This window comes from Cannabis sativa, chromosome 4 (genome assembly GCF_029168945.1).
Source record: "Cannabis sativa cultivar Pink pepper isolate KNU-18-1 chromosome 4, ASM2916894v1, whole genome shotgun sequence".
Classification (NCBI taxonomy): domain Eukaryota; kingdom Viridiplantae; phylum Streptophyta; class Magnoliopsida; order Rosales; family Cannabaceae; genus Cannabis; species Cannabis sativa.
In genome coordinates, this window is record NC_083604.1 from 73,326,483 (window position 1) to 73,398,571 (window position 72,089).

Sequence of the window (72,089 nt, forward strand, 5' to 3'; positions counted from 1 at the left end):
ATTAAAAAATAAAAAAATTAATTGAAAAAGTGTATACCAAATGCACCTTTATTTTTTCTAAATTTTTTTCATAAAATTAAATTTTTTGTGAAAAAAAACTATATTTTTACAAACTCATATCTTAAAAACCATATAAATGAAAATTTCCCATATTATATTTACAGTAATTTTATATAGTAATAACGATTGTTTATTGTTATTGTTGTTATATTGATATTTTTTTGTATTTTGATTTTTATTTAAGGTAATTTTATTTAGTTATAATCTCTCAATTAGAATATAATTTATTTAAACTCAAATATATTCTTAAATAAAAATTTTATATTTGAAAAAAAAAAGAGAGATTAAAATAAGATTGTGGCACTAAAGCTCTTTCAAAAGTGCCAATATTCAAACTTTTTTTTTTCTTTTCTTTTCTCTTCTTTTATGAAATATTAGAGTCCTTAATATTTTCTTTTGATGAAAAGTGCTACACATTTCTACACTTTTCTTATCTAGAAAATTGTAGTATTAACTACATATAAAACTAAAAAAATTAGAGAAAACTAGAATTACTTAGAAACTATATTTGTAAGCTGAGAAACTTAGAAAATTCTAGAATATCTTAGAAAGTTAAATTGTAATTCTAGAATATCTTGGAAAATTCTAGTATCAACCTTAGCTCCCTATAAATACCAAGCTTGGGTTGAGGAGTTAGTGTAACAAAACAACACCAAACAACCAACATCCAAACTATCAATAAAGTTTACTACCTTCTCATACAACCCTCTCTTCTAAGCCAAAACCATTTTCAACAACTATTCATTAACATCACTACTTTAATTACCATAACAACCATTAAACATTTATTCCTCATATCCATCTATTCAAATATAAATCAATACAAATTTATTCATAAACCATCACCTTTTATGAAATTAGTATAATGAGTGTCCATCAAGTTTGATTTGGTACCAAATTTGGTAAATAACTTTAAAATGAAAGTACAATAAGTTCTCATAATTCCAATCATATGTATTAGTTCTTTAATTAGAATCGTTTGTTTGTGTATTGGCACAGGGATTATTTTCTTTAAATATCCAATAAATATAAAAAGTGACAAGTGACCAATAATGATGTTTCTTTCTTTCATTCTTTTTTACAAGGCTACACTAAAAGGATAATTTGTCCTAGTTCATTATTGGTAAAACATGTAATTTTTTAAACATGCAAAGCTTGAAAGTGTGTATTAAAGTTGAAAAAGATGCGTTAAACGTGGATTACTAAAGTTAAAACACAAGTTAATAAATTCAGATTATCTACATAATAAATAATAAATAAATAAATAAATGGTTTTTGAGTTTTTAATTATATATACTACATATATTAGGGACATATACATCAAATATAATTTTTTATAATTTTTTTACAATTTTACGTTTAATTTTTTTTTATATTTTTACGGTGTTTTATAATAATAATACGAAAATAACAAGAAAACTATAGTAACATGAAAATAACATCAAAACAATAACAAAAAATTAACAACAAATTAACAAGAGTACAACACAAAAATATCATACTTTTTGTAAATAAAATTATAAAAATCGTAAAAATATTTAAAATTGAGTACAACTGTATTTTTGTTATTATTTTTATGTATTTGTGAAATAATTCGATAAATTGATAATTACCTCTTTTTATTATACATTCACCAAAAATAGATGTAAAATAAATTTAATTGAAATATTACATGTTTTATAATTGAACGGCTCACTATACCCTCACTATAAGACATGTTGTTTACCTAATAAAGCATGTCGTTTATCTAATAAAATATGTTATTTATTGTATTTTAGGCATGCTGTTTACCTAATAAGACGTGTCGTTTATCTTATTTTAGGGTAGTAATTTTTGTTGGCCTTATTTAAGACTGTCGTTTACATTATTTTAGGCACATTATTTACCTTATTTTAAGACATGTTTACCGAATATTGCATGTCGTTTACTTAAATTAATGCATGTTTTACCTAATAAAGCATGTTGGTTACTTTATTATAGGGTAGTATTTTTGTTTACCTTATTTAAGGCACGTCGTTTACCTTATTTAAGACATGTCGTTCACCTTATTTTAAGCATGTTATTTACCTTATTTTAAGACACGTTGTTTACCCAATATTGTATGTCATTTACCTAAATTAAGACATGTTATTTACCTAATAAAGCATGTTGTTTATCTAATTTAAAGCACATTATTTATGTAAAATAAATTTATGCCACATATAGAATGATCCATTAATTGTTAAGATGACTAGCATGAATGCTATAGCAAAGTTGTTAACTAATTAATTAATTTGGAGAATAGCAATGAAAAAAATATACTTAAATTATAAAATTATTTTTCATTAATTTTTTTTATGATTGATAAGACCAACATAGATGATATATAGTAAACATGATTTCTTCTTAATTCATTTAGTATATTATAAACATTGCAGTTAAAATTACAGCTTAACCATACATGCATGCAAATGCAATTGTAGTAGAAAATAATTAATAAGAAAAGAACAAAAATCTCTTAAATTATTTAGAGAAAATAAAAATAGAAAAAGTGAGAAGAGCATAAAAGAGATTGAGAGGGACAAAACTAGTATAGTGTTTGAAAAAAGAGGTAAAAATGATAAATTTTAAAAGGGTGAGTAAAATTAAAAGAAGGCAATATAAAAAAAATATAAAGTCCAATTTTTTCTATAATAAATGGAAATAATATTTGGTTAAGCCCAGAAGCTATTGGACCACACCCAGAAGCCCACTCAAAATGTGTACAAGATAACTTCAAAATCCCTCGCCTGGATGCTGATGCTGGCCATTAAGGGTGTTCGCGGTGCGGTACAGTTTTTGACTATTTTTTCAAACCAATCTGCACATGCACTTTTTTTAATTTATCAAACCGCACCCACACTGTAAACTTAAAAATTGTAGAAATCACACTGTAAAAAATGGTGCAATGCGGTACGATTTTTGGAGTTTCTGCGATTTGGACTATCACTAATAATTAAACTATCACAAATACAACAAATTTTGAACATCACTTATTAAAAAAATCATAAGGCTTGAAAATAAATATGAAAAAAATTAAGTTTTAATAATACAATAATTTGTGGATTTTGGATTGGATATTCACATATTAAACCTAAATAAATATAAAAATTAATATTTCTATAATGTGCGGTGCGGTACAGTATGAACCACACATTAACAATTCAAAATCGCAAACCGCACTGCACCGCGCGGTTAGGAAAAATTCAAACCGCGACCGCACCGCAAAGAATTTCAAACTATATTTTTTTACAGTGCGGTGCGGTACGGACAATTTGAACAATTTAAGTGGTTTGATAAACACACCTACTGGCCATATCCAGCTCAACAAGGCAGGAGCTTGTTTATGATGCAAAATTAGTGGAATGAAATACATACCAAAATAGATTCAAATCATTACAATATTTTCTAATCACTCTTGTGATGGATGGTTTAAGTTCTAGTAGTGGTTCCAGAGTTACAAAGATATTTTTTAAAGGTGTTGAAAGCAAAAGTTTTTCTAGGCTCACTGATCATTTATGTAGATAAGTCTGATATATAGTGGCCACAAATATTTTATCATTAATCCTTGTAAAGTACTAATTATGGCCTACTTTAAATAATGATGCATTTCGAAACATGTTATTACTCAAAAACAAGCCATTGTCTTTTTTATCGCAAATTGAGATTTCACCGACAAAAAAACTAGGCTACCACAAAGGAGTGAAGCTCCCTAACTAATGCAACTGAGTCTGCAAGTCTAATGCAAGACCTTTCAACAAACACAAAATTACAAGAACATATATATCCTTGATTACATTTGAAATAGAGAAAAGAAGAGTCAAAATTTTCTAGCGAGGGAGACGAGATCAACCACAAGCACTTGACAATCTGATAAAACTTTCACGTTCTTCCACCCTTGCCAATAATTAAAGCAAAATGATAAGCTAGCTAGGAGGATTGTCATAATTTCTGTTTCCAGAACATAAGAAGCATGAAAAGCATTGACACTTACTTTAAGACACATTCCATTCTTATAGGCAATCGTAGTAAGACCACCCTCTCTATTGTGGACAATGTTCCACGTGGAATAAATGGTAGAGAATTGAGCCATATATAAGAACATGGGCTACTCCACTCATTGCCAATTGGTTTTGAGATGGAACTCCATAATTCTCAACATGGTATCAGAGCCATATCCCTTGCGGGCAAGTGATCATATCCGATCCGCACCTATACAAATAGTGACCATGTCCACTCTGATACGGTTCAAGATTGATGAGCAAAAAAATAGCCATCATCTTGAGGGGGAATATTGTGGACAATGTCCCACATGGAATAAATGGTAGAAAATTGCGCTATATATAAGAACATGAGCTACTCCACTATGATTCTCAACACTCTCCATCTTTAAATGATCCACAAACAAGAAGGGAAATAAACTCATTGCCCGAAGAGCAAGAAAAAGAATCGTCATGAGGCTCTAGGGAGATTGCAACTGGTAGAACTGATTTTACTGGCTGATTATAATGAAATAAAGTGCATATCAGTACTTTTTGATTCAAGGATCTTTTGGTTTCTCACGTACCAGATAGAGTCGCACAAAGCCGATGTAAAGCTCACAAATTCATCTCTCTTTGGAGGGGTAACAACAGTAAAAATCCAGTCAATAAACTGGAAATTAAGGAGATTGAAAATTCAGCTTCTGATGCCCCATTTTGACTAGAACAAAATAGCACGAGCTATTGAACAATTCATGAATAGATGTAGGGCACTTTCTTCTTCAAGGAGACAAGAAACACACAAGTTTTCCTGAAGCAAAATAGAGGCCTAAAGCAATTTGTCCATAGTAGAAAGAATATCACTGGCTATCCGCCAGAGAATATCCCTAAAGCATTATTAGAACCATTAGCTGCCTCTTTTCACACACACAGGTCCTCACAGCCAGGGGGAAGGATTCTAATATGAAGAATTGATTGAATTCCCCAAATCAGAATCATTAGAAACTAACTTATGAAAATAACACTCTAGAGTGCCATCATAATCAGGGACCTAAGGTTGGGATAATAAGTTGGTGTTAGACCCTGAACCCACCAGGAAACAACACTATCTCTTCATCACATTTCTCACACCAAGAATACTTTTCCAAGGATTAGAATCTGAGGCTTTCCCTACCAGAAAGATCCTCTAATACAATACTTATGCACCACCAATATTTTAACCCATGGTTTCTCAGAGTTAGAGACAATCATCCATGCAAGTTTTGATAGAAATGCTCTATTCACATTCTATAAGCCACAAAAGCCTAGAGCACCACTACTTTTTAGTTGACATATTATGTAACGCCCTATTAGTGTAAGTGCGCTACAATGTTTTTCTTAATTAATATTGTGTTAACCTTTGCTAATCAAAGGGTTTAATGAAAAGTATGATTAAATATATATTTTTTTAAAATAATTATAAACTTTACTAAACATATATACATAAGTTTACAAAATACAAACAATCAAAAGTTGTCACCCAACAACTAACAAAATTGAGCTCATGATGTCCCGAAGAGCTAAACATTTTAGGTCTAACTGTCTAGATATGTACGATCTTCATTAAACTCTAGACTCACCATTATTTAATTTTTACCTTGTCTTTACCTATACAGGAAATACATATTTGTGAGTCAACAGATTCAGTTAGAAAAACATACAACATAAACATATAATTTGACTTGTAACTTACGTGCCCATACACCTAATCACGTGTCTAACCAATGTCCAACTTCTGTGAGTCTCGAACGTTCTTGACTATGCGAAACCAACAGCTATACCATATGCACTCAATACTCCAAAATACTAGTGTTGATAGGATTAATTTCTTGACTAATGGTTGTACCATATGCACTCAGTACCCCTGGGTTCCCGCACAACCATTATCTATTGGATTATAAGATTATCATTTACAATGTCCATTAGCCACTTCCCCAAAACAAATATAAATTAACATAAAAATGATACTTCACACCTTTCAAGACAAAAATAAAAAAGTGGCATTTCACTGCATGAGATGAGAATATACTATTCATTCTTGTACCCTTCTGATCAATCTATTTGAGCATTAAGAATCTTGCATGCAAAAGAACAAAAAAATTGATGACTTTCCAACATCGATACACAAAACTCTAGTCTCATACTTTGATTTTCCCCAATAAATAATTGAAAACAAAATTGATTTTTGGAAAAGGCCAAATTAAGGGTACCAAAAAAAGAAATTGTTGAAATAAAATACAGTACTAGTATACACCCTCTTCTTCATTTGTTTCACAGTTTTTTCTATCTTCTTCTTTTTTTTTTTTTTTTTTAAAGAGGGGTTCTCACCAATTATATGAGAATATGAATCAATCCCCTCTTTATTATTTTCAAGGTAAGGCAATAAATAAGAGTACAACTTTGGTTTCAATTTCATAGAGTACTGACTACACAATGGGATCCCATCCCATAACCACTGCATGAGGATTTGACCTTTGCTTGGTAATAGCTGTCTGTGGTTTATGATGCAACAACATTTAAAAATAAATAAGAAAAACATCTTGAAATTTAAATTATATATGTACAACTCTTTAAGATTTTAGTGTATATATCGAATCTTTACCATTCATTGGTGTGGATCCCATTCCCATACATGGGTTAAGATTATTATTAGTTTAGCCCCTGACCTGACCTGACCCATGCATGTTTGGTTAATAATTCTTCAGTTATTAGAAACAAAAGATACCATACAAGCAATATTAGAAATAGATGGTACCAATTTTGTATTTTCAGTAAAATTGGTTGGTTACAATTGCAAATACAGTGTGTACTGTGTAGTGTTTGTGTCAACATATCATTACTCATTCCACTTTATATGGTATATATTGAATGGTAGGTCTTGTTTGTGGTGTTTAATAAATCAGTGGCTGCTGAAATTATTTTGGGAATAGTAATACCAGCTAAGCTGGCAGATGATCGATCTGGAGGTGTTATATAGAACTTGAACTGTGTGTGTGTCAGAATAATGAAATGGTCACTATGTATTGGTAAGTTGGTAACTGCTTGTTTTGGCTTCTTTAATCCTCCGACAATCCACAATTTTTGTACCAAAAAACCCCATTATTATTTTCATTTTGTATGAATAATATGCTTAGATTCAGCCACAATAAGGGCCGACTTTTGACTTTGACAAGTTATATATACATATATATGTTTATATACAAGTATGCTTGCATCACATGTTGAATTTTGACAATTTTATTACTTCAATAATCTTGCTGATGATGACTATTATAACAACTAATTATAATTGTAGGAAAAAAAATACTTCTATCAAAATTCAAACCTATATCAATGTTATTAATATGTGTGTTTCGTGATCATGAAAACCACACGGTCACATTCACATATTAATATATATAATATATATATATATAATTAATATGGATGTATTGTTAAAAAAAAAAAATTAGTATGAATTGTTAACACACTTCACTAGTCTCAGACTCCATTCTCCAATTCTCCAATTCTCTGTCTTCCTCCCTCACTGTCAAACTTGATCGTGTGAATTTCCTTTCCTGGAAATCTCAAGTAATTCCAACTGTAATTGGACATGATCTCGATGAGATCTTGTTCACAGGCGTTCCACCTCCTTCTACACTGCTCAATGGTAACTCGAATCCTACATATCTCCACTGGCGACGAAAGGATCAGTTACTCCTCTCCTGATTACGATCATCCATGTCAGAAACTGTTCTTGCATCTGTTGCAAATTATGATACCTCCTATTCTGTTTGGCGTGCGCTTGAACAGAAGTTTGCCTCTCAAACTAAAGCCAGCGTCTTCAACTTAAGGGCCAATTTTCTCATGTGCATAAGGGCAATCTTTCTATTTCTGAGTTCTTTGACAAAGTACAATCTATAGCTGATTCTCTGGCTATTGCAGGAGCACCTGTTGATGATCAAGATTTAATTCTACAGCTCCTAAATGGCCTTGGCCCTGAGTTCGATTCAGTAGTTTCTGGCATCACATCAAGAAGCGACACCTTGTCGATCGAAGAAGTTCAGGCTCTTCTTCTCTCCCATGAAAGCAGGATTGAGCATCATCTAGCTATGAATGAGCTCAATGTCAAAATGCAGGCCAATATGGCTCTTGGTCAAGGCCGATCCTCAGGTGTTCGATCTTTTGCCCACAACAATCAATCCACTGCACCTGGTCGAGGCAGAGGTTTTTCCAAGTTTCCCACTCAGAAAGTTGTTTGCCAAGTTTGCATGAGAGTCGGTCACACTGCGGCTGTGTGTCACTATCGTTTTGATAGGAACTGGACAACACCAAAACCAGGTAATAATCGTGCTTTCTTGATTGAGATTGATTGTGAATGTGATCCTCAGGCCTATGCTACCACAATGATACAAGACTTTGGCGAGGACAACTGTTGGTATGTTGATTCAGGAGCCACAACTCATGTGACTTTCGACCCTGCTAATCTTGATGATTCAAAACCATTCTCTGGTCATGACACTGTAGCCATAGGAGATGGTAAGAAATTACTTATTTCTCACACTGGTTCTATTTCAGTTCCTTCTTCTCATAAATCTTGTCCTTTACATATGAATTCTGTTCTAACCGTGCCTTCCATGACTAAGAATCTTGTTAGTGTTTCTAAGCTTGTCCAAGATAATGACGTTTTTCTTGAATTTCACAAAAATTGGTGCTTTGTCAAGGACAAGACAACCAGGTCTGTACTGCTCAAAGGGAAAGCTAGAGATGGCCTTTACCTTCTTGGTGATTCCTCAAGTCCCACACGATCTTCTCTGCAATGTAACCTTTTTACTTCTGAGTCTTCATCCACTGCTTGTATCTGTAATACAGAATGCAATTGTAATCCTAAGTGTGCTAGTACACACCAATCTTGTAACACAAATTCAATAAATGAAGCTTTTCTTTCTCCCAATGAGCAGTCTATTTTTCATGTTTCCAATTCCTCTGATATCAATCTCTGGCACTGTAAGTTGGGACATCCAGCTATGTCCACATTACAGAAACTTCTACCCACTATTCCACACACAGGCACCTTAAAGAATTTTCAATTCTGCAATGCTTGTCAGCAAGGGAAAAGTCATAGACTTCCCTTCACTAACTCCACTAAAAGAGCCACTCAACCACTTGCCCTCATACATACTGATCTTTGGGGGCCTTCCTTTGAACCCTCCAAAGATGGCTTTCGTTACTATATTCATTTCTTGGATGACTATAGTCGCTTTACATGGATCTATCCAATGAAAGTCAAATCTCAAGCCTTCGAATTGTTTATTCAATTCAAGAGTATGGTTGAAAAACAGTTTGGTTTACCCATTAAAAGTGTCATGGCAGATGGTGGTGGTGAGTATAAACCGTTTGCTAGGTTTCTAGCTGATCAGGGCATCTTGTTCTCTCATCCATGTCCTCATACTCACCAACAAAATGGTAGAGCAGAAAGGAAGCATCGTCACATCACTGAAACAGGCTTAACACTTTTAGCTCAAGCCAAATTGGGTTTAAGCTACTGGTGGCATGCCTTTCAGTGTGCTACTTACACTATCAACAGGCTGCCAACACCTGTAATTGATAATATCAGCCCATATGAGTGTTTATTCCACACAAAGCCTGACTATTCTATCTTGAAGTCCTTTGGATGTGCCTGCTGGCCACACTTAAGGCCCTATAATTCTCACAAGTTGGAATATCGATCTGATGAATGCTTGTTTTTGGGATACTCACCTGCACATAGAGGCTATATATGTGAAAATAAAAATGGTCGAGTTTTCATTGCTAGACACGTCATATTCAATGAGACACACTATCCTGGAATGACTCATCACTCCCATACTGAACAGGTACCTACTGAAACCCCTTTTATGCATCCTACTGCTACTTTTTCTACTAAAACTTGTACTAATGTGGTTCCTGTTGGTCCTTTTCCTCGAAATACTGAGCCAATGGTCCCCACAGCTGCTGTTGAGCCACAACATGTACCACAAAGGCCCCACAGCTTACAACCAATCCCAGAAAATCACCCTTTGCCTCTCTCAGACCATACTACACACACCAACACCCTTAGTTTCCACCCTGTAATAACACCAGAAATTCCCAGTATCCTTCCCTTAAACACTGGTGCCTCTGTACCCTCTCCCATAGAGAATAATCCCACAAACCCAGCAAATATGACCTTATCCCAGACCTCCACCATTGTCTCAACCCTTGCAGCTTCTATCCCTGTCCTAAACACTCATCCCATGGTAACACGATCAAAAAATGGCATTTCCAAGCCCAAAGCTTATCTAGCCACAAAGCACCCTCTTCCCGAGTCCCTACTACCCTCTGAACCAAAGTCTTTACAAATGGCTCTCAAAGACCCTCAGTGGCTAAACTCTATGCAAACCGAGGTTCATGCATTAAAGAAGGCTGGCACCTGGACCTTGGTTCCCAAACAACCTGGAATGCATATTATAGAAAACAAATGGGTTCATAAGATCAAGTTGAATGCGGATGGATCACTTGACAGGTTCAAATCAAGGTTAGTAGCTAAAGGATATCTTCAAGCTCCTGACATTGATTATGAGGAGACTTTTTCTCCTGTGGTTAAGCCTGTTACAGTTCGCACTGTACTCTCTCTGGCTGTTAGTTCTAATTGGAAAGTAACTCAGCTTGATGTTAGCAATGCCTTCCTAAATGGCTTGCTAACTGAAACTGTGTTTATGAAACAACCTCCTGGATTTGTTGATCAGTCCAAACCTGACCATGTATGCCTCCTTCACAAAGCTCTTTATGGACTGAAACAGGCTCCTCGAGCCTGGAATGACAAGCTCAAAACAAGTCTGCTGCTGTGGGGTTTCACTAGTTCGAGATCTGATGCTTCATTGTTTGTTCATGGCTCGGGTGATACTCTCATTATTCTCCTTGTCTACGTTGATGACATCCTTGTCACAGGCCCTAACCAGAATCTTATCAAACGGTTGATCACTGATCTGAATAAAGAATTTTCTCTCAAGGACTTAGGTGATGTACACTATTTTCTTGGTGTTGAAATTTTCAGAGATCACAGGGGCATGTTTTTGTCTCAAACAAAATACATCACAGACCTCTTAGTTAAAGTTCATATGGAAGGTGCAAAAGTGTGTTCCAATCCAATTTCCAACACAACAAAGCTCTCTCTCCATGATGCAGAGTTGTTTGAAGATCCAACTCTGTATAGAAGTACTGTAGGGGCTTTACAGTATCTCTCTTTAACTCGACCTGATGTAGCATTTGTAGTGAACAAACTTAGCCAATTCCTCAAAGAGCCTACTGTTTCACATTGGGAGGCCTGTAAACGCTTACTCAGATACCTTAAAGGCACAATTACAGATGGGCTATTGCTGAAACCAACCAAAGATCTCACTTTACAGAGTTACTCTGATGCTGATTGGGCCAGTTGTGTTGATGATAGAAAGTCCACAGGAGGCTATGTTGTGTTTTTGGGAGAAAACTTAATCTCATGGTCAGCCAAGAAACAAAGTGTTGTAGCTCGGTCAAGTACTGAGAGTGAATTTCGTGCTCTGGCAAACACTGCAGCAGAGTTAAAATGGATTGGTTCTTTACTCTCTGAGCTGCAAATTCAGTTACCTCACTGCCCTGTTGTTTGGGTCGACAATCAGGGAGCATCAGCCTTAGCTGCGAACCCAGTTTTTCATGCTAGATCGAAGCACATTGAGATAGATTTGCACTTTGTCAGGGATCAAATTTTGGCCAAAAGTCTCTCAGTTCGATACGTTCCAAGTCATGATCAAGTGGCTGACATGCTCACTAAACCACTATCCAAGGACAGATTTCTATATTTGAAGTCCAAACTGAAAATGGCTTCCACCCCTTTTCGTTTGAGGGGGGATGTTAACACACTTCACTAGTCTCAGTCTGTTTTCTGTTTTTACTTTGATTAGTTATTTCTGTTAGTTAGTTAGTGGTTGTCAACTGTTTTCTGTTATGAGCTAATTGCTCTGTTTTTGTATCTGTATATATACTCTCTTCTTCAGTTGAATAAAGTGAACTTTCTTTGCATTCTCTTTCTCTCTTTTCTTTCCTGCTTTCACTCTCTACATGAATGTAATGATAGGACATTTTTCGTTTACTTTAATATTATATATGTTCAACATTTTCTGTGTTATAGTAAAAATGCAATGGAAACATCTACTTAATCTGAGATTCTTTGTCCTAGTAGTTGTTGATTTCATTGTCTTCAATTTAGATCTATTATATAAATTAAAAAGTCTAACTTTTAATGTTTTGACTTGTTAAATTGTTGAAATAATTTTCCTTTTATTAAATTGATCATACTTCATATTAAATTATAAGACAACATTAATACATTATAATTAAAGAGTATTATAGTATTGGTAGTATAATTAATTAAATATTTAATGTCACATATTTTATTTAAATAATTATTAAAAAAAATTGCATTGTTATTAGGTACTAATAATGACTAGCATCTTCTAAACGTGTCACCCCTGTAATTGACTAACAATACTCTCTAAAAATTATACTTAATTCAACCTAATTGAATAACAATGCTAAAAAAACAAAATTTAGAGAAAAGGCCATTGAATGTGACCACCACAGTTTCCTATCATTTACTCATCTTCTTACATTAATTAGCCTCATTAATACACACCACTTCCAACACAATAAACAAAACATAACACAACGTGCATCAACCCTAAAACCCAGCACTACTTACGTTCTACATATTCTACTCTTCCATATTATTATTATTCTTATTTAATATAACTAAAGTTTAGTCTTCTTTTTCTGTTTTTGGAGCTATTAACTGAAACCTCTGTTTTCTGATATGGAGAACAACAACAACACAATGTCGGTGCTAGCCAAGACTGACTCGGAAGTGAGCAGCCTAACTCAGTCATCACCCTCCCGATCACCCAGTCGAGGTAGCAGACCAGTCTACTACGTTCAAAGCCCATCTCGTGACTCTTCCCACGATGGTGAAAAGACCACAAACTCGTTTAACTCGAGCCCAGTACTGAGTCCAGGTGGATCGCCTCCTCACTCTCACTCCAACTCCTCACTCGGTCCACACTCCAGGGAGTCATCTTCCACTCGCTTCTCTGGCTCAAGAAAACAAAGCGGCGGCGGCGGCGGCTCGAACCGGAAAGGGTCGAGCTGGAAGCCGTGGAAGGACCAGTTTGATTCGATCGAAGAAGAAGGGCTTCTTGATGATGATGCTAACTCTCGTGGTCTGTCTCGTCGTTCTTACTTCATGGCTTTCACTGTTGGGTTTTTAGTACTCTTCTCTGTTTTTTCCTTGATTCTTTGGGGTGCTAGTCGGCCTCAGAGACCTACCATTATTATGAAGGTAATATATATACACAACATTTTATTTGAAGAAATTTTTCTAAGATTACTTATTTATCTAAATCTTAACTAACATTTGATTCTAAGAAAGTGTAACATTCAATTGCATTGTGTCTCATTAGTTAATTTATACACTAATTTTACATAACTTGTTCAATTTCTCAATGGTAACCTGATTTTGTGATGTAACTCATTATTCTTATCTTTTTTGGGTTAAAGTGAGATTAGCTAGTGCATCTGAGATCTATGCAAGAGAGTTCAATTGGAGTGAATTTTAAAGGACCAATACGAAATAAGACATTTTTATAATAATTATATACAAAATGGTATTTTTATAAATTTTTTTGATTTTGATTGAGGAGGCGCCATTTGGAGTAGAAATTAATGAGAGAATTCCTATAATATATATTAATTTGTTGTTTATGTATTAAATACAGAGCATTTTGTTCGATCAATTTGTGATCCAAGCGGGAACAGACCACTCAGGAGTGGCAACTGAATTAGTGTCCATGAATTCGACAGTGAAGCTCACATTTCGTAACACAGCTACATTTTTTGGGGTCCATGTCACCTCATCACCTCTAGATCTCTCCTATTCTCAACTCACAGTTGCCACTGGAACTGTACGGACAATTACTTTACTACTACTACTACTCAACTCAACATGACTAATTCATGAGTTTTGTAATAATAATAATAATAATTAATTGTTAATTTGCAGATAAGAAAGTTTTACCAGTCAAGAAAAAGTCAAAGATCGATTAAGGTAACAATGAAAGGGAGTGGCATTCCATTGTATGGAGGAGGAGCCAGCTTGATGAGCATGAACGGAGTACCGCTTCAACCGGTGCCACTCACACTTAATTTCATGGTTCGTTCAAGAGCTTATGTGTTAGGAAGATTGGTCAAGCCCAAATTCTATAAGAGGATTCAGTGTTCGGTGGTTATGATTCCCAAGAAAATGAACTCACCTTTGACTCTCAAAAACAAGTGCATTTACCATTAATAGTGATTCCATTCTAGAGTTATTATATATATGTGTGTATGGTGAGTTATTTTCTCTTTTGTCATGGATTCAAATTTTCAGGTTTTGTACATCGAGACTCTCTCTCTCTCATAATGGGCGTTTGTTTTTTACTATACAAAAAGTTTATATATAATTTGGATTAGGAAAGAAATGGTAAATTAAGGCCGCACCCTTTAAAACAAACTTTTATGGTTGTGTTGTGTTTTGTTAGTTGAATGTGTAATAGAATTCACAAAAAGATTACCTTTTTTTTTTTTATTTACAATTGTGATCCATTTCGTTAAGGGAATGAAACATTGAACTACATTAATTTAAACCTTATATTAACAACTTTCAAGAGAGTTGCTGTGTTGACGAGTGCATATTTGTACATTTATTTTTGTTCATTAATTAGATGAATTATTATTTATTTCTTAAGTTTATATAGATTTGATGTGTTATTTAGTATGCAGTATTAAGTTTAAAATAGTGAAATTATGATAAAATTAGAATAAACTATACACATTTGAGCAAAGTGCTAAAATTGGGAAGCGAATAAATCGATAAATAAGAAAAATGACAAAAAAGTGTGTATGGCGCTACGGTGATGTGTGTGAGGCGCTAGGGATGTTCATTGGATCACATCTAATGGATTTGGACTCATCCGATCCAATCCAATTATTTATTGGATATTGGATTTTGCCATCCGATCCAATCCAATTGAATTGAGTCATCCGATCCGATCCGATCCAATGGATGTATTGGATTGGATCGATTCCATCCATTGGATGCTTTAACTGGTTTTTTATTGGATTGGATTGGATCCATCTAATTGATCCAATGGATGAATCCAATCCATTTTAGCCATAATTTCAAAAGAAAAAAAAATATATGAAAAAACATAATTTAAAGCCTAATAATCCAATAATAAAAAAAATAATTTAATCCAAATTCAACCTAATTTTCATAATCCCATAATAAAAATATAACAAAAATCTAACTTAATAAGCAAAAGTCTTAATGAACAAGTCCAATACATCAAATGCAAATATTATATAAAATATTAAATCAATATGTGCAGGTGCACAGTAAAACTTATTAATAATTAATATATTTTTTTAAAACAAAATAATTAAATATATAAAATTATAAATATTAATTAAATATGATTGGATGGACTGGATGATATTGGATTGGATCGGTTCGGTTATCCATTGGATCGGATGTCTCATCCAACATCCGATCCGATCCAATTGGATTTTAAAAATTTACATTTGATCCGATCCAATTATGATTGGATATCCGATTCTATTGGATCGGTTGGGATTGGATCGGTCGGTTGGGATTGAATTGGATGACTTTCTGCACACCCCTATGAGGCGCTATAGAGCTGACCTAGTAGAAAAAAAAAACGATTAAAAGGGAATTTTTAAACATTCGTAAACTCAAGAAATCTCGCTTGGTGCTATAACGTCGTGTCTTAAGCGCGATAGCACTATCCGTATACTATTGAAATTTATATTTTTTTCAAACGTTATTTTTTTTAATTATTTTTTAGCCTATAAAAAGAATATTATAACTTCAGCGTCAGACCAACTTCCAGAAATAGAAGAAATACAATTTTAAAGGAAAGAAAATATTAAGAGATCAAAAGAGCAATTTGAAACTGCATTTAAGAATTTTTAACTGTTCTTCTTTCTTATTTATTTTTTAGTTATTATTCCGATTATAAATAATATTTTGAGATAATAAACCACACTATGTGTGGTTAATTTTCTTAATTGTTAGGGAATAGATGGATCTCCAATTATGACTTTGATTTTATATGGGAAATTTACATGATATACTAACTTTTGTTATTTTTTTACAAAAATATTGTCAGACGGTATTTTTTTACTTTTTTACTGTGTTTTTTTATAAGTTTCATACAATATATTGTGTTAAGTTTCACTAGTGTTCTACTGGTATTTTTTAGTTGTTCTACTGTTGTTTTGAGTTATTCTGTTTTGTGTTCTACAGGAGTTTTATAAAAACATAATATTTTTGAAAACTTTTCTGTGTGACAATATTTTTGTAAAAGTTAACCCAAATTCCAGTATTTTTGTAAGTTTCCCTTTTATATTTTAATACAAGATTAGTTTAGCCCAATATATTTTTATGTAATTCTACTACCTCACGAGGGTCGCACGCACGTTGGCCTCTCTATCTGTCTATTATCACGCTACTGCCACTCTCCAATCAAGAGTTATAGACCTTTTAAACTTGACATTACATATTTATCACTTTATCAAGAAAATACAAACAAAACAACATAAAAGACTACAAGTATACTCTAAAATAGACTTGATAATGTTGTTAGTCTCAATTTATCGGGGATCACAAACAAATGGAAGATTAGTAACATGTTTAGTGCTCTAATATAAACATAATAATTAAAAATACCGATTATTTATAGGTTCCTAAATTCCATCGATATCTGGGCATTTGTCTGGGGCCATAGATTGCAAAGCTTTCTCAACTTCAGCAGCAAGGAAAGACTTAGTAATGTCATTATTCATTTCTGTTGCACTCAAAGTAGCAGAGAGAGGGTATAATTCATTAATTGCAGTGTTAGATAAATTAACAATTAACCCAAGATCTATTTGTATATAACATAGAACACAATAATAAGATATAATAATTAGGTATGTGTACCTGATTGATCCATAGCAATTATCTCTGATTGATCCACAGCAGTTACTCCAATTTGATAGTGCAATACTATCAACTAAGTCTTCCTCCCTAGATCTCTAAATCAGAAGCAGTTGATGAGACAATATGTATTTATAGAGTTAGGGAGGGGACTTAGCTACAAAACCCTAGTTGGGCTGGGCCTGCTCATCAAAGGCTTCAGTCAACTAGAAAAGCCCACACTTCTGCTTCACCTAGACTTTACTCACAGATGCTAAGCCCATTAACAATTGATCACCAACAACATGGGCTAATACAGCAAAGAACTATCCAATCAACCCAAGTTTTAATAAAAACCAACAAAATATAATGTAAGCCCAAATAAAAGTCTAACATTCTCCCACTTGGGCTACATTGATTTTAATACATATATATTATATATCAAAATAATTTTGTTTGAAAACGACTCATGGGTTGAACAACAAGAAAACATTTGTGGCCACTTTAAAAACTGATAGTTCTCTGATAGCATCTCAACATACCGGTCCAATTTAACCTTTGATAATGAACTATGACAGTCATATTGTTTTTAGCTCAACAAAAGACATTCATAATCACAAATACCAAAGTATTAAATCGACATGGTCAATAAGTCTAGTAGTGTGGTAAGGAATTATGTTCAACATGTGATCAATATAAAATAACATAATATCCTTATCAGTCCTCAATTTCACTGATACCGTGATGCTTAATAAATAAGCCAGTGAAATTAAACATACACCACTTAAAATAAGTAAGTGTCACTAAACTTGCTTAAATAATTAAGCCAACAACATATCATTGTCAATAAGCAAATAAATTTAAAAGACAATGATCCCAACAATATGAACCACATGCTTTCAATTCAATCATTCTCGAGAATATAACAAAACATAATTGAAAACATATCCATTCAATAATAAAAAATATTGAAACATAAAATGTAGTTCATAACTTTATTCAGAAAATTATAAATAATAATTTCTAAAAACAAACAGAAAACAAAACTCCCACTAACCCAAAAGATCAAAAGATTCTAAAATGCCCATATTAACAACATGTTTATTAAACAGCACGGCACTTAACCCTTTGGTTAGAGGATCAGCTAACATCGACTCGGTCTTGCAATTTTCAATAACAATGTCTCCTTTCTTGACCAAGTCTCTGACAGTGAGATACTTTATTTCCATATGTTTAGAAGCACTACTAATCTTGTTATTCTTTGAAAAGAAAACAGCAGCATCATTATCACAATAGATTAGCATAGGTGTGGAAATAGAATCAACCACTCGTATCTCCGAAATAAAATTCTTCAGCCACAAAGCTTGCAAAGATGCCCCATAACATGCAACAAACTCAGCATACATAGTAGATGATGTGATCAAAGTCTGTTTGACACTCTTCCAAGAAATAGCAGCACCTGCCAAGGTGAAAATATAGCCAGAAGTTGACTTTAAATCATCTACACAACCACCAAAATCTGAATCTGAATAACCAACAACTCGAAGATTGTCAACCTGCTTATACACAAGCATAAAACTCTTCGTTCTTTGCAAATATCTCAAAACTTTCTTGGCTGCAACCCAATGATCAAGGCCAGGATCAGATAAATATCTCCCAAGAACATTGACTACGAAAGCTATGTCAGGTCGAGTGCAAACCTGAGCATACATCAAACTCCCTACTACACTTGCATAAGGGATGTTCTTCATTGCTCCTCTTTCCAAGTCGTTCTTAGGACATTGCTGCTTAGTGAACTTGTCCCCTTTCAGAATAGGAACAGAACCAGCTTTACACAAATCCATGTTGAACCTTTTGAGCACACGATTAATGTAAGCTTCTTGAGATAAGCCAAGAACTTTTCGATTCCTGTCACGATGGATCTCAATCCCCAAAACATAGGATGCCTCTCCAAGATCTTTCATATCAAAATTGGAAGACAGAAAATTTTTGGTCTCATTTAGTAGTGACAAATCACTGCTGGCAAGTAAAATGTCATCTACATAAAGAACAAGAAAAATATAACGACTCCCACTGATCTTCATATAAATACACTGATCAAACTTGTTCTCTACGAAACCAAACGATGTCACAACCTTGTCAAACTTCAAGTACCACTGGCGAGATGCCTGTTTGAGACCATAAATGGATCGTTTCAACTTGCAAACTAAGTGTTCTTTTCCTTTCTCCTTGTAGCCTTCAGGTTGAGACATATAGACTTCCTCATTCAATTCTCCATTCAGAAAAGCAGTTTTAACATCCATTTGATGCAACTCTAAATCAAAATGCGCAACTAAGGCCATAATAATTCTGAATGAATCTTTAGTGGAAACAGGTGAGAAAGTTTCAGTGTAATCAATACCTTCTCTTTGAGTAAAGCCTTTAGCCACTAAACGCGCTTTAAACCTTTCAATCTGTCCCTTTTTATCCCTTTTAGCCTTTAAAATCCACTTACAACCTATTGGTTTAAAACCATCAGGTAATAAAACTAGCTCCCATACACCATTTTTCTTCATGGAGTCGATCTCATCATCCGTAGCTGCTAACCATTTTGAAGATTGTGGACTATTAAGTGCTTCACTAAAAGTGACAGGATCCACAAAATGATCAATATCATATTCTCCTTCTCCAAGATAAACAAAATTATCATGACACTTTGTTGACTTCTTTTGTCTCTGAGATCTTCTTAGAGGAGGTACTTCTGGAATAACTTCTCTTTGTTGATCATTGTTTTGAATAACATCTTCCACAACTGGAATTTCTTCAATAACAGGATTCTCATTAACAATAGGAGCTTCATCATTAATAGGCCCTTCATCAATAATAGGACCTTCATCATCTTCGATATCGGGAGCAATATATTCATCAACAATGGGAGCATTACCAACTGGAGTAGGATGGAGACTACTATAATCATCTCTTGAAAATGACATAGGAATACAAATTCCTTTAGAGGACTCCCCCATTTCAAGAGATGTTGAAGGAATTTTTTCAGCAACATCAAATTCCAGAAATTTAGCAGTCTGAGATTCAACAATTCGCGTACCACGAGTGGGACAGTAAAAGCGATAGCCTTTTGAGCGCATTGGATAACCAATGAAATAACAGCGATTTGTTCTCGGATCTAACTTTTTCAAATTAGGATCATAAATCTTTACTTCGAATTTGGACAACCCCATACTCGAAAATGATTCAGACTAGGCTTCCGCCCAGTCCATAACTCAAAAGGGGTCTTGGGAACAGATTTACTGGGAACACGATTTAAAATATAAGTTGCAGTCATAAGTGCTTCACCCCATAAAAACTCTGGAAGATTTGTTCTACTCATCATACTTCTAACCATATCCATGAGAGTGCGATTTCTCCTTTCAGCAACGCCATTTTGCTCAGGTGAACCAGGCATAGTGTATTGAGCAACTATACCATTTTCTTGTAAGTACTTCCGCAAAAAGCCCCATGTGTTGTCCGGATTACGTATAACGACCATAATATTCTCCTCCACGATCGAATGAACAACTTTGATGACTCTTCCTAATTGTTTCTCAACCTCATTTCGAAAAATTTTGAGTTTATCAAGGGCGTCAGATTTTTCTTTAATTAAATAGGTGAATCCATAACGAGAAAAATCATCGATAAAAGTGATAAAATACTTGTTTCTGCACAACGTGGTGGAATAAGGACCACTGATGTCCGTGTGGATAATTTCCAATAAAGATTGACTGCGGTTTGCAGTCTTCTTTCTTGTTTTAGTCAATTTTCCACGAGTACAATCAACACAAGTATCCCAATCAGAAGCATCAAGAGGAGGAAGTATTTCAGATTTAATTAAACGATCAACCCTTTCTCTGGAAATATGACCCAATCTTTTGTGCCATAACAATAAGGATGTTTCCTTAATATGAGGTCTTTTACCCACAGTATTCACAACATTAAAAGAGGAATCTAAAGGAGCCAATGACAACTTGTAAAGACCATCAGAATAAAAGCAATTTCCAATAATTCGAGAGTCAAGCATAATGTCAACATTATCATTTGCAAAATGAAAAGAATATCCTTGTTTAACCAAAAGCGGAAGCGAAACTAAATTCCTTTTAAAAGTAGGAACATAAAAAGTATTGTTCAGAATAATCTTATCACAAGACTGTAATTCAAGAATAAATGTTCCAACATAGATAACGTCAACTCCAACATCATTGCCCACTTTAAGCTTGGACTCCCTCTCACTTGGCTTCCTGAGATCCCTTAGCCCCTGTAAGGAAGCAGAAACATGAACAGTAGCACCACTGTCTAACCACCAAGAATCAATAGGAACATCAACTAGATTAGATTCAAAACAAACACATGCCAATGGATTACCTGATTGTGCTTGCTTCTTTTCTAACCAAGTCTTAAATTTGTGACAGTCCGTTCTCCGATGCCCCGATTTTTCACAAAAGTAACACTTCACATTAGAGTATTTGGACTTTCCATTGTTATTCTTCTGTTTATTCTTATGTTCCTTACTATTACCATTCTGTTTAGTAGCACCATCATTTTTATTCTTGAATTTTCCTTTTCCTTTGTTGGGCTTGAGGTGAGAAACATAGTTAGCAGATTCATTCTTCTCCCTTTTAAGCTTGCTTTCTTCAGCTACACACTGAGAAATTAGATTGCTGATAGTCCATGTTTGATTGTAAGTGTTGTAGGCTGTCTTGATAAGGCTGAAAGAGGCAGGAAGAGCATGAAGAGCTCGATGAATAATGAAAGAGTCAGGAAGAGGAATATTATGATCTTTCAACTTGGACTGAACATTCACCAATTTCAGAATAAAATCTCGCACTCCTTTTAATTCATCATACTTAATGGTTGTCATTTCATCCATAAGATGTCCGGCTTGACGTTTTCACCAGTGTCGTATAATTTTTCTACAGCATTGAAAAACTCTTTGGCATTTGTAGTGTCTGGCAAACCACTCAATAGATGTTCAGGAATGGATCTTTTCATAGTAAGAAGACTAAGACGACTTGACTTTTCCCATTGTGCATGATGAGTTCTCTCGGCGGTACATCTTTGAGTCGATAAGATCAGCAGGTTTTTTTTCTCGTAGGCACAAGTCCATATCCATTATGCCTAAAGTAAATTCCACATCTCGTTTCCATGTCTTGTAGTTGGAAGCATTCAAAATATGGATGGAAGCATTATTGTTGTTCACAGAAAAGGAGACTGAAAAAATTCAAAAATTAAAACTTGAATAAGCAATATGAGCAATGTATTAGAAAATATTGTAGAATCAACTGGTCATTATAAACTCCCCTTTGGGGTGAGAATATAACACACACATGATCTACCTTCATGAAGTTAACAACAAAGAAAAAATACATATCATTTAAGAATTTTATTACCTTTGGGCAAATAAATTTCTTAAAAATATGTATTAATTCAAACAAAAAATAATAATAAATTTATATATTTAAATTATTACCTTTGGGCAAATAATTAAAATATATACATTTAATATTAACTCACTTCATGGAATGTGAACTAATATATGTAAATACTACCTTTGGGCAAGTAATTACACATATAGTCAACCAAAAATATAATATTTTCTTCAACATGTGAAATTTGGTGATAAAACAATCATTGAAAATTAATAATTTTCAACCAAATTTCCAACAGAGATATATAATTGCTTTTATTATATTGATAATAAAAAAAAATAAAGTGTCCACCATAACACATTATTTTTATATCAAATAATCAAGTTTTATAACTTTAGAACAACAATTAATGGAAAAATGTGAAATAAAGAATATTGGTGGAGATTACATAGTCAAGATAAATTAAACAAGAGAGTGACTATGTCATATGGAACGAGAAGAAACCCAAAAATTTTTCTATGATTGACAAATTTCGAAAAATTATCAAAAAATATTTTTAATAATTTTTTTAACTACATAATTATCATTAAAATAATAATAATTATTAAACGGAGTCAAAAAATTAATTAAAAATCATAGAAAAATCAGAAATTAAATTCTAATAACGCTGAAAAAAAAATCGTCGAAAACGGACCTCCCAGCCGGCCCCACGCGCCCCCACGCGCCGCCTGCGCGAGTGGGCTTCGCGGCTGGGAGTTGTCTTCAACCTCCAGCGGGTCCAGCAGTCGGGTCACGCGACCCGGTTCATTCCGATCGGGTCTGGTCGTGTTTTCCGGCCAAAAACTCGACGAAAACACCGGAATTTGGATGGGTTTTGTTCGGGAATCGATTTCTAATCAATCTAAGTGTCTAATTTCGGCTATTAATTGCTAAAAAACAATAAATCTAAAGAAAAGCGATCCAAAAAAATAAAGAGCATAAAAAAAATAAAGAGCATAAAAAAAAATTGATTTGGAATATCAATCTTAATTACCATACAAAATTAATCATTTAAGAACATTCATAAACAATTAATAATGAGAAATCTATTATCAATTTTAGATTAAAAACAATAAAATCAAAATACACAATTATAATTTCACATTATAATCATATAAACCCTAAAACTTTAAAATTAAAATTCTCTTAATATAGACTATGAATTCAAACATATAATATATCAATTGAAAGAGAATTTAACGATCAATAAAACCCCTAAAGTTTTAAGATTTATAAACAAAAAATTGCACATAAAATAATAACGAAATTGATATGAAATTATGGATAATTAACATATACAAATTAATTATACTAATTATAGGTTCTAAATCATATACAATAGGCAATCTGATACCACATGTTAGATAAATTAACAATTAACCCAAGATCTATTTGTATATAACATAGAACACAATAATAAGATATAATAATTAGGTATGTGTACCTGATTGATCCATAGCAATTATCTCTGATTGATCCACAGCAGTTACTCCAATTTGATAGTGCAATACTATCAACTAAGTCTTCCTCCCTAGATCTCTAAATCAGAAGCAGTTTATTTTCTCTGATTATCAAAAGGTATACAATTGTGATGAGACAATATGTATTTATAGAGTTAGGGAGGGGACTTAGCTACAAAACCCTAGTTGGGCTGGGCCTGCTCATCAAAGGCTTCAGTCAACTAGAAAAGCCCACACTTCTGCTTCACCTAGACTTTACTCACAGATGCTAAGCCCATTAACAATTGATCACCAACAACATGGGCTAATACAGCAAAGAACTATCCAATCAACCCAAGTTTTAATAAAAACCAACAAAATATAATGTAAGCCCAAATAAAAGTCTAACATGCAGAAGTTGTGAAAATGGCTGCAAAATACTCCTGTATAGCAGTACCCATATCTGCCTTTGAACTGACTTGAATTCCTATCCCATTGTGAAGAAATTTAATTTTATTATTGGGCTTTTTAGGTGAGGCTTTAGCATGGAAAAATTTTATATTTCCATCAAAATATCAAAAATTGCTCCAGATATACTATACCTTAAAAAATTATAAAAATAAAAATTCTTCTTTAGATTAAAACCTTCTTAAATTTTGTACTATTGTTTATCATACTTATTATTGCTAAAAAAATAATAAAAAAAAAGTACACCTGCGTTTTTTAAAAAACATTTAAAACAAATTTCTGATGGAGAAAAACTACTGATCATTCATTATTGATATGTTTTTGCATAGTGTGAAAATAATGAAAGTATTAATTTATGTCATTTTCATTTATAGATGTACACGGATTCGGACCCATGTACTCCTATGGTGGTTATAGCCCCCACTTAAAAAAATATATATAATTTTCTCTTAATTGTGTAGTTATAAACTAAAATAGTAAAAAACAAAAAAACCCCATATTTATATTTTCTATAATAATTAAGTTCCACTAAAAATAATTTTAACTTTTTTATAATAATTAAGCCCCATAGACCAAAATTTGTGGGTCCCTTACTGAATGTACACCATTTAAAGCACAATTAGGAGAAACCACAATTAAGCTAGAATTAATAATTGTAAACTACTTTACTGGAGTTATATTGTGATCACATTGTTATAAACTATATGCCATTTATCAATAATAATAATAATAATAATAGTAATAATAATATAAGAAAACGACATGAGATTTTTTTTTTTGAAACCAAACGACATGAGATTCAGGTACATGATTAATGATTTTCATTGATTGAAAAGTAGGGTATATATCCATGGAAAATGACACTCGAGTTATATTATAACATTCTTTTAGTTGTTATGGCAAAAACGACATTTTTTTTTAACTTTTTTATCTTCGAATATTACAAGCCTAATTATTCAAATATATACATTACTAGCCTAATATCATAAGGTAAAACTTAAAATTAATTACTTGACCAAAACATCTACTTAATTATCAAGAAGATACAACGTAAACATCAAGAAACCCCTTAACCTAATTTCAAGTATGACACACAAATGATTTCATTAATTTATTTTAAAAAATAAATATATACACATATATTATAAATTTATGCCCTTGTACACCCTATATCTTTAGTGCTTTATTGATAGAACAGAGTAATTAGATAAATTAAAAAATTTGAAAATGAGAGATTGTCGGCAGGTTTTTTTTTTCATGATTTGGGAGAAGTTGGCAGTTGTATCTAAAAGAGAAACGTGAGAATATCCTAAAATAAATTATACAAAGATTATAATGAATTTTTTAAACAGATCAATTATGGATTAATACTAGCAAGAAAATAGTAATGTGAAACATATCTTATTTGTTTTGAGAATTTAACATTGTAATGTTATTCTCTTAGTAATATAACTGCTTTTAAAGAAGATAATGTTAATACCTTAAAAAAGGATAGTGTTAACCGAGGTTTTCGGCAACCAAATAAATGAGATAATGATAAGAGATTTTGGATAATTAATGCAGATGATTTTTACGTGGTTCGGACATTAATGAGCTGTACTCCACGAGTCTCTGTTATTAATGAGAGTATTTGTTTTACAGAGAATGTTCTTGGTGTGTTTTTCTCTCTTCTTTTTTCGATCCTCTTTCCCATTTTTCTCAGGGGTATTTATAGAGATTGGTGGGAATAGATAAAAAAGGGGTAACTTATTTTTGAGTGCTAGCTATGGATAAGCACAAGTTCCCAAAAGATACAAAATAAGGCATGCATTACTTATACTGTAGGTGTCGAAGGAATTAGGTGAGATTAACCTTCATCCTTCCTTGATTGATGTGATTCTTCATAATAGAGTCGTCACTAGTCCCTTCGATTATCATGTAATCGCCCTAAATAAGGCTTACGGTGTCTGACATGTCCTCTTATGGGTGTTCCTAGACGCTTTCCCCATGTTGCATTCACTACTACAAAAATAATTTTTCTCGACATTTTTAAACAGTCGTTTAAAGTATTCCCGGCAGTTTCTATAACTGTCGCCTATACGACCGTCGTAAAATGAGTAAAATAGGCGACGGTTAAAAACCGTCACTAATGTGGACTTCCTGACGGTTTAAACCCGTGCCCTATACTATAGGCGACGGTTTAAAATCGTCGAGAATGTAAAAAAAAAATACAGATTTTTCTGCCATTAATGACAGAAAAATCTGTATGTTCTCCCATTTTTTCTTGCATTACTTTTATAATTTTACCTAAATTAAAATAAAACAACTAATTAATTTTGTTACAATAACAACTAACTTTAAAATACATTAAATTTATTAATTAATAAAAAATATATAAATAAATAAATATATTTGTACCGAGCTCAGAGAGGAAGAAAGAGAGAGAGGGAGACAGATAGGAGGTGGTGGTGGTCCGACGTATGAGACGGAGATGAGAGGGACACTGACGGGAGGTGGTGGTGGTCCGACATATGCAACAGAGAGTAGAAGGAGATCGACAGGAGGAGGGGTGGGTGGAGATCAATGAACGAGAGAGACGAGAAGAAAGGAAGATCGAGAAAGGGAGGAAGACAGCGAGAGAGGAGGGCGATAGTGCGGAGGCGTGTGTGGGATTTTGGAAAGTTAAGATTTTCGTTTTAGGGTGTGGGAAATGGAGAAGAAATAGGTGAGAAAAAAATAGGTGGCAATGCAGCCAGTTGTGCTCTCTGACCCTGGTGTATTTAGTCAACCTCGAATACTCTAAAATACTTCGGTAATTCTAAAGAAACTTCCCACAATAATCTCATTAAATCACTAACTAAACTCGTTGTGATATTTTTGGCCTCTAATTGGGTCTCCAAGGTCGCCAAACTTAAAAATATTTTTATTCCACCAATAACTCACATTATACCCAAATATTCTAAATAAATCTCCGTAATTAATAAATTACACTTATTTATCCACTTATGGTAAAATTCATAATTTACGCTGAATTAGATTAGCAGAATCATAATCCTACTCATCACTCTCTAATTAATCCCAAAATATATAATAAATTATAATTAAGTTTCTGAGATATTACAATCAACTCGATAAACCAAATCTTATGTAATTTTATTTATAAAAAAAGACATCACACCAATTTTGATAAAATTTTCAAAATTTATTGTAAAAAATGGTTCAAATAACTTATTTTATAAATATATAAGGGTAATTTGCAGCTAAACTTCTCAAACTTTTAAGTTTGGCACGATCAACCTCCTATACCGAAATAATTAGGGCTGAATTCCCCAATTTACATAATCGTTTTGCTCTGTACTCCTTCCATCCACTTTAGTTTGTTAAGTGGCAAAGTGAACTATCACTGTGTACACAAGCGTACACGTGGAAAAATTTCATCGGTAATATTAATAATTAAAAATTTTAAAATTTTGGAAAAATATTTTTTCCTTTCTCTTTTTTATTATTCTTCTTTCTTTTTCCTCAACTTTTTCTCTGTCCCTCTCTTTCTCTCCTGTTACACTACCACTACCATTATGTAACACCCTAAAGTTTAGTAAACGGATTAGCAACCCTAACTAAGTTAATTAAGTATTAATGAGAAATTATATTACTATATGATTTAATATGTGGAATTATAAAGATTTATTGCATTTTGAGACCATGTTTGTGTGTTGGGAGTATTTTTGTAATTTTGACCTGAGAAGGGTCAAAATTATAATTTCACATAATATTGTGTTTATGGACTATATTATTATATAGTATGTTTAATTTGTCTTTCTACATGTGATTTTTGACAAGTCGGCACGGTATAGTCACAATCGGGTATTTTAGGCCAAACCAGGTTCAGGGTCCAAAATATATTTATTGGATTTAGTTATGGCTTATATGTGTTAAATGAGAAAATATGAATTATGTGATATATGTGTGTGAGTGGGAATGACAAAATTACCCTTGTATGTTAGTTGTATTGTGACAGTTAGTAGTTCCGTGATTCGTAAAGGGAAATACCGGGTAAGCTGCGCAATCCCACATTGTTTGGGGAAAGGTCAAGTGTGATGATTCTGAGGCTGTGTAGGTATGTGACTACACAGTTGATGAGGACTTAAATGGATTGATTGGTACTACCTATATCAACAAGGTACATCTTGTTTTTCGGTAGTCCATCTCAAAATAACTCTACGGTTAAGCATGCTTGACTTGGGGTAATTTCAGGATGGCTTACCTTCTGGGAAGTTTTCCCAAGAAGCGTGCGAGTGAGGACAAAGCACGCTGGAAACACTCGTGTTAGTTTGTAGGGCCAGTAATCAGTCCATGAACCAGCCAAAGTGATGTACTCGTGTATAAGAACCATCATTCTGTGAGTCTAAGGGCCCAATGGAGGCTTAAAGTGGGAACGTTGTAAATGGTATCAGAGCATTGACCTAGCCAGAAGTGTGATTGATGAGGATGTTGAACCCCGTAAGGGGGGTGATTGTGACAGTTAGTAGTCATGTGATCTGTAAGGGGAAATACCGGGTAAGTTATGCAATTCTACAACGTATGGGGAAGGTCAAGTGTGATGATTCTGAGGCTGTGTAGGTATGGGACTACACAGTTGGTGAGGGCTTAAATGGATTGATTAGTATTACCCATATCAACAAGGTGCATCTTATTTTTTAGTAGCCCATCACAAAAGAAACGGTTAAACGTGCTTGACCTGGGATAATTTCAGGATGGGTGACCTCCTTAGAAGTTTTCCCAGGAAGCGTGCGAGTGAGGACAAAGCACGCTGAAACACTCGTGTTGGTTTGTAGGGCCAGTCATCAGTCCATGAAGCAGCTAGAGTGACGTACTCGTGTATAAGAGCCATCATTTCGTGGATTTTAGGGCCCAATGAAGGCTTGAAGCGGGGACGTTACACATTACATGACCACCACCGTAACCACCCTCACCGCAACCACACCACTAAAACCACCCCACCATCCCAAGACCACCATCACTCCAAGCACCTCCATTATATTTTCTCGATTCAAACCAGTACCTATAAAACACAAAATTAAAATAAAACATAAAAAACAATCACAAAATAAACCTAACAATTCTTTTTTTTTAAAAAAAAAAAAAAAACTAGATCTAGCAAACAAATGATTAACAAATCTGAGAGGGAGAGAGTTTGGATTGCCTAATGGTGATTCCAAGGTCTAGAATGAAATTGGGAAACTCAAAATGGAGCACTGCCATTGCACTACCACGCGTTATGGTTGTCCATGTTTGAGAGTGACGAAAGGGGCAGTGAACCATGAGATCAAGAAGCTCAGGACAAGGACAACACAAAAATGGTGATTATTTGTCAAAACAGGTCTAGAAGCCACCGATTCTGAATAATAAATCTTGGAACTCCGTGGATGTCTGCTAATATCTATTTCAATTTCGACGATCTTCAAGCCCATCTGTTTGAGAGGTTTTGTGCTTTTAGATCTCACGAGCTTGGTTGTACCTTTCTTTCTTTGAAACGATGCTAGAGTTACACCAAAAAATTGTTGAAAGGTTTTCGAAGTTAGGACTTAACTGAGCAGTCCTCCTCGTTGGTGGCTCATGTCAGGCGGGGCTTGCAGAGACAGAGGTGTAAGAGTCTGGTGGTTCATATCGTATGGTGCGTGTCGCCGACTAATGGTCGACAACCGGTGTTGGGCCTGGAACAAAAGGGGAAAGAGGGAAACCGAGAGAGAGAGAGAGAGAGAGAGAGAGAGAGAGAGAGAGAGAGAGAGAGAGAGAGAGAGAGAGAGAGAGAGAGAGAGAGAGAGAGAGAAGAAGAAGTCGAGGAAGAAGAAAGATGAAATAAAATGAAAAGGAAAAAGAGAAAAAAATACTATTTTTTTTTTATTTTTAAAACTTTTAAATATTTTAATTTATTTTTTTATTAAGTGGACCAATAAAATTTTGTTGCGTGTACACTTGTGTACATAATGACAGTCCACTTTCACTTAACATACCAAAGTAGACGGAAGGAGTACATAGCAAAATGATTCTATAAATTGGCAGTCTAGCCCTAGTTATTTCAATCTAAGGAGTTAACGTATCAAACTTCAAAATTTAGGGAGGTTGACCACAAATTACTCTATATATAATATACTTCAAAACCACTTATAATGTGTTTTTGGCATTATAAATTATTGTCAACAACTACAACATACATTGTTATGTATTAAGAAAAAATTAAATTGTGTAATATTTTTATGTGCGTATAACATGAAAATAAGTTATTTTGAATACACGTGTAAAAAGGATTATTTTGAAATCTATTTTGGGCATGGTAAATTATTTAAAATGTTCAACCACTTGAGGCTAGGGTTGAGCATCGGTCGGTTCAGTTTTTTATATATAAAAATCCAAAATTTAATTTTCGATCTAGATTTGTGCAATCCGAAAACCGACTAATCACATTTTTCTATATTTTTCTTTAAAATATGATCCAATTAATTCTAGCACATTATTTTACATTTTACAACTACCAACATACAAATTAATTGTCTCATTCTGTTAACTTTAATATTAATAAAATAATAATATATTATTATTAGGGATATTGGCGGCTAAACCACCTGAACTTTACGGTTTGTAACAGTTAACCATAAAAACCAAAATTTTGGCAGCATAACTACCTAAACCATGGTTCTATTTTGCTCTGTACACATCCGTCCAAAAATCACAGTTAAGTGGCACGGTGGACTGTCCACGTGGCAAATTTTTAGTGGTCTACGTAATATTAGTTTTAAAAAATAATTATAAATATTTTAAAAAATTAGAAAAAAAATTAAAATTATAAAAATAAAAAATTTATTTTTTAATTTTTTTAATTTTCTTTTTTTTTTCTTTCTTCTTTCCCTTTCCCTTTTATTTTCTTCTTCTTCTTCTTCACTAAAAAACCCTAGCAAACCCTAGCCAACCCTAATGCCGGCGACACCCCCGACCCCCTTGTGCGACGTCGGAGCCACAAACGGACCTCCTCTTCTCCCCAATTTCTCTACCCAAAACCCCGACACCCAAAACCTCGAAACCCAAAACTCCAAAGCCCTGAAACCCAAAATCCCGACCTCCTCCTCTCCCCAATCTCTTGACCAATTCCTCCGGAGACCACCATGTACGAAGAGAGAGAGAGAGAGAGAGAGAGAGAGAGAGAGAGAGAGAGAGAGAGAGAGAGAGAGAGAGAGAGAGAGAGAGAGAGAGAGAGAGAGAGAGAGAGAGAGAGAGAGAGAGAGAGAGAGAGAGAGAGAGAAGAAGAAAAAGAAGAAGAAGAAGAAGAAGAAGAAAAAAAAAAGGAGAAGATCAGTACAGAGAAAGAGATTGCCTCTGGCCTGGTGCTTCGGCTCTGGTGGTGAGACAAGAGAGAAAGAGGGCCTGGCCTGGGAGGGTTCTGTAGAAAAAGAAGAGGAAAGAAGAAAGAAGAAGAAGAAGAAGAAGAAAGAAAGAAGAAGAAAAAGAAAAAAAAATCGAATTTTTAATTTTTTTAAATATTTATAATTATTTTTTAAAACTAATATTATGTGGACCACTAAAAATTTGCCACGTGGATAGTCCACCGTGGTACTTTATTGTGATTTTTTAATGGAGGTGTACAGAGCAAAACGGAACCAGAGTTTAGGTAGTTTTGCTCCCAAAATTTCAGTTTTTGTGGTTAACTGTTACAAACCGTAAAGTTTAGGTAATTTAGCCGCTAATATCCCTTATTATTATATATAATATTATTAACTACAATACTTAAAGCAAAAAAATTAATAAATTAATATATATGTATAACGACCAGTTTTAGTTTTTTCGACCAATTTATTATAAAAAAATTGACTGTTGAATGGCGGTTTTAACAGTTAACAGTTTTTTCAGTTTTCCGTTCCGCCGGTTACGATTTCAATAGTGTTCGGCAGGTCGGTTTGAACGATTTTATTCAATTTTTTATATTTTATGCTCAGCCCTACTTGAGGCTAGCTCAAATGACCATAAAAAGTACGACAGTGCATGTGTTGGGGGTCCTAAAATCGAATACCAAATTATACAACTATAAGTATATATATATAAGGCGCTCTAATAAAAATTATTCAAAATTTTCAAAAAAATTATAAAAGCTACAAATAATTACATTGCACACTATCACATAAAATTTTCTTAATTACGATCTTTTTACTTGCCAAAAACTGAAAAATCCCTATCATTAGGACCAAAAGGTATGACCCTACTTTTTTTTTTTTTTTTTCATTTATAAATATATAATTTATGCTAAATTAAACACAACTATTTGATTTGATATATACAATGGGATTAAGAGGGTGTGTGCTGTAAAATCTACTAGCTAGCTCATTTATAATATATGTTAAAAAGATACATATATAAATTTATGTATACACTGAAGAACAGCTGCAGCTGGTTGTATGTTGTGATGTAATTTAATCTCATATGATGCAGATCTTAACTCATGATTTTTCAAAATCCTTATGATCTACTTTATATTTGTTAGGTTATTATAATTCATATTTTGAGTAAAGAAACCCACATGTCCACCAAACTTGACGACTTATATAATTTAATAATAAATCTAACACAAGCCCCATAACGTTTTTAAAAATAAATATTAGGAATTATTATATACCACACAAAAGAAAAAGTCATTTGAAACATATTCTTTCCCATCTAACTTATTTCATTTAACAAATGATTGGTTAGGTATCTTTTACTAGTTTTATAGTAATCTCTGTTAAAATAGAGTATATAGTAAATTGAACACCAACCCATAATTATTTTCTCTTAAAAAAAATGCAAATATTATATGCCACACCATTGGAAGCATATTCTTCACATCTTCCTTATTTCATTTACCAAATGATTGACTTAACCTCTCTCATTGGTTTTTTCATCATAGTTAAAAGAAAAAAAAGAATAAATTCAAAATGGAACATAATAGGCTTTAATTGATTGAATATATAATGAGTTTCGTATAATTAAAATTAAAGTTGGGCATATGATTCAATTTAATATTTTTCTACTTATATGATTCAATCTAATCAATAAATAGATTTAGAAAATCATCACCCAATCTGATCTAATTAGATCTCAAATTAAATTTAAAATTAGATTAGATCGATTTTTTTAATTAAATATTCAATTACACATCTAATTTTTAATATTAACATAAAAATATATAAAAAAAATAAATAAAAACTAAATATCATGTTTTATTAAGTTTAATACTAAAGGTGTTCATCAAACCGTCCACACTGCATAAACTACCTGCACTGCACCACACCACATTAAAAATACAGTTTGAATTTCTTTGCAGTGCAGTTGTGTTGGTATTTTTGCCAAACCGAGTGGTGCAATGAGGTTTGTGGTTTTGAATTTAATAAACACGATTCAAATCGCACCGCACTATATATTACAACGTTACTACTTTTTACAACATAATTTTAATTCTTTTGTTTCATATAAGAACAAATATATGTAATATGTGTATATATTACATTATTTTTTAGAGACAATTCAATATAATGCATTGATGATTAGTATATATGTTATGATATTAAAATTTTAATAAGATTTTTTTTACATTGTTAAAATTTTATTAGATTGATTTTTAAATTTTCATTACAATGTTTAATAATTATGATAGTGTAAATTGCTCAAATTCTACCGCACCACACTGCATTTTTGTAGTGTACGTAGTTTTTGCGGTTGTAAGATCTCGCATTGCGGTTGCAGTTTAAAAAATTACAAATACCACATATGTAGTTTGGTTTGAAAAAAGGCTACAATCTGCACCACCCAACCCTGAACATCCCTATTTAATACTCCATAAAAATATCATTGTTAAACGTGTAATGCAACTAAAAGTTTGAAATAACTAAAGCAACAATATTACTAAATGATAAAATAAAACAAAACATCAGCACAACAAATATACAAAACAAGCAAATATTACTGTTAGGACCTTCGGACACCATCTATCTCCACATTAATATGATATTGTCCACTTTGGACCTAAGCTCTCACGGATTTATTTTTAGCCACTTTCCCAAAAGGTCTCATTCCAATGAAGATAGTGTCCATCCTTATATTCCTAAGACCCTTCCCATTTCTAGCCAATGTGAGACTTTGATTGTACACCCAACAATCATCCTCTCAAATAAAGGACTACCTTACGATTACAGATTTAAACATTGAGCAACCACTCAAGAACATATTTCCAACTCCCTTGGAAAATTGCAAATCGAATCACTTGATTCTAACATTCAAGATTCCCTTGAGTAAGCTAGATGAATCTTTTCACTAGCTAGATTTGAACTCCCTTCAAATCAGATCTGAACCTCCGACAGCTCTACCAACAAGCTTCACCTCCTTTGTTTGGCACTCTGAGGATTCATTCTGATACCACTTGTTAGGATCGTCAGACACCATCTATCTCCCTATTGATATGATATTATTTGCTTTGGGTCTAAGCCCTCGTGGAATTATTTTCAAAACACATTTTCAAAAGGTCTCATGGTAATGAAGATTGTGTCCATCCTTATATACTCAAGATCCTTCCTATTTTTAGCCAATGTAGAACTTTAGTTGTACACCGAACAGTTACAAATTCAACACACACAAAAATTTAGTAAATATATAATTAAATATGTATTTTTTATTATACATATATAAATATAAAATAATTTCTTTAATATATATAATGTAATTGAATTGGATCTAATTATCTTTAATTAGATTTTAAGAATGATATCCAATAACAGATCCAATCTAATTAGAATGTAATTTTTATCATCTAATCTAATCCAATTGTAATTAGATACATTTTTTTTTTATAATTGAACTGGATTAGATGTTGTCCACCTCTAATTAAAATAGTCATATATACATATATAAATAAAATAGACTTTAAATATTAATTATTTTCATCAAAACAAGGAGTAATACAATCAGGGTAGCCAATAGATACACCACTAGTCTTGTAAATACAGGTCGAGTTGTATGACAAGGGATGAAACTTGCACGAGTTAGTGAGGCACGAGCACGATCAGATATGAAAAAATATGGGCATAGGCACGATACGACACGATGCTACAGATTGGCACAACAGGCCAAAAAATATGGGCACAACAAGCTCAAAAGACATGACACATAAGCACGAATATTCTATTTTGTAAGCACGACATGTGAAAAACCTTATATTTGATAGTAGTAATAATAATAATTTAAATATTTATTAGTAAATATTTAAATTTTAATAGTTTTAATTAATTTTTTATATAATTTTATGTGAAAAATTATATAAAAATAGTAGAAGCTAAATATATATATAATTTTTGTAATTATCTCATTAATTGTGAGAATTTGATAAGATCCATGACATTCCATCTCAAAATTAACTGATAATGAGAGGAGTAGTCCATTCATCTTACATATGATATTTATTTTTACATATTAGCAATGTGGGACTAACTCTAATACACTCTCCTCACATTTGGGCTTGGAAAGTGTAGGTATAACGAACGACTTTTAAGAGACCACAGGACTGAACGTGACATTTGAAGGAATCTCACAAGGCAAACTCGAAAAATTTATGAGTGTACACGCCAAAAAATTTGTGAATTTTTGAAAGAGGTCAAAGATCCCAATATTAGAAAATGGCACATATTGGCCGAAATGTCCCAAATTAAGGTTAAAGGGGAGACTAGCACACATTGACCAAAAGGTCTAAAATTATGGTTAAAGGGGAGACAATTTTTTTGTTTGGCTATGATACTATGTTAGAATTATAAGATGCATGAGGTTCTATCTCAAAACCAATTGACTATGATGAAAAGTGCTACACATTTCTACACTTTTCTTCTCTAGAAAATTCTAGTATTAACTACACAAAACTAAGAAAACTAGAGAAAACTAGAATTACCTAGAAACTATATTTGTAAGCTAAGAAACTTAGAAAATTCTAGAATATCTTAGAAAGATAAATTGTAATTTAAAATAAGAAAAATCTAGAAAGTTGTAGTATCATCCTTAGCTCCCTATAAATACCAAGCTTGGGTTGAGGAGCTAGTGTAACAAAACAACCAACACCAAAAAACCAAAGTTCCAAACTATCAATAAAACTTTACTACTTTCTCAAACAACCCTCTCTTCTAAGCCAAACTCATTTCTTATACTAAATCAACAACTACTCATCAACATCACTACTTCACTACATTACCACAACAAACCATTAACCACATATCCACCTATTCCAAATCTAAACCAATACAAATTTATTATCAAACCATCAGACTATGAGAGGAGTAGTCCACTCATCTTATATATAACATTTTATTTCCATACATTATCAATGTGAGACTAACTCTAATATTAATTGTAAAAATAAAATTTAGAAAAGTGGAGTACGAATTTGAGCTTGTACAAGAAAACAAGTCAGCATGAGTAAAGCATGACACGAATCCGAGCATGGTACGACACATCCCGTATTTTTTTATGGCACTGCACGATATGGCTCGTATTTTTTTATGACACGGTACAATATGATTCGTATTTTTTTATAGCACGACACAACATGTAGGGTCGACCCTGAGTAATAATGGGCCGTAATTTTTTTTTTTTTTGTGTGTGCTATATTTAAAGTAACATGTGAGTATTATTGGGTCTCTTTTCATAAAATTTTATAAAAATTACTATATTTTCAATACAAAAATGTATACTATATAAAAATTTTTGGTCTTGAATTTGGGTGGACCTAAAGCACGAGCTTAGCCTGTTTTAATCTAAGGTCGAACCTGACAACATGGCTCACAGGACACGTATTTACAAGGGATAAATTGAAAAATACTTTTTTTTTGTTTCTATTAATCAAAAATACCCTCATATTATATTTTATTTTTAAATATACTTACTTTTTCAAGTAGATTGCCTAATATACCCTCACTCCTTAAATCTAGGATATAATTTTTATTAACTTAAAGGTTTAATGAGGATATCATCTTTAAAAGTAGGTATATCTTAAAAAAATATTAAAATAGAGGTAAACATAAAAATAAATACACGAAAATGGAAAATGGATATATAATGTAATTTCTTCTATTTACAACACTACACACCACACTCTATGGCCTATGCTCATTCTCCCCGCAAAATAAGCTTAGTTGCACAATGAGCAACCCAACAATGTATAAACTGAACATAAAAGAAATTATTACAAATCAAAATGATATTTCTAAAAATACATACTAAAAAGAACAATCATAATATATTAATATGAAATATATATTTTTTTTATAATGGTCCAATTGAGCAATAAAGCTTAATTTTGGTAAAATATTTAGCTGAAAAACAAATCAAAATTCCAAGAGTCAATTTATGAGAATATTTTTAATTAAATTGGCTCTTCACCAACTTTTGAGTCCAAAAAAGTTACACAACAATGCGTCATTTTCGAGCTGTTAGCAAATCATGAAAGTTATTTTTAGAGATTTTGGAATTTATAACAAAAAAAATCAAAACAAAAATATTTCGCCGGAAAATAAAAATTCTTTGATGTATTTTAATTACTCACTCTAAACTTTTGTTTTAATGTACAAAAGTATTTAATAATAATCAAATCAAAATTCATCCAGATCAGACGAACTAATAAAAAATCTGTTCTGTGTTACTAATATTTACAAAAATTACAAAATTAAAAAAAATATCAGCAGAGATTTTTTTTTTAGTTTCTAACTGTGACCCAACTTTCTGAAAATGACCAATTGGCTGAGTCACCGGACACCAGTTGCCGGAGACGATTTTCCGGCGAAATTAGGCAATTTGAAGAAGAGGAAGAAGAAGAGAATTCGAAGACATTAAACAATTCAAGTGAAAACTCTGGTGAATTAGGCTGTGGACTCGAATCCCAGTTAGAAAAATCCAAAGGGCATCTTGGTGAGAATTCTTCCGATACAACAGTGTTATCAGACTCGTCATCATCTTTGATATCTGAAACGAAGGTGTGATTCAAAAGCATCTCAGCCGTCCATCTCTTCTTAGAATCCTTAATCAAACACTTTGATAGAAAATCTTTGCCTTCCTCTGACAATTCTTCTGGAATTTCTGGAACTTCATCTCCCCCAATTCGAAGTAACAGAGCCCAAATGTTTGGTTCTTGTTTGTAATTCCACACCGGATTCCCAGTCACCATTTCCACCACAGCACAACCCAAAGCCCAAATATCCGAAGGAGATTCGTACTCATTGAAGTTTACTGACTCAGGAGCCAAATTAAGAGGAGTACCTCTTACAGTTAACTGCTCTGTTTCCAAAGAAGAAGAAGTTTCTTTGGCTAATCCAAAATCAGCAATCTTAACATTACCATTATCGAACATAAGAATATTCTGAAGCTTTATATCGCAATGAACAAATCCCTTGGAATGAATAAAAGAAAGCCCTTTGAGAATCGATCTTGCATGTCTTCTGATTTCGGGTTCCGGCAATCGACCACCGTTGATCTTGATTTGGTCCGATAAGCTGCCACCAGAGGCGAACTCCAACAGTAAATTGTGATAATTGACACCATTCTCAACGCTATGATTTTCGCCATAACACTTAATGATTTGTGAACAAGCTCCGATTTTGTCGAGTACTCGCTTTTCGTTCTCCAGAGTTTGGAAACCGCAAGCTTTCGATGATTTTATAGCCATTAAAGGTGAACCCTTTCTGGGTTTTGTTTTACTGATTGTTGCGAAGCTTCCATGGCCAATTTCTTCTCCACGAACCCACTTCTCCATTGATGATTGATGATGATGATGATCGAGAAAGAAAATGAATGAAATTGAGATATAAATGAAAGAGAGAGTCTTTATTTATGCGGCTCACAACGCACAGCTAACTAAAACACCACCCTTGGACTCGTATATATATAGGAAACTTTTTTTTGAATTTTAATTTTAAATTTGATTTAAAATTATTAAATTTTAAATATAAGTTTCCTTTTTTTATTAGGTTAAAATACTTAAATAATAAAAAATATCTTTTTATATTAAAAGTTTTAGTTAGTGGGGATTCTATTTTGGCTCTACAATAAAAGCACGTGATTTTGAAGGATAGTAGGATACTTTGTTCTTTGACGACTTTCCAAATTTTGGCTCACTTAACTGAAACGTGTTCGATATTCTTGATTTTTCCCTTTGATTTTTTTTTCTAATTTACTTATACTTAAGTACTTACTCTATTATATATTTATCTTTTTTCTATTTATTTAGTTTTGAAAAAGTATACTTCAACCAGCAGAAAAAAAAGATATTTTTTTCTTCTAAATTTAAAAAAAAAAAAAAAAACCTAACAGTTTCTCTCATGATGTGATATATTAAATTTCCACGATTTTTTAATATATATGAAAAAAAAAGCTAATCTAATTTCCCACAAGATTCATATGCTAATCTAAATTTAATATATTGTATTATAGACTTACTATATTAAATTGTTTCTTATGATTTCTATTATTTGTACTAAGATTAGTGAATCTTCAAGAGGATTTTTTTCTCTTAAAAAAATAAAGATTAATTTATTATCTCTTATACTTAAGTAAAAGACAAACTAGGATGTTTCCTTTTTTAATACAACATTATCATCATTATTTTATAAATAATAATTAAACACAGTCCATAAACGTGTATTGGCGTGTAACAAAATATGTCTCTCTACAACTCCTCAAACCCTAAATTCCATATTCTTTCCCTCTCAAAATATAATAATTAGGTAAATAAAATTATAGGCATCTTAATCTTATTTGTTACTTCAAGAAAAAGAAAGAATAACTATCAATTGAAGCTGTTTTAGGGTACAAAAATATGAAAAGTGTGGTTTCATGTGTCTTTAACAAATACCCCACAAATATATAATAAGGCCAATTATAATATACATATATTAACTATATATATACTAATCCAAAATTTATAAAATAAAATAAAGTAACATATATATATATTTAAATAAATACTATTATTTGATGGAGGTGCCAGCATGAGCAACACATGTTTTTGCTAAAATTTCCTTGGTGTTAACAGCTCAACAAATATGGGCATAAAATCCTTTTATTTCCGAGTCTTCCTATATAGAAATACAGTAAAAACCGACAAAAACATTATATACATGTGCCTCTATCTAATCTCACTTATAGTTACTTTTTTTTTTTTGGTAATAACAAATTTACTTTCAAGTTTCAACTCTTTTTTTTTAATGAATTTATACTAATATATATGTTGAAAATGGTAAATAAATTGGGGAGAATTAGATGACCGACCCACCCATGAAATCCAAAAATGTAGGAGAAACTTCCTTTTGTGGTTGGCATGAAAAACAAAGTGGGGAGGGAATAAAAGAAAACGTGGTCTTTATAAGCTTGGTGTAGAATATGTTTGTAATTAATTATATGGGTCTAACTTGATGGAGAGAGATTGTAAGGCATTGATTTATTTGTTCATGAATAGGTGCCAATGCAATGTTTCATGAACTAGTGTTATGATTCATGGATTAGTGCCAATATATGATTAATTTATATTTGAAACATGTTAGAATAGTTTTTATATAGTTATAAATTAATTATTTGATTTATAAAATACGTCAATTAATTTTGGTATTTGACTAAAATATTCTAATTATGCTCACTATTTTACCTAATTATGACAAAAATTTTAATAGATTGTGTACAATGTGATATTTTATGATGCGGTAGTGTGTTAATTCATGAATATATATTATAGGTTTTTTTTTTGAAGAAATGTATTGGTTCATGGATAGGTATCAAACATGATCCATAAATACTTAAAAAATAACAAATTAACAAATTATATGTCACATCTTGTGTTTGGTGGTTCAATATTTTGCTTGTATTTTAGGGCTAGCTCTAATTTTCCATATAAAAACTCGTCAACAAATAATTAAAAGTGATTTTGTGTCAAATAGAATCATAAATGTTAATTTAAACTAATAATTAATAACATATATATTCTTATGGGTTATACATAATTATTTTGAAAGGACTGAATAATTTCATTAACGCAACGGTTTACCAAAGTCAAAATCCACTCAAATGCGAACAGGGAGTCCAGGCCACTAAGAAGCTATTTGTCTATGTTTTCAATTTTTAGAATCATGTTTTCAAAAGTGTGAATAGAATACAGTTTTTTTCATTTTATAAAGTTTATGGTGTTTGGCTCAACATGTTTTTAAAAACTATTTTTAGATTTTTTTCATACTAAAAAAATTAAATATTCTACACCATACCATGACATGAACCCATCCTACCCTAGACCCAACCTAAACCTGGACCCCAGCCCGAACATCAGACCCCAGACCCAGACTCGAATCCAAACCCCGAACTTGAACCCAAACCCCGAACCCAGAGCTGAATCCCAATTTTGGGGCTAGTTCCGAGATCCTTGGCCGGGTCTGGGTTCGGGGTTTGAGTCTGGGTCTATGGTCTGGCGTCCGGGATCCGGGTTAGGGTCGAGGTCCGAGGTCTGGGGTACGGGGTTCAGGTCTAGGTCCGAACTCAGGGTCCGGGTCCAGGTCCTGGTACGGGTTTGGGGTTTGGGGTTCGGGGTCGAGGTGTGGGTTCGGGTCCGGGATTTAGACCGGGGCTTGGGGGTCCAGGTCAGGGTCTGGGGTCCAAGGTCTGGGTCAAGGTCGGAGCCCGAGTCCAAGGTTTGGGTCTGGGTCTGAGTTTGGGGTTTGAGTCTGGGGTTCAGGACTCAGGATCCGGGTCTGGGTCCAAGGTCCAGGTCAGGGTTCGGGATCCAAGTCTGAGTTTGGGTCGGGGTTTGGGATCTGGGTCCGAGTCTTGGGTCTAGGGTTCAGGTCTGGGTCCGATTTTGAGGTCTGGGTCTAGGTCCGAGTATATGTGAGCAAAAATGTAAAATATAATATGTTAGACAAAGAGAATTGTTTTTGAAAATTTAAAATGACATTTTGATGTTTTCAATTTTTTAGATTTTAAAACTTAGTTTTTAAAAAATTTGGCCAAACGACCCATAATAATTTTTAAAAATTATTTTCTGTTTTTAAAAGCTGAAAACAGTTTTTAAATTATGAAGCTAAACAACCATGGCACACTCGAAAGATAAGCCACTTAAGTAATTTGGTTGTGTACTAAAGAATTAGACGCCGGATTAAATGTATTACTTTTTTAATAGCCAAAATGAAACTTTAATTTATTCAAACTAATTAACAGAGGCTAGGAAAGCTTCATGATGGAAAATTTGCCCAAAGTTTTAGAACAAAGCTGTTATTATTTGGAAGACAAAAGAAACTAAACTTTGATTGCTTATTTGATTATTCATGGGTTTGTGGCAAGGACACAATAATTAAGGTTTAGGTTTACAATCATTTCAACTTAAATTAAGCTTTAATTTTATGTCAATAATGTTATTTTGATTTAATAAGCTTTTTTCCTCCTTAAATCCTATATTCTGTTTTTTTGTAGGTTTAAAATTTAGTTATAATTTTAATTTTTTTAGTAATATTAATATTAGTTTATATTTAATTAATTTTTTAGTGAAGAATATTTTTAAATAATTGATGATTTTAATTAAAAGATATATATTTATTTGAATTTGAAATTATACATGTGGCTTTCACATAATAATGACACACTTTTGCGTATGTAGAAAATCATCCAATCCAATTACAACCGACTGACCTAATTTTAACCGATTCAATAGAATCGGATATCCAACCATAAATGTAAATTTTGAAAATCCAATCCAATCGGATAGGTTGTTGGATGGGACATCCGATCCAATAGATAACCGACCAAATCGATCCAATTATAATAATAATTTTATGCATTTAATATATTTTATTTAAAAATATATAATAATTAATTTAATATACATTTAACACATGAGATTAAAAAAAATTTAGATCTAAATATTAATTCTCATCTTCCTAAACACTAATAAAATTGTCAATACGTATTGAATAAATTTTATTTTTTAGTGGTTTTATTATGAGATTATGAGAATTAAATTGGACTAAATTAATATGTTTATTATGTATATTAGATTATTAAGTCGTAAATTATGTTTTATATAAATATATATTTTTTTAATAAAATCAACTTAAATGGTAGCTAAAATAGATTGGATGGATTCAATCCAATCCAATAAAAAACCCAACAATGCATCTAATGGTTGAAACCGATCCAATCTAATACATCCATTTGATCGGATCGGATGACTCTCAATTCGATTTGATTGAATCAGATGACAAAATTTAATATCTAATAAATAATTAGATTGGATCGGTTGAATCTAAATTCATTGGATGTGATTCAATAAACACCCCTATATAGACAAACCAGTGACTAAAGAGCCATTTTATTATTTTGTTAGTAAAATGTAGCAAAATTTAACAAAATGATTATTTTAGAGCATCACCAATAGAAAGATTTAAATGAGTTATATAAAACTAAAATATAAATTATCTAGCGAAAAATGTGTTCTATTAATGTGCCAAAATTTCCTACAAATTTATTACGTACTAAATATTGTGTCAAATTTAACATAATATTTATTTGTTACAAAATTTATCTCACTGTAAATTATTACTTTTTTACTTATACATTATAGTATTTTGAATATTTGTTATTATATAGGGATGCACAATAATGTACAAAAAATCTTAAATAGGTAAATTACTTATCATAAAATAATATAATGATATTATTAATAAAAAAATAAGTATATAAATATTTGTTAAAGATAATAATTAATAGGGAACATACTTGTATATTTATTAGAGAATATATTTTCATGAAAATTTTAGTGCTCTTTCAGAAAAATGTGAATTTTAGTGTTATGACTTGAGTAGAAGAACATTTTAGAAATTTTTACATAATAAAGTAAAATTTTGAAAAATACTTACAAAAATACATTAATACGGAGAAATTTTTTAGTTTTCACGATTTGAATTTTTATTTATAAATATAGATTTCAATAAATTATTCGATATTTTTTTGTTGTTTTATGATTGATTTATATAGTTATTATGCGTTTAGTTTTCTTTATTTTTTTTTTTTTTTTGTTGTTTTATAATTTACTTATATTTATTGTAAGGTTGAAATCTCATTGTTTTTTTTAATTATTTTCTTACTTTTGAATGGAAAAAAATCATATTTTTATAATTTTGAAATTTTAAAATTATATTTTTGCAAATAAAAATTTTAGACAGTAAAATTGTAAATAAAAAATTAAAGAAAAAAAGTATTTTTGAAAAAACTACAATATTATAATGTAGGGGTGTTCATAAAAACCGAAAAACCGAAACCGACCATCAAACCGACCAGACCGTAACCGAATTTTCGGTTCCACGTCATCACCGAATTTGGCGGTCGGTTTCGGTTTCGGTTTTTTTGACACGGCGGTCGGTTTCGGTTCTTGAAATAAAAAAATGGTTTAACCAAAAAACCGCCCAAAACCGCCAAAAACCGCCCAAAACCGCCTAAAACCGCAAAAACCGCCAAAAACCGCCTAAAACCGCCAAACCGAAAACCGCCAAAAACCGTACGGTCGGTTTTATACGGTTATAATTTCTAAACGGTCGGTTACGGTTTTTGTAAAATAAAAACCGTAACCGACTGGTCGGTTATAAAATTTTAAAAACCGACCATAACCGACCGATTTTCACCCCTATTATAATGGGATAAATACTATTTTAAACTCCGTGTTTTGTAAAATTAACTAATTAGACCAATTGTTTTGTTAAATGACAAAATGAACCTTGTATTTTTCAAAATTGTACAAATAGAATCCTGAACTGATTTTTAGTCAAAATAAAACTTAATAATAATTCTATCTAGAGATATGATAATAAAACTGGTTACATTTTCTATATCTATTCGTGTTAAAATTTGTCTAAAAGTTAGTTATATTAAAAAAAATAAGGGAAATTCTATAATGTACTTTCTTCAAAGGGATACACCGATACATCTCTATCTGTTCTAGTATCCGAAATAATTTTTTAGTCAAATTTTTTTTCATGCTCATGTAAATTATACTTATTTAAGTCATCTTGCAAAATTTTAAGAAATTCGAAAAAATTTAACACGTCAAAAATTGTATTCAAGTAGTGTGTTGCACGCGTGACTATTTTATTTTATACGCTTGTAAAATAAACTGTTTGAACATTGTTTTTTATATTGTAAATTATTCCGAATTTCTTAAAATTTTGTAGGATATCTTAAATAGCTATAACGTACATGAATATAAAAAAATTAGACTAATTTTTTTTTCTAGATGCCGAAACAAGTAGAGGGTGCATCAATACATCCATTTTAAGGGGGTGCATTGTAGAATCACCCAAAAAATAAAATTGTTGAAAATTGAGTTTAGGGTCCTATTTGTACAATTTTAAAAAATACAGGGTCTATTTTATCATTTAACAAAATAAAAAGTTTAATTGGTAACTTTTACAAAACATGATTTTCAAAAATAGTATTTATTTTATTTTAAATGGTAAAATTACACAACTTTAGTATAGTTTCACTTTCAACACAATTTGATGTTTGTGGATGGAGTTAGTCTAAGGAGAAGTTGTGAAAATTACTCATCATTATTTATAATTCACAAAAACTGATGCATCGCATATATTAGTGATAAGTACATTAAATATAGTGACAACATTAATTAATAAATACAGATACAGTAGCAGTCAATTAATTTATTACTTGTGAAAATATCTTAGTAGTGTAGCAGTGCAAGTGTACAACTTGGTGAGAGTGCAGGGCTTGGCTCCAAGCCATGATATCATCATCAGTATATGTATACCATAAATAACATATATAGATTTATTATTTGTGTGTATATATTTTTGCTTTGTTAGATGAAACTTTAGTTGTAAAAACTGTTTTAATTATGTAAATGTGATCAGAAATTAACATGGGGAATGATGAGTGATATCCAGCAAACAATAATAATAAGGCCAAGTGTGGTTTTGGACCACACAAAATCTAAGCTTATATATATAATAAATTATGTGTGTCATGTGTGGGCACGTTCTTTCTGTATGTACTTCTACTTCTTTACATATTAAACAATATTATCAGTCTGTTTTTGCACCGTATTTTCAGCCTTGGGAGGGACCCAAACCCCCCTATTTCCCAGCCAAACATATTCTATATATATCCCACTCTTCATCACTTATTATATAATATAGATAATAGATAGTCAAATTTCATATACCATTATATATACATAAAAATAAGTAGTTCCTCCAAAGAGGGTATTTAACTATGTTTTATATATTGAGTTTTATGGGATTTGAACCCATGACCTTAGACTTTATGCCATCCACCTCAACCAACTAAGCTATAAATATTTATTGCTTATAATACACTTAAATGTTACTTAAATAAAAGCCTAATATTTTTTTTTTATTTTATTTCGGGCCCCCGGAAAGTGTGGACCCTAGGCACGGGCCTAGCCCGCCTATACCTAGGGCCGGCCCTGGAGCGAAGTAATGTGGATCATAATCTTTTATTATTACAATGTTACCATTAATATGTATTATATGCTAAAGTTGATTAAATAATATACATAATAAAGACAAGTATATGTATTTTGTTTTGATCAGGTAGTTGATTAACGTTGTTGGACACTTAAATGGTTATTATAAAGTATATCAGTATATATATACTACGCTCACTATATCTACTCAGATTTATAAGTATACTAGTTAGAAGTTACGTGCCTCGGCACGTAAATATTAGTTTTATTTAGAGTTTAGTTCTTTATTTGTTGTTTTATTTAGATTGTATCTAAATGTATGATCATGCGAATAATTTGTTGTTTTATTAAAGTAATATGTGTGCTATCATATTTGGTTAGCAAAATATAATTTGGTATATTAATTTAAGTCATAACAAAATAATACAAAATAATACTTATTATTTACTTATAGAGAATTTAGAGGAACAAGATATAAATTTTGCAAAATTTAAAATAAACATTATGTAATTAAAATTAAAGAAAATGTTCGATTTTAAAATAGAAGAAAAAATTATTAAAAAAGTCTTAATATATGAAATATTATTTGAAAAACTAAAAAGAGTATAGTGAAACTTCTCACTACTCTTCCATTGGTTCAGCTGCTTGAATAGTGTATTGATTATACTTTGAACTCATCGTTCGTTTTGGATCTGCATACAACTGAACTCTCCATTTTTTGGCCGATAATTTCTCCGTAGTTTTTTGGACAAACAACCTATGTTTCTGTAAAAATAATTAATAATAAGATTTAATATACTTCTATTTATGAGAATGTATAAATTTTATATATTTATTTTTTTTATATTTACCTCGTCTGAATATGACTTTAATTGAACTGCAGTACATGAGAATATGTTTTCTGCAACATCTTCGAACATCACAGCATCTAGTAACTCAGTATCATCGTCGAGTTGTACATAGGTCATTGCACTAATAATTTATACAGAATATATAACGATTAATATGAATATCAAATAAGTTCAAATATTAATTTAGTTATATGATGATGATTAAAATGCAACTACACTAACTGAACAAGACTATGCACGTATTCCTAGTAGTGGCGGCGTAGCTTGCTATATACCAAGCCTTCCTCTATCACAATTACAACAACAACAACAACAACAAGTACCGCAAACCAATGATAATGCATATAGTAGTGAAATTAAATCAGTAGAAGAATAGGAAAAAAAATATGGGCATTACTGTTTAGAGGGTAAATTATAGGCAAATCTGAAAATTAGATATGCAATTGTCAGCATTATCCACCCAAATCCCAAAAATAGTATTTTCTTTTTCTCTAAAATATAATACATCAAATAATTATCAAAAGAAAACATACCAAGAACAATATATGCAGTTGTCATAATTATGCACTCAAATCCCAACAATTAAATTTAATCTAATCTAACCTAATAATATTAATATCAAAAGATCAGAATCAACTATCAAGGCATTCTATTTTTTTTTCCCCTTTTGTGGGGATGATGATATGAAAATGAGACTACAATTCACAGAGAAATAGATAGATTGATAGACTTAGCTTCCTCTAACATATGTCCCTCACTACCTAGTATACAAAAAAGATACAAAGTTCAATAACAAGTGGGTATGATAAATAAACTATACTTAATTTCTTTTTATTATATTATCCCCATACCCCTTTTTTCCCCTTCAATAATATAATTCTTTTTTTTTCTATGGATATTGGAATTCATTTATAAAAAAAAAATTCTATGGATATTGGAATTCATTTATAAAAAAATAAAAGTCTCCGAATCAGAATCACAGGAGTAAGAGATCCCTTGATAAGAAATTAATAAGTTGGTTAAAAATAAAGTGCAATTACAAAACCATCACTGGTAGTTTTTTTTTTAATTCAACCCAACATTATTGGGGACTATACTTCAAACCCAAGTAATGCAGTATATTGTTTCAATTGTACCGCTGAAACATCTTACTTTTGGGAAAATAAGCAATAACCAATGAAAAACTTATTCTTCAATACTCCAAAAAAAAATCCATACTAATTATAAAATAATAGAAATTTTCACTGGTGATTTAGAAGTTGTTTGGAAATAGTCTGATTCAAAAGACTGAAACATTTTCATTAATCAAAACTTGTCTTTTCCACAATTCAATTTTCAAGAGGTGAATCTAAAACAACGTGTCATAATCCATACTTTTCAAGAATTTAAGAAAAGCCACATCATATACCCAAAATATGTTAGTAACAGAACTTTAAGCGTATATCCTTTGTGAAAAGCCACATTAAATGCATAAAACTTGCATTGAGGCATGCTTAAATAATATACATACATATCCAAGCAAACCGTGTATACACTTGCCACAAAAAGAAAAATACTTAAGTAAGCAACTGATGAAGAACCGATAATTGAGAGGTTAAATACACACCTGACTTGTGAATACGCTCAGAACCAGCCAAATCTACCACGATAAGTTTGCTTTTCCGAAGAAGTGGCTTAAATGATTTGCTTAGGCAAGAGAGTTCCCCATTGTCAATTGAATGATTATCTTCCCTTCCCATGACAGACCTTTTGACATGCACCTGCACCATTTATGCTTTTAAGAGTAGTATATTTTGATTCATTATCTAGTTTACTTTTTTAATGACAGAAAATCATTTCACCAACAGAATAGCATGACTACGAGAAGATTCAGTATTCAACTTCGTGTTAGCTGCAATCGTATGAGTTTCTCCCACTCTCAGCAACTCCAGAAAAGTTTGTTGATCCCTGATTTCTACAAGAGTCGCACCAGGTACTGAAACATCACCAGTTCTTGGATCTTCCACAAAGGGGATGTTATCATTTGATGGATCAAGAAGGTCTTGAATGGTCTCCATATAAAGCTACACATTTTATTTTATTTTATTTTATTTGTAAATAACAAGATGTTAAAACATGAATAGCTAAAACAATTGAGTGTGAAATGAAATAACTGAGTAAAACTTTGATTATATAATATATTTAACTGTGTGATTAAGACCATATAACCTGCAAATAAAAGACGGAGATTGAATCTGTATCTGGAGAAATACTTGCTAGAATATCCTCCATTGAACGAACCATAATACCACGATTGTGAATGTTTTTCCTGTACCTGTTTGGCCATAAGCCATCACGATCCCATTATAACCATCCAGGACGCTCTACAAAATCAAATGGCAGAAAATTACAGGAGGCATTAGACAAAGATTACCCAAATTCCAGTGATAAAGGAACTATTAATCCTAATGCATTGCATACAGTTGAAAGAATCAAAGTAAATTTGGTAAATTTATGTTAGTTGTGACCTGAAATTTATCGATTAAGGGTATGGCACCAGCGAGTTCTGGTGGAATGGCCATTGATAGAGAAGTAGGCGTACTGCAAGTGTCCACAAAAAATATTTGAAATTTGTAACAAAAATCAACGAATGAAAAACAAGACTACGAAGAAGAAGAAAGACCTACGGAGTGCAAAGCCATAGCTGTTTTTGGTTGATCGTAAACCAAAGCGAGAAATTGGATTTGATAGGGATATACGGTTTGTTAGAGAGATATGTGGCGATTTTTTTTAATTTAAAAAAAGATTATTTAATTTTTTTGGTTTAATTATTGGGTTTATTTGTTAAGGGAGATCAAACCTATTAACATCGTTAAATTTAACGGAATATTCTAAGTATATTCTGTTAAACCAAGAAATGTCGTTAGATAGGCACTTTTAATATATAAAGATATATATTGTATAGCAGAGTCATGCATGTTACATTTTGAAAATATAATATTATAATAAAATGTTTATTTCCTTTATATACAAATTAATACCTTATATACGGTTTGGAATTGGATCACTACCATACCCGTTATTTATTTATTTTCTTTTAATAAAACAATGAAATATTTTGTGAAATAAATAGTCCAACTAAAATTAGAAATTGATTACTATTATTATTTTTATTTTTATCGAAGAAAAAGAGATCATCACTCTTGGTCCCGAACTCGATATATATATATATATACTAAAAGAAAATTACGTGCAAGGCACGTATACATAGTTTTATGCTAGATACTTTCTAATTTAATTGAAAATGATACAATAAATAATCATATAATTTAATTTATTATCATAGTCTAAATATATTTTTTTAATAAAATCATTAATTCAAGAAAAACTAATTTAAATTATTATATAGAGTTATCTTTTATGTATTTTCAATAGACATTAAAAGGTAAAAATTAAATAATCAATTTCAAATTCTTAAAAGAAAAGCTTAGATAGATTAGAGCAAAAAGAAGAGCCATTAGATTCTCTTTTAAAAGACTACCTATAAGTTTATCAAATTAAATAAAATTAGTTAAATTTTTTTAAATAAATATGATCACAATAATATTATTAATTAAGAAAATTACCCATAATAAAATATGAATATCATTAATATTAATAATTAATACTATAGTTGACTAAAAATTAATTAAAAACAAAATATTAAATAAACATATATAATTATTTCCATACATAAAATGAAATTAAATAATATTATTATTAAAACAAAAAAAAATTAAAATAGTTAAAAACTTTTAAATAAATAACCAACTTTTTTTTTCCTTGGAGAAAACCTAATAGCCCTTATAAAATGAAATAGAGAAGGTGAAAAGTTGACAAATAAAACCATTAAGTAATAATAAAAAAAATAATAAAAAAAAATTAATGGAAAACCATGAAAAAATGGCATGAAATGCGGATCATCAGTCTATTCATTACTATCATTAAGTAATAAATCACATCTAATATTAATAACTCAATCTCGATCGACTCCGGCCAGTGAACGCTGATCAATCATAGTCGTTGTTGTCGGCTCTATAAACTCCCATTGTTTATGTGAACCTCATTGTCGAATTGAAATTTTGATTTGGTGCTTAGTTGGACGGGCAGAGAAGGCTACATGTGGTCTGTGCGATTTGCGAAAGGCTTAAACCGTCACTTAGTATCGTCAGAACTTGCCTGGTCCGAGAAGGCTACCTGTCATCGTCATGTCATCATGATCAAAACCCCATCAATCATAGGATTTTTTTTTTCTTGATCGCAAAAAAAGAAGCTAGTTTGGAATTTTTGTTTTTCAAAAAATTCAATCGTATGAATTTTTCTTGTCTTCTTTCGTTAATGGCAAATATGAGATGATATATTATAAATTTATTTGTTTATTTTTAAAAAATTTTGGTTTTAAAAGTAGATTTTTTTTCTTTTTGAATTTGAATGGTTAATGTGAATAGTTAATTCCGTTAAATTTATTATTATTAATAGAATTTTTTTAAAAAAAAAAAAAATTACCCATGAATTTCTCATAAACCAAGAATTCAGTTATATAAGCACACTTTATATAGAATAGATATAGCATCATATAATTATTACAATTCATATAGTTCGTTTTTCAATAAATAAATAATAAATATTGAATTATGTTTCTCATCCACAAGATCATAATTTATCCACTTAGAGTTAATAAGAACTAGTTGAAATTTAAACTCCATCAGAACTAATACAATTTTTTTTTTATTTTACTCACACCAAAATTTATAATTAAAGTAAAAAAAAATTATATAATTAATTATAAATTATTATTTCTATGTTGTGACTAAATTTAAAAAATCTATAAATAAAAATATTAGTCAGAAAAATTATAATTTGTTGTAACTAAATGATATTTTAAGTCACAATAATTATTGTAACTAAACATAAATTAGTGAGAACTTACCTCCAAATACTATATATATTTTAATCAAAAGTAATTTTTTTAACTATATTTTTTGCAGTAAAACATCAAAATATAATAATTCTCATTAATTAATTAGATGATAATTATATAATAATTATTAATTAGTTCCCGGGTGATGAGGAGAAGGAGAGCTTTTTAGCTAGCATATAACTATACATGGTACATGATAGTGATTAGCTAGTGACATAATCAATTACCTCTTGTTAAAGAGATAAGTACTTCTGATCTTCTCTCTCTCTCTCGAAAAAGAAAATAAAAGGAAAAATCTAGTTGACAAGATCAACCTAGAAAAAGATCAAATTCTCTGTATGAAAAGTAATATAATAACCACCATATATATATTGGGAAGATTGTAATACTATTTTGGCTAAGTTAATAATAATAATAATAATAATAATATAGAGGAGAGAGAGAGGCAATAGCCAATAGTAAAAGAGAGTTGAAAACTCACTCAAAGTAAAGTAGCTATGAGTTGAGTTACTATAATTCATTCATTCCAAATAATATCAAAGCCAAACTCATCTCACCCTCACGTGCTCCTAACCTTATTTGTTCCTTTATTTGATTTTTTTCTTATTTACTTTATTTGTGTATATATTATTTAATTATTTGCGGCTATGGCTGCTTTAAAGTTTATTATTATTATTATTATTAATATTATATATATAACAGAAACAGAAGAGAGCAGCCCCAAGTTGAAGGGGTTGGGGCCCCACTCAACCATCTTGGCATCTTGTCTTGTGGAACGTTTTAATTTATGAAACAACAACATATAGCAATATTATTTGTCCACTTACTTACAACTTCTTGTCATTATCTTAATAATGTTACTATATACAAAATCACCATCCAATGCGTTATAATATATGTTATTTTCACTATATATTACAACAAAATGATTAATGTACATTAAGAAGATTATTATTATTATTATTTTGTATTGCTCTCTACTTGTCAATTCTATATCAATTTGATCAGGGTATTAAGAGATATTTTAGTGTTTTTTTTGACAAAATGTTTTAGTTTTAGTATATGTAAATGGAAATATTAAATATAATAATAGGCTCTATAATAATAATAATAATAATATAAAAGAGGGTGAGATGAGATTATGTTGCAAATTAGATATTCATTAAGTCAAATTAAAATTCTGAGAAAACTGAAAAATAGTATTAGATATATATTTTCTTTTAAAAAAAAGTATAATTTTTGTGGATTATTATATAAATATATCATCATATTTTGATTTTAATATATTTTTTAGGAGTGCTACTGTCAACTTCTTAGTTAACATCTACGCCTGAAAATACACGTCGAAATACTTTTTTTAAAAAAAAAATTCACGGGGATGTTCGTTATGCTTACAACATCATCCCTTTAAATTTTTGAAAATTTTCGAATAATTTACAGTACTAAAAATACGTTTGAAGTTTTTTGAACGCGCGTGGTAAACTGGAATATCAAGAACTCTGTTTTTGGTACTGTAACCTATTCGGAATTTTTCAAAAATTTACAGGATGATACTGTAACTATAACGAATACTGCTATGAAAAAATTAAAAAAAAAAAATCGGCATGTGATTTTGGATGTGAATGTTGACTAAAAGGTTGTAATAGTAAGTTGTAATTAACATTTTTTTTTTAATTTGTGTTATAAATTTTTATGGTGATTTTTTTATAATATTATATCCTTTTGATGATTTTAAATAAATGTTTCCTTCTATCTAAGTTATCAATGGTCTAAATTCATCTCACAATATAAAAATATATTTATTTGTTAGTATCCATGTATTTTTATAATGAATATTTTTTGGGGTAATATGGAAAATGGTTGCAGAGGAAATTGAGTCTTTAAGAAAGGAATCCCTGAAACCATATGTCATCACATATCCAATTGTGGAGTTCAGGTTATCTGGTCATCTCGGTCTCTTATATATTTATCTACTTTTATTTATTCTAATCAATTTTTTACTTTTGTTTTTATTTTAAAAAATAACTAAATAAATTATTAGAAATATATCCACTTGTGCAAACGTTTACTTCACCGGATATGGTTAGTTATGCCGTTTTTTTTTTTTTTTGATAAAAAATTAAATAAATAAAAAACAAAACTTGGTCTTTGGAAATTAGATTCTTTATATTTGTGCGGCTAATAAGCTTTTTCTTTTCTTTTATATTTATTATATATTATAAGCATATAATAATATATAAAAGGAGTTTTGTATTAATAGCTCATTGTTCAATGCATAAGTGTTTTTGGTTTTAACTCCCAACTATAAATTGATATGATATAATTTGCTTACTTCTTAGAGCATTCCCACCAGGTAAGATTAGTAAAATATGGGTTAGATACGATAACACGATTTAAAATATGCATGAGAATTAGTGAGTTTGGATTTACTTTAAATAAGTTCGGATCGTGTTTTGGTTGACTCATTTAACTCATTTAATAAATGGGTCGTGTTTAGATTGACGTGGTTAACACAAAATTGACCTATTAATGACCTATTTGATGTTGTTTTAGTATTTTAATAGGTCATAAATAGTTCATAACCGTATTGGATATATCATAAATGTGTTATTAGCTGACATGTTTAAATAAAATATATTTATAAACGGGTTACACGGGTCGTTTCGTGTCAATCCGTTTATAAACGGGCATATTCGAGTTTTATTTTCTAAACGATTATTATACAGTTCCTATTCAGGTTGAGCATATACTTGTAAATTCAGGGCCGTCTTAAACATTTTAGAGGCCCTGTTTTAATTTAAAATTTGGGCCCCTAAAAAATGCAATTTATAAATATTTTTGAATATTATTATTCAGTTATATATTTTACAAAACACCAAAAAATTCCAACTATTTATAAAAATTATTATTGATTCCAATAGAATAAAAAAATGATAAAAAAAAAGAATATTAAAGATTTAAAAAAAAATAATAAATAGCAGTAATAAATTTTTATTTTTTAGCTTAAAAGCATTAATAGAATTGAAAATGGACTTTGAGAATTGGAATGGAAGTGACTAATGAAAAATTGTTAGCCCCTTTAAAAGTTAAGTTCATTAAAAACAATATTGGGCATTAAAGAAAAAATATATTGGGCCCTTTATTTTTTTGGGCCCTGTGCAGTAGCCCACCTTGCACACCATCATGGTCGGCCATGCTTGTAATACATGGGTCTCGACACGGCTCGAATACGACCTGCGAACACGAAATGCCACTCCTACCAACAAATTCTCTTCTTTATCCTTTAAAATACATCACTAAAACTCCACTTTCTCTATTTTACATCTAACTTTTAAATATTATATTTTCTTTCTCTATATCCTTTAAACATTATATTTTTTAGACTATTAATAAAAAATTTAATGTTCACAATATTTATTTAAATACACTACTAAAAAATTAGACTTTAGAAGTAATTTTTTTGCGACATACAACATCAGTTTTGACATAATTTGTGACTGACGTTGTTTTAGGGGTCACGAAGGGGGTGTGAGATAATTATAGCCATAGAGTCTCTATGGTGGTCCCTATGGTGTGGGTTATTAAATAACCGACACCATAAGAGTTGATTTTTTTTAATTTTAGAATTTTGTGTAATAAAAGATTTTTTTTCAATTTTATTTAAAATCTAATTTATTTTTTTAATAAATTATATATAATAAACATAAATAAAAATTAAATTAAAAAAATTAAATAAATACACATTTATTAAATGTATTTCTTTAATATTAGTTATAAATTACTCTAACTCTAAATATTTAAGAGTTATCTAAATATGAATATAAATATTTTTATAAAAGTAGGTTAAAGAAAACATACCTCATATTAAAAAGCATAGCCTTGATTTTCGATAAAGTCACATAACGCCACATGTTGAATCCAAGGACACGTAATTTATTTGCAAGGGATACGTGGAATCTAGGTTAGCACTAAAAGCTCACTAGTAGGCTCCAAGGAAGACAATTTGGGCCAAGCCCAAGTTACATAGGACCTTCTAGGAACGTACCTTAGCTCCGTGACAAGATAGATCTTTAGCCAGTGACAGTCTGTATCTGGAAGCAGCTCTAGTACCGTGATGTCAAAAGGTCAGACAGCGTGTTCGTGGAAGACCAGTCTAGTTTTTCTTTTTATTCAAGTGCACAAAGTAAGGAAATAAATACTCCTCAAATCTTGACAGAAGATCATATCAAGTTAAAAGGAGAAACTACCTAAATAAAGATCAAGCAATTAATTCATGATTAATTGCCTACAATTATAGGACAAAGTTTTGACTAATTTAACTGTATCTAATCTGCCTAGTGAGCGGATCATCTCCTTCGTAGGTTGGACTTCACGAGACAACCCAAATTATATAGGGATAATTACATAAGACACTATTTTTTGTGAAAAAAATTACATTTTTTACGTTTAAAGTTTTTTTTTTTTTTTTACAGTTTTTCATAAAAATAACACGAAAACAACAAAAAAAACTACATAAAAATAATATAAAAATAACATCTAAATAACAAAAAAAAAAAAACAAATAATCAACAACAAATTAACAAGAGTACAACATAAAAGACTGTATTTTCTGTAAATATTAAAATTAAAAAAATTGTTAAAATATTTAAAATTCCGTGAAGCTGTATTTTTGTATTTTTTTTTTTTTTTTTTTGTGTATTTGTGAAATGATCTCAATTATATAATTCAATGTAAACTCCTCATTAGAGAGAAAAAGAAAAATTAAGTGTAATACTCTTAACACTATAGATACCTAATGAATCCTTTAGACTAAGGGTTAAATAATTCTCTTGCAAGAATTGCTCAGGAAAAATAGAAAACTTACGCTCATTGTATTCCCAAAAACTTTTCTATCTTTAGTTATGTAATAATATCGACTCGTGGACTAAGATTCGTTGCCCAACTACGTAAAATTTTGTGTGTTGTTCTTACTTTTTCTCTTTAAATTATTTATTTCTTTAGTTCTAATTATTTATAATTGATTTTTTGAAAATCTCGATAAATATCTTGGTACTTTCATTGAGAGCTGAAGGAAGCAGTGATACTATCTAAAGATCACAGTAGTCATGGTACTCACCCGTAACAAATTTGGTCTTCACTTTATTGATCTTAAACCAAGACAAGAGATGCATAAGATCAGAATGAGGTAACTACCCATCAAAAGAATTAAGTTGGCAAAGATACAGATCTAAACGCTCCTGCATTTGGAGATGGTGACTCAGAAAAAAACAGTTCTAATGATGCTGACGACGATCCTCAAGAGACCTCAAAAGATGATCCTTAGTACACACTGAAAGATTATCATCAGGATAACTTGCTAAAGGTGGTGCTAGAGAAAAGGACACTCCCGACAAGTCAGATCATGTGGTCGCCATGGCCATTAAATTCCCATTAAATAAAAGTAAACAATTGATCAACCAAGAATTTTGTTACATAGCTACATTTTATATATATAGTATAGATATTAAAAATTAAATAAGCACAAATTAAAAAAATTTATATTTTTAATATATTTTTTAAAAAAATATAACTTATTTAAAGTAATAAATTACAGATATATGGATAATAATTTGTAACAATTTTATAATCTCTAACCATTTTCGGTTTAGTTTGTGAATATCATTTATAAATGTGTAACATGTGATTAAAAATTGTATAAAAACTTCACCTATTACAAAAAAAATTGTATAATCTTCGGTTACAAAAATATTGTATTGTTACAATTTATAAAATCGTGATATAAAAAAAAAGTAAGCTTTGTAATTATGATATACCCTAGTGTATTTTATAATTATAATTTTTAAATTTTCAAATATTTTTCTAAAAATCATATGCATTTATAAAGATGAAGAGTGTGTTTTCCTCTCTCTAATAGGGTTTTTCTTCTTTTCTCTTTCTAGTTTTTTCTAGGGTTTCTTATGCTCTCATGGGCGTCGTCACCCGAATCTGGGTTGGTGGCGTCCGGGAACCCAACATCTCTCTGTGCGACAACGAAGCTCCCGTTATGGTGGGTTTTGGTAGTGCATGGTTCGTGTGGGTGTTAGATCTCACTCCTTGGGACTGGCTCGATTAGGGATATTCATAAAATATCTGATCCAATTTAGTCTACACGATCCAATCCAATCAAATTCACAAAGTGCGGATATTTGCACTTGTACGAATTGGATTAGATTAAAAAAATTTAAAAACCGCACTTGTGAGATTGAATATTGATTGATATGTAAAAATAATCGATCTAATCCAATTCACACATATTTATATATATTTTTAAAAAATTATATATGTAATTAATATTTTAATGCAAAAAAATAATAATTTAAGAATCTAATACATATGATATAAATATATTTCAAAACTTAATAGATTTAATTTATATTCTATTATTATATGGAAAAAAATATAATTTAAAACAAAATTAATCATTTATTTCTAGATATAATTTTTTTTCTTCTTTTTAATTTGTTATTTTATTATTTTAATTTGTTGTTGGGAGACATAAAAGAACAACAATTTATTTTGATTTTTTGTTAGTTATGTAAAAAAAAAAATATTTTTTAATAAGTGTTAAATAACTTAATATTATTAAAAAGTAATCAATTCAAAGTAACCGATCCAATCCGCACTTTTTTGGATTGGATCAAATTGGATTTGAGCTATTGTGCGGATTGGATTGGATCCAAAATATAACATATGCACTTAGTGCAGATCAGATGCACTATGAGCAAAATAGTGCGGATTGAAATATGACCCTAGGCTCGGTGGTACCTGCGTTTTCCGGCCACGGCTGGTGGCTGGTGGCTGAACGTCTCGCACGAGACGGCAACAGTGGTGGGTGTGGGTATCTCTTATTTCTTGGGATGGTAAGAGCAGGTGAGGGTGGGCTTCGTCTGGCTATCTCCTTTTAGATTTTAGGGATGGCGTTTTGCGGTGGCTCTTCTCAGGCGTGACCTTAGGCTTCAGAGTTTTATTTTTCTTATTTTTATTTCAGATCTTGGTGTGTTCTCTTGGGTTACTATTCAAACATGTTGGCTCTAGTGCACAGTGACTCGTGAATAGCTTTCAGAGTGTTGTAGATGTAGAGGGAGGGACTCGGGTTATACCCAAAGGGATGTGCTTCCTTTGTTCCAACACCTTCACCATTCAGAATCACAATAGAATGTTGAGTGTAGACTTTTCTCGTTGGAAGATAGCAACATTCCTCTGTTTTGTGTTTGCGTGTTTTGGCTCATTGTGTTGCCTCCTTTGCATTAGGGGAATGACCTTTGATCGTTGTTTCCTATATTTTTTTTATATATATATATTTTTGTTTGGTTTGTTTATTTTAGTTCTTGTAGCTCTTTCGGTGCACTTTAAGTCCTTAATGGCGTTGGTGTTAAGCTTTTCATGGGGAGTTTGTTTCTTTAGTATGTGCACTCTTGTGTGAGCCTTGAACTTATTGTTCTATTCAAACTGGTGTGGTTGGTCAACAAATTGTCATCTCCTATTGAGATTGTGGTGTTTTTAGCTTGATGACTTTTGCCTTTTCAATCTTGAATGAAATTACCATTTTAGGAAAAAAAAAATAAAAAATCATCAGCATTTTTTAAATTTTCTAAAAAGAAGCACAAATTCAGATATTCTTTTAGAATCTCCAACCTTCCAGTTAGATGATAATGGTTTTCTTAAGTTGGTGTAACACAAAGTCTCTCACCTACGAGAATATGAATCTCCCACCTTCCGGTCAAACTAACATGAAGTATGATTATGAATGCAGTATATTTTAAAAGTCGTATTTAAGAGGCTAAATACCATTTCGAACTCTGTGTTTTGCAAAAATTACAGATTAGACTCTGTGTTTTGTTAAATGACAAAATGGACCCTGTATTTTCTAAAATAGTAAAAATAAGACCATGAGCTTAATTTTTGATAACTTTTTTTTAATACAATCAACTTGAAGACAATGCTTAATACGAACAGATACAAAAAATGTAAACAATTTTGTCATATAACACTTTTAGATCGGATTATAATTAAACTTTATTTTGACAAAAAATCAATTCAGGGTCCTATTTGTACTATTTTAGAAAATACAGGGTCCATTTTGTCATTTAACAAAATACAAGGTCCAATTGATAACTTTTGTAAAACAGAAGGTCCAAAATGGTATTTACCCTATTTAAAATTGTAATAATTTATGGATCATGAAGTATATTTCAAAGACTTAATTATTTAAATATTATAATATTATGTATTTTTTTCAAACATAATATCAATACTTTTATATATATACCAATGAAATGAAATGGGATTGTAAATTAATGTAATGATTTGAGCACTTAAATTAAGATAAATATTATTGTAGATTTTCAGTTTTGAAAAAGTTATCGGTTAGATTTTTTATTTTGTTAAATATTAATAAATTAGACTTTATATTTTTTTTTTTAAATAGTACTAAATAATATCATGAACTGATTTTTTTAAATAAAATTAAATAATAACTCAATATAGAGGTGTTATAATAAAATTGATTATATTTTCTACTAGGAGTGAGCAACCGTCAGTTTTTTACGCAAAAAAAAAATCTAGAATTCGATTTTTGATTTTCATGGTTATAATTTGAAAATCGACCGACCATTATAAAAATATAAAAAAAAAACGACTTTTTAATCCAGGTTTGGCCGATTAAAACTGACCAAACCGAGCTTCATCTTTTCTTTTTTTAAACAGGTTTTTAAATTTGTTATAATTATTCAGAAACTAAAAAAACTAGAGTATTGTTAGAGAGTCTCACATTGCTAATGTGTGGAAAGATGATGGAATATATAAGATGAATGAGCTACTCCTCTCATTGTCAATTGGTTTTGAGATGGAACCTCATTCACCTTATCTCAAATTCTAACATGGTACCAGAGCAAAAACAAATAAAAAAACCTCTAACGGCTATCCAATCCCAAAAAAAAAAATGATCAAAGTAGAGCCACAAAAAATTCAAAAATAATTGATTCAAGAGCCAAAGTCAAAAAAGTCACTTGTGATTCAGAGATAATAAGCTAAAAAAAAGTCACCAATCTAAAAATACCGATCCAAAAAGTAAAACAAAAGAGCACTTGTGATTAGGGATAGTGAACCAAAAAAAACTACTTATGATCAAGTTGTCCAAGATGGTGAGCAAATAAAATAGCTACCATCTAGAAGGGGGATGTTAGAGAGTCTCACATTGCTAATGTGTGGAAAGATAATAGAATATATAAGATTAATGAGCTACTCATCCCATCGACAATTGATTTTGAGAAGGAACTCCATTCAGCTTATCTCAAATTCTAACAAGTATTGTATCAAATATCATACAATTTAAGAATAAAAATTTCCTTAGTTAAATAAATAATGTAAAATAAATATTTTTTAAATTTTCTTAAATTATTTGTACTGCTAGTATGATAATGAGTTATATTAAGAAACTTGTATTATTTTATGAATATGCGTACATAATACATAAATACATCAAATTATAATAAAATAAAACAATAGAGAAGTGAGACTTTGAATGAAAAAGATAAGACGTAAGAGTAGTTTAATAAAATTGTACATTAAATATGTACAAAAATAATTATACTATATATGTATAGTGTATAACATATATGTTCGGTCGGTTCTCGGTTTAATCGGTCGGTTTGTTATTGACACTAAAACTGACCGTGCAAAGGTGGTTTTAACCAGAGGCCATTTTTTTTGTTTTTCAGCTTTTTTTGTGTTAGTTTTTTCAGTGTTCGGACAGTTGGTGTATTCGATTTTTCGGTTTCTTAGATTTTTTACTTAGCCTTATTTTCTACATTTATTCGTACTAGAAATTATCTTCAAGTTAATTATATTAAAAAATTATCAAAAATTAAAGTCAAAATTTTATTTGTACTATTTTAGAAAATACAAATTTGTTATTTTATTATTTAATAAAATAAATGGTACAATTAATAACTTTTGCAAAATACTAGGTATTATGCATTATTAAAGTACAAAAATAGTTTTTCCCGGCATTTTTAAACAATCGTTTAAAGTATTCCCGTCGGTTTCTATAGCCGTCGCCTATACGACCGTCGTAAAATGGGCAAAATAGGCGACAGTTAAAAACTGTTGCTAATGTGGACTTCCCCACTTAAAACCATTGCCTACATCAGGGTATAGGCGACGGTTTTAATCCATCGGGAATATATAAAAAAAAAAGAGAAAAAAATAAAACAAGTAATTCATTTTATTACAATAACAACTAACTTTAAAACATATTAAATTTATACAATAACAAAATAAATATATATAATAAATAAAAAGGATATAAATAAATATATTTATACCGAGCTCAGAGAGAAAGAGAGAGAGGGAGACGGACGGGAGGTGGTGGTGGTCTGACGTATGAGACGGAGGTGAGAGGGACACCGACAGGAGGTGGTGGTGGTCCGACGTATGCGACGGAGAGGAGAGGGAGACTGACGAGAGGAGGGGTGGGTGGAGATCGATAGACGAGAAGAATGAGAGATCGAGAGAGGAAGGAAGACGGCGAGAGAGGAGGGCGATGGTGTGGATGCGTGGGTGGGGTTTTGGAGAGTTAAGATTTTTATTTTAGGGTGTGGGAAATGGAGAAGAAATAGGTGGGCATGTGGAAAATAGAAAAGAAGTGGGTGGACACGTGAGAAATTTGGCGAGAAGTAAGTAACGATTTTTTATTGGGCTCTTATATTCGACGGTTTTAAACCCTTGCTTATACTATAGGCGACGGTTTTAAACCGTCACTTATATGGGGCCCAATAAATTTTACGAATTTCAATTAAAACCGTCGCCTATTCCTGTAATTACTGTTATAAACCGTCGTGAATTCTAATTTTTCTCAACGATTTTAAACATATAATTTTTTAGCAACAGTCTCTTGAAAAAAGTGATTTTAAAACCGTCGCGAATTCTGACTTTTGTAGTAAATACTTAAGTAGTAATATGACTATTTTAACTAATTATTTTAATTGAAAAAAAATGGGCTATTGTTTCAAAAAAAAAATTGAAACATTACCAAATCATTGATTTTGCGTAATATTTTGGACACACACAAAGGACTGATAATTTATTTTCCAACTCATTGATATTAATTTGCATGCTAGCAGGATTAAAATATAAAATAGACCAAACATATATTTTCTAAAATTGTATTAAAATATATAAATATATACAATTTTTTTTTTAAATTTTAAAAGGATTAATATTCATTTTTTATAGAAGAAAAAAATTAAAGTAGATGTGAGGCTACTACCACATTGAGATATGATATAATTATTGTTGTAATTAAATATAAAATTTTATATATTTTAATTTAAAATTATAATTAAAAATCAACAAGTATATAAAAAGCAAGATAACTCGTGGGGACTTCATAATTTTACATTTTACCTTGAACTATTGTAGTTTTGGTACATTTAACTAATACTATTCATCTTTTAAAATCTTATTTTATTAATTCATCAATCATTTTCTTTGTTCTCTTTTCTGTTTCTCTGTTGCTTGGGTACCATTACAATTGCTGTTTTGTGTCAAAGACCAAATATTGTATTTATTTATTTAAATTTTCATTTAAAAGAGTTTACAATATGTCAAGCAACCAAATGTGGACATACTATAGATATATATAGGCCTTAATTTGGTTGGTAAATTATATATTGTGTCATTTTTAAGTAATTATTATGGCATTTATTTATTTGTATATATTTGATAAGGTTAATAAATTTTAATTAATTTAAAAAATAAAATGTAATTATATACATAATTAAGGAGATATTGTAAATATTAAAAGATGTGGGGATACTATTGAGAGTTGTAGAAAATATTTGAAAGTAATAAAAAAAATATTAAAAGATATAATATACAAATGATATAGAGAAAATTTAGAGAATCTAATGTATAGTGTGTAAAAGAGTGAGGTAATTTAAAAAAAATTAAAGTTTTGGTAATATATTTCAAAAAATAGAGTAGAGTAATTGTTGAAAGTATTGTTAGATACCACTAGTACCTAATAATAATATTTTAAAAATAAATATAAATTGCCAGATTATAGTAATGGTGGTGACACACTTGCTCACTTGGTAATCCATATGAAATGGATAAGACTAGATTATGAAACCTGTATTTTTACACTAATTGAGTAGATTGTGTACTTGTTAGAATTATTTTATATTCATATATGTGTTTCATTTTTATTTTTAGAAACTTTATTTTTAATTTTTAGAAAGCCATTATCATAAATGAAAATCGTATTTCATGTAAAAAGTGATGAGAAGTAGTACTCATAACTACAAATTATGATGACACATGGCCAAGGCTGAATTGGAGGAGAAAATATGTAAATGGCCGGCGAAAGTAAACTTTGTCGGCTCTTATTTTGATCACGTGAGATGGTTCATGGTAGATTCACCCAACCCTTGGGTCAATTCGCCCAAGGTGTGAACCCACGGTCTAAATCTTTTTTTCTTTTTTATTATTTGCTATTCTAATAATAAAAAATAAAAAAAAAAGAAGATGACAACCGCACAAGTCTCTATTCATTTGAGTGCACCAAACCAAAATATGGTCAGGGGTCGTGTAACTAAGGTCGATTTCTCTAACGCACTATTAGTACTAGTACTCATTTTTGTACGCAAAAATATGAAGTGGGCCCAATGATTTTCATATGGGCTTCACAAGATCCTATGTGGTGGCCCAATGCCAGCTTTTCCTGATTAGCTAGCTACCTCTTTTGATTGGTTTTTGTATTTTTTTTTTTATTTTCTGATAGAAAAATAACTTTTATTTAATTGAAGTTGTTATTGTGCGAGATTAGAATTTTGAAATAGGACAACTCTTGTGCCGCTTGATTTTTGGCGGCCATTATTGATTGGTGGCGAATCACTAAATAGGCCCCTATTATGATTAAGTGGGCTCACACTACCCGATCCACCGATTATGCTCTTTTCTTTCATCCTTTAATTTTTAAGTCATTTATGGTTCCATTCCATGTATATTAAATGACTAGTAAATAGTGATTAATATTATGATCCTAGTAATGATGCAATTATTAAATTATTAAAATAACCCTTATTCCCTTTTGGAGAGTTCAAGTTGTGTTTAGGCACTAATGGTCAATTTTGTACGTGAATAGACTCTAGTCCAAGTTCAAAGACCCATATATATGTATCATGTATAGTTCACATGAAATTTCCAGTAAGCATAAAAGAATCAGCATCATAGGATCAATTTATTTGGTTCAGTGTTTTATTAGGTTTTTTTTTTTTTTTAATATTTGCCTCCATAATTGACGGTTTCATTATTGTGTTGTAAAGAGAAATAGTTTATTTGTGTATATAAACCTATCATGATCTGATTTGATTGTCAAAAGGATATATAATGAAATAGGATTTAATAAGATTGGGAAGTGACTAAGAAAGGTTACAAATCTCAAATCAAACTATAAGATTTTGATATTTGATTAAATCAAAAATCATGTCAAATGCAAGTTGTATAGATATAATTTTGATTTTGTGATCTAAACAGCCAAATTAGGCAATCAGAGAAATGACCAAATACCATCCAAGTTTCCTACTTAATTAAATATAATAATGTGAATTGACCCAAAAATTGAAAATTGACTTTATATCTAGACTCCTTGAGTTTCTAATAAATAAAAGAACACTATGGGTTAGACCTTTTTTTTTCCTTATCCTAATCACTACTAACACTAGATTAAACCAAAGAGTTTGACTAGTAAGGTGGCATTTTTGTGGTCATGGCATGCGTATATATATATAAATTTATATGTACATATTTGACTTTGCCAAAAATTCAGTATATTAAGATAAACAGAAACTCCAAAACATCTTAAGATTAAATTATTTTGAACGTGGTAATTAACTGCACTTAGATTCATGCATACCGGCATATGGGTAATGATCAGCTATTAATCTATGTGTATATTATTACACTATGATCAGCTTGCCTTTACAAATTTTATTTGATTTGGGTTTCAATTTTGTTTTTTGTTTTTGCTACTGAGGAAGAGAAGTAGGAACGTGGGACCTTCAAATTATAAGTAGAGGTGTGAAGCAAGTAGGTTATACATGATCACATGTCTCAATTGTTTCTAATGATATTTTCAAAAAAGCAAAATATATAAATAACAAAAGTATATGAATCACCAAAATTGATTTCATTAAAATTACTTATTTATTTGTCGTTGTTGTTTTTTAATAAAAGGTTAATTATTATGGTAAATAAGATAAATCTGTTGTTAAAGAAGAATTTAAAAAACGTGGATAAGTATCTATCCAAACACAATTTTTTAAACTAGTAAAGGAGGTTGTCAGTGTGTGGACAACACCATTCGCTGATCGCGAAATGACGCTGCAAGAATCACCACCGACAGCAGCTCATAAAGAGTAGATATTTAATAAAATAGACTGAAAACTAAAATTATAATATGAAGCTTATTAATCCACTCAATTGTCATAGAAGAATCACTATTAATAATGAAGACATTGAAATCAAATTGATGCGCAATAGTCAAGCCCAGACGAATGGTCAGCAACTCTGTCACATTAGTAGAAAACTCACCTAACACACCTGAAGACCACGCCAACCAAACCACACTCGCTGCATCCTGTATCACCCCCCCCCCTTCTCAGAATCACTGAAGCATCCGTCGCTAGAGTAAAGGATTCAGGAGGAGGAGGCATCTATCGAGTAGGACGATTTGCAACTGGGTTTGCAAGGTCCAATTTTAAATGAAGACCTCCCCGACTATACTTTTTAAACTCTACCAGATAGTTATAGGTTAAATTTGAAATAACATCTAATCTCGACTTGTTATTGCCAAATATTATGGTGAAATATTTTTATGAATATAATAATTTTCAATATTATTCTGGTTTTTATTTTTTTAAGCCTTTAAAAATTAGTGCTATGGAAATAGCAATCTTAAATCTTTTTTAAAATGTGATTTCTAAACATTTCTGTCAATTAGAATACAAAAATACAATTGATAAAAGATGATAATCATTTCATATTTATTGTTCAAAATTGAGATCCATATATTGAACAAATAATATAATTAATAGCAAAAATTCTATCACGATGCTAAGATTTGGTGTGTAGTTAAGACTGTGATAAAATTTTAATAATTGGATAATTTTTGTATTTAGTGTAATTAAATTTGTAAAAATAAATAATATAATTTAATTAACAAAAATATAATTAAATATTCCAAAATACAATTTATAAGTTATTATAATATTTTAATTGATTAAATTATTTTAAATTCACTCAAGTCAAGGGTGAGAAGAGAACTCTCCCAGCAAGTGGGGATAAAAAGAAGAAGAAGAAGAAGATTCATATTTATGATGGATCAGTTGTTAAGCCCATTAGAATGCAACCCACAAATCTGCTATATATTCACTACGTAGTTGGACTCGCAACTCGACCCACCTATTCTTTTTTTAAAAGAATAAAATAAAATATATAAATATAAATAAAATTCAATCTCACGGTTATTATATAAAAATATTTTTTTGGTATTGATGACATTTTAAATATACTAGATAAGTCATTTGCAAACATCCACTTAGCTCACCTATTAGGTTCAAAATGTTAAATTTGATTTTGTTGAGCTTCTTTACTTTTGAACTTTTGTAATTTGTGACGTAAATAATTAAGTTTAATTTTTAGTTACAGATAAATACTTAATATTTTTGGAGCTTCCATAGGTATCTGACCCTTCAGTGTTAAGTCATTGTCCACGTGTCATTGTTTTATTGTATATTTAAATTAATTTTTATATCAAAAATAAAAATTTAATGACTTAGACTAATTAGAGACTGTGACCTGGTAATTTACTTACACTTAACGGTTAGGTACCTAAAGAAGTTCCAGAATTATAACTTAGTATTATTGTCATCAATAACTAAAATTAAGTAGTTATTTATAATTGAGAGTTAACTTTATATATTTAGGCCGAAATTTAAACTTAAATTAAATTTGATTTTGTTGAGCTTCTTTAGTTTTGGGTTTTCAATTATTTAATTTTTTTTTTTTTTTTTTTGAGTACATGGGTTTTCAATTTTCATATGTGATTTGGTTGGTTGGTTTGATTTATTTATTTATTTATTTTGTCTTTCACAAAATATATTAAATTTACTTTACTTGTTTTTTTTTTTGGCCAAAATATTGCATATGTTATATATGGAAGATTGGGGTAGGATTATTTCACAAATACACAAAATTAACAAAAAAAAAAATTACAAAAAAAAAAAGATTTTACGAAATTTTAAATATTTTTTCGATTTTTTTTATTTTATTTATAGAAAATACGATCATTTTATGTTGTATTCTTGTTAATTTATTATTAATTTTTTGTTATCTGTATGTTATTTTTTGTTGTTATTTTGATGTTATTTAAATATTATTTTCATGTTACTTTTATGTAATTTTCTTGTTGTCTTTATGAAAAACTGTAAAAATGTTTAAAAAAAAAAGTTAAAACGTAAAAATCTAAATTTTTTTATAAAAAATTGTGTTATTTAATTATCCCAACACGTGAGAGAAGACAAAGCCCAAATCAAATTACACACAAGCCTTCTCTTTTTTCATTTTTATTTGGGGCTTTTAAACTCTTATTGGTCCAAGCCCACAAAAAAGTTGGATCTGAAAATAGAAATTTACAAAAATGCTTATAAATAATGCCACAAAAATATGACTTTTTTGGGGGGTTTTCCTTTTTTCCAATTTTTCTTTTTTTTTTTTCTCGGTTCTAAATAACTGGTTACTACTAGTATCAAATTAATTGTGTTATATAATAACTACTTACAATAATCTTTCATTTTCCTTTATTAATTATATGATAGTAATTAGTAACCACGATATCAAATTTTCAAAAAACTAATTCAACACTAGTAGTGGGTTATTTTCATAATTGATGTGACAGTGACTACTATCAATTTCTTTAAAAATAACAAATGCACTGTTAAGCAAAATTTTTTCACATTTAACATATTAAAATAAATGCAAAACACAATTTTACCTATGCTGAATTTATAGCATAAGAGTTTATTAATTTAAGAGAATAATTTCTTAATTACAATCCTTTTATTTAAAGGAAATACCATTTGATTCCAATTACAATGACATTAAATAATTAAAATAAATTTGGGAAATTTGGGGTAAATTTGGAATTGCAGCTGAACTCAGTCCATTTAATTAACCGAGCTGCCTACATACCTTCTTTGTGAAGGATCAAGCCACTTGTAGTTCAGAATACGGTAATTTAGAATTTGGATATAAGGATCCCGGTAGATGACCACTTTCAGGAATCCTTTGCTATTTAAAAATTTGGAAAATTATTAAATAATTAAAATAAATTTGGGAAATTTGGGGTAAATTTGGAATTGCAGCTGAACTCAGTCCATTTAATTAACCGAGCTGCCTACATACCTTCTTTGTGAAGGATCAAGCCACTTGTAGTTCAGAATACGGTATTTTAAAATTTGGATATAAGGATTCCGGTAGATGACCACTTTCAGGAATCCTTTGCTATTTAAAAATTTGGAAAATTCCTAGGTGTATGACCTTGTATGGAATTTTGAGAGTTTGTGTTTTTATACCATTTTTGCGGTATTGGCGACTGCACTTAGTCTTAGCAACTAAGTTGCCTACGTATCCTTTTATAGGAATCAAGTCAAACGTAGTTTCGAATTTTTAATTTTTTTATGAGGTGAATGACCTCTTTTTCTTTGGAATGCCATTTAATTTGTTGTGGCTTTGAACTTTAGTGCACTTTTTAATTTTTAGGTAAAATTACCATTTTTTGAGATTTTTGTGAGGTTAATGACCTCTTTGAAATTTGGTGAGGTAAATGACCTCTTTAATATTCCAAGATTAATTTTGGTGAGCTCATTTGGAATTTTGTGCCATTTTATATGGCTTTTGAACTTTACCACTTTTTGTGATAAATTTGAGTTTGGAGATCTTTTTATCATCTTTTGTAAATTTTAGAATCTTACCACTTCATTTTTGTGATGAAATTCAGTTTTGCAATCTTTCTATTATTTTTAGAAAAAAGATTATTTGACTGATATTTAATTATCTATTCCAAAATTTGAGGAATAATGATAATCGTTTATCCCATATTGAATAATATCTTAAATCTAAATCACTTTAAGATTTAAAATAATATGATAATGTATGAGATATTTAACTTATCTAATAATATCAATATCTTATAATTCAATTTGAATTATAGAGATTTAAAGATATTAAATAAGTTTATATTTGTATATATATATATATATATTTTCCGATTGAAGAAAACGTCATTATTCCGCTTTACTGTAAGTCCTTCTCATTATTCACATCATTTTAATCAATCAACAATCTAGACACACATATTATATAACTTATTTTGACATGCACGTACGGGTCTATGTATGGGTCTATTTGACAACAAAATTTTCTCTCACTTCAATACCCATTACATATACCTATTACCTATACAGTTATGCTACATATATATAATGAATAGTCTCTTCATCATACAATATGATGATGTATACACAATATATATATATACATATACCAACGATTATTATATAAGCATACTTATATTATTGGTTCTATTCTCAGTCCGATTGGTTTGAAACCCTTACAAATTTTGGACTATAATATATAGCAGAAAAATATATATATAAGTTTAATCAAAATTGTATATCACTTTTCAGGTTTGGACTTCACGAGAATTTTACAACCAATTTTGATCATATTGTAATCGTAGTGCATTTTTTGAGAAGGTATTTACTATATGGTAAAAATTGATCACATTAGAATTTTGGCAGCATGACATTTTCTTTTAATTTATATTAAGATTTAATATATTCTTTATGGTTATATCTCACTTTTAAAGATCTTTTATGGCTTAAAAAGCTTAGATCAAAGTGGACCATAAAAAATATATAAATCTTGAATTAATTTAAACAGCATAAACAGTATTAATTTTTTTTAAGATTTCATATATTTCCCATGGCTATATCTCACTTTTGAAGATCTTTTGTGGCTAAAGCAAAGCTTAGATCAAAGTGGACCATGAAAAATATAAGAAAAATATTGGTTTGATTTTAGCAGTATAACGGTGTAAAAAAAATGAGAATTTCCCTTTTATCTCTTGGCTATATCTCACTTTTGAAGATCTTTTGTGGCTCAAAGAGCGTAGATCAAAGTGGACCAAAGATAAAAGAGAAAAATTCATTA

General features: G+C 30.7%; 2 protein-coding genes across 2 annotated transcripts; one reads left to right on the top strand and one right to left on the bottom strand.

Moving 5' to 3' along the window:
* The first annotated feature begins 12,698 nt into the window (after positions 1 to 12,698).
* LOC115715301 (uncharacterized) lies at positions 12,699 to 14,611 on the top strand. Its single transcript, XM_030644151.2, has 3 exons — positions 12,699 to 13,464; positions 13,901 to 14,086; positions 14,185 to 14,611. Exons 1-3 carry the CDS (start codon positions 12,943 to 12,945, stop codon positions 14,467 to 14,469), a joined length of 993 nt encoding a protein of 330 aa, XP_030500011.2. The 5' UTR covers positions 12,699 to 12,942; the 3' UTR covers positions 14,470 to 14,611.
* A 23,410-nt stretch (positions 14,612 to 38,021) lies between these two features.
* Positions 38,022 to 39,388, bottom strand: LOC115715253 (mitogen-activated protein kinase kinase kinase 20-like). Its single transcript, XM_030644094.2, has one exon. The coding sequence runs from the start codon at positions 39,267 to 39,269 to the stop codon at positions 38,217 to 38,219; it is 1,053 nt and encodes a 350-aa protein (XP_030499954.1). The 5' UTR covers positions 39,270 to 39,388; the 3' UTR covers positions 38,022 to 38,216.
* Positions 39,389 to 72,089: the final 32,701 nt, after the last annotated feature.

What these genes read in the sequence shown, in the direction of transcription:
- LOC115715301 (XM_030644151.2), top strand. Translation starts at nt 12,943, where the DNA reads ATGGAGAACAACAACAACACAATGTCGGTGCTAGCCAAGACTGACTCG. An exon ending in GACCTACCATTATTATGAAG is followed by an intron (nt 13,465 to 13,900) that starts GTAATATATATA and finishes TATTAAATACAG; the next exon opens with AGCATTTTGTTCGATCAATT. An exon ending in TCACAGTTGCCACTGGAACT is followed by an intron (nt 14,087 to 14,184) that starts GTACGGACAATT and finishes GTTAATTTGCAG; the next exon opens with ATAAGAAAGTTTTACCAGTC.
- LOC115715253 (XM_030644094.2), bottom strand. Translation starts at nt 39,269, where the DNA reads ATGGAGAAGTGGGTTCGTGGAGAAGAAATTGGCCATGGAAGCTTCGCA.